The following is a 50633-nucleotide window of genomic DNA, read 5'->3' on the forward strand; positions in this document are numbered from 1 at the left end:
AGCAGAATGGGATGCAAGATATACTTGGTGCAGAATGTAGTGCAAAATGGAATTGGAGCAGAATGGGATGCAAGTAAAGATGGACTTGGAACAGAATGTGATGCAAGTAAAGATTGAATTGGAGCAGAATGTGATGCAAGTAAAGATGGACTTGGAACAGAATGTGATGCAAGTAAAGATGGACTTGGAGCAGAATGGGATGCAAGATATACTTGGTGCAGAATGTAGTGCAAAATGGAATTGGAGCAGAATGGGATGCAAGTAAAGATGGACTTGGAACAGAATGTGATGCAAGTAAAGATTGAATTGGAGCAGAATGTGATGCAAGTAAAGATGGACTTGGAGCAGAATGTGATGCAAGTAAAGATTGAATTGGAGCAGAATATGATGCAAGTAAAGATGGACCTGGAACAGAATGTGATGCAAGTAAAGATGGACTTGGAACAGAATGTGATGCAAGTAAAGATTGAATTGGAGCAGAATTTGATGCTAGTAAAGATGGACCTGGAGCAGAATGTGATGCAAGTAAAGATTGAATTGGAGCAGAATGTGATGCAAGTAAAGATGGACCTGGAACAGAATGTGGTGCAAGTAAAGATGGACTTGGAACAGAATGTGATGCAAGTAAAGATAGACTTGGAACAGAATGTGACGCAAGTAAAGATAGACTTGGAACAGAATGTGACGCAAGTAAAGATGGACTTGGAACAGAATGTGACGCAAGTAAAGATGGACTTGGTGCAGAATGTGGTGCAAGTAAAGATGGACTTGGAACAGAATGTGATGCAAGTAAAGATGGACCTGGAACAGAATGTGGTGCAAGTAAAGATGGACTTGGAACAGAATGTGATGCAAGTAAAGATGGACTTGGAACAGAATGTGACGCAAGTAAAGATGGACTTGGTGCAGAATGTGGTGCAAGTAAAGATGGACTTGAAACAGAATGTGACGCAAGTAAAGATAGACTTGGAACAGAATGTGATGCAAGTAAAGATGGACTTGGAACAGAATGTGATGCAAGTAAAGATGGACTTGGAGCAGAATGAGATGCAAGATATACTTGGTGCAGAATGTAGTGCAAAATAAAATTGGAGCAGAATGTGATGCAAGTAAAGATGGACTTGGAACAGAATGTGATGCAAGTAAAGATGGACCTGGAACAGAATGTGATGCAAGTAAAGATGGACTTGGAACAGAATGTGATGCAAGTAAAGATGGACTTGGAACAGAATGTGATGCAAGTAAAGATAGACTTGGAACAGAATGTGATGCAAGTAAAGATGGACTTGGAACAGAATGTGATGCAAGTAAAGATGGACTTGGAACAGAATGTGATGCAAGTAAAGATGGACTTGGAACAGAATGTGATGCAAGTAAAGATGGACTTGGAACAGAATGTGATGCAAGTAAAGATGGACTTGGAGCAGAATGTGATGCAAGTAAAGATGGACTTGGAACAGAATGTGATGCAAGTAAAGATGGACTTGGAGAGCAGAATGTGATGCAAGTAAAGATGGACTTGGAGAGCAGAATGGGATGCAAGTAAAGATGGACTTAGCAGAATGGGATGCAAGTAAAGATGGACTTGGAGCAGAATGTGATGCATGGAGACCTTTGACCACTGGGGTGGTAATTTTCATATGAGCGAAATGACTCTAGTCTAGGTTTTTTTGGACATTCCGATGGTCTAGAGGTTAAGTTCGCTTAGTGCGTTATTGCTAGGTGGTGGTGCCGTTTTCAGAGTCACTGGTTTGAGCCTCAGTCGGCGCAGTCCCTTATTTTTGTAGCATTTTAATTCACTACTTTCTCTCTTAAAAACTGTGTCCCTGGTGCTGCTATTCATTTATATTTAATATATGTATGTATCACATTTGTTTCAGCATCTAGCTTCAACTTTATGTTTACGTTCACAACAGTTATGTTACCTCCCTTTGCATTGAATCAAATGTTCTTGTCTACTACTTTTGCATTGAAATACTTTGTGAGCGCTCAGTAGAATACCATTATGTTTGTAACTCCTGGGGTACATAGTGCACCTTTACTGTACCATAATGTTTGTATCTCCTGGGGTACATATTGCATCTCTACTGTGCCATTATGTTTGCAACTCCTGGGGTACATATTGCATCTTTACTGTACCATAAGTGACATACATAAATATAAGTGACATACAAATGACTCATTACTTTGATTTAAAATGACTTAATAAATTCAAACTTTTGCACCAACCCATGAGATTGGGTTCTTTGTTCTTTTGACCTGTGATTGACTGCAGTGAACTTTTGTATGAATGTAGTGAAGATATGAAACTCTTACATTACCTTAAACACAGTTATGCCTACCGTTTTGTTTTATTTAACTATATAAAATAAATTCAATTTGTCAGTTTTGTTGTATGCTTCCTTTGATCAACTAAAACTTGTACTTACATCGAGCCAGAGTAAAAGTACAGTCACTTATATAGACCTCAGGTGTGACCTGCATTTGGTCTGTGGTCTGATACATTTTTTTTTTGCTGTCTGCCCAGTTTTTCTATGTCTAATGTTGTTTAGTTTGCTATTCTGTAATATTTTAACATACACAATTGGGTCTTGTAATAATTAGTTTGCATTAATAACAAAGAACCACTTGTATTTCAGTTACACAATACAATGAGCTGTATATTTAAAGCTAAAACAAAAAAACTTAAACATAATCATACATTTGAATGATTTCACCTTCTTTATACTTTAATTCAAATCTCAATCTATATAATTTTTACTATGCCTATAATTGATATACCCTGTTGTACACATGTGGACTGCGCTTCATATTTCTGTGTATATTGTCTTTAGTTTGATAAAATGCAATAGCTAATAGATTTCTAAGACTAATACTAAGACTGTTTTATTGATCCTTATGGAAATTTGTGATTACAAGGACTTTTTTCTCATAAAAGCAACACAACAGAAACATTCACTTAAATAGAACAGACAAAACATTGAGTTCATTGAGTGACTACACTTATGTCATAACCATGCTTTAGAGCTCGCTTTATTGTATCTGTATTATCAATGATCTTTGTTACGAGCAGATGAGACTCTTAAATCCTACGCCAAAACAGACCCATCAATAGTAGATTATGAACACTTTAATATTGGTTCAACAAATAGGTCTATAATCTTGTTTACAAAAGCAAATTTAGTTACATGACTTTTCCAAACTGATACAACTGCACCTTATATAACCTTAGTTTTGTTCTTAAAAAAGTGTTTTGTATTTTGCTTGTTCTCTATTCATGGCTAATCTCCCTTTTTTTTTTTTCCTTGGCTTGTCTTTCCTTTTTTCTCTCCATTGCTAATCTCTCTCTGCATCAACCTTTTGTGAACATATTTCCTTAGTTCCATCCATCCAAATCCAACAACATCCCCTTATCCATCAACACTGCTACTTCAGCCTCGTCCACCACTGTCTATTACCTATAGTATTGTTCCTAGATCTAGACTTTTGTCTAGAATTACTGTTGACTGTTGGAGATCAATTACCAGGGTTTTACTTTTATGTTGAACAACACGTTGCACGCAGATGTGACTATTTTAATTATACACCGAAACATAACAATTAATAGATTATGAGCACTTTTAATGTTCATAATAATCTTGTTTACAATTACTCCATTTTTTTTTCTTACTCTTTCAACATGCGTTTGCATCATGCCACATTCATACTATACTGTGCACATAATTCTTTTTGGATTTAAGCACACAAAATTCACTTAGTAATAATGAGTTTAGAAATGCTAAACTGGACTATATATTTTGCATTTTATTTACTGTTCTACATCATGTGCTTCTTGACCACTGGGGCACATGTAATTACATAAATATTCACTCTGCTGCGCACAAAACTCTTTATGCATTAAAGCACACAACATTCATTTGGTATTTATAAATTTTGAAATGCTAAGCTGGACTATATTTTTGCTTTTTTTTTTTTTCGTTGTTCTTCATGTGCTTTGTTGACCTCTGGGGCATGTGTGATTAAACATTCACAATGATGCGCACATAACTCTCTTTGCATTAAATCACATATTCATTTGGCAATAATGAGTTTTGAAATGCTAAACTGGACTATATTTCATTTACCTTTGTATATCATGTGGTTTGTTGATCACTGGGGCATGTTTCATTAATCATTCACACTGGGCTGTGCAAATAACTCCTTTTACATTAAATCATCCATCATTTATTAAGTAATAATGCGTTTTGAAATGCTTAACTTTACAGTAATGTTTCGCAAATTTTATTTACCGTTGTATATCATGTGCTTTGTTGACTATTGGGTCATGTGTGATTTAATATTTAATCTGTGCTAGGCACATAACTCTTTTTGCATTTAAGCACACAACATTCATGTGGTAATTATGAGTTTTGAAATGCTAAAATGGACTATTTTTGCATTTTCTTGGTGTTGTACTTCATGTGCTTTGTTGACTACTGGGGCATGTGTGATTACATAAATATTCACTCTGCTGCGCACAAAACTCTTTATAGATTAAAGCACACAACATTCATTTGGTATTTATACATTTTGAAATGCTAAGCTGGACTATATTTTTGCTTTTTTTTTTTCGTTGTGCTTCATGTGCTTTGTTGACCTCTGGGGCATGTGTGATTAAACATTCACAATGATGCGCACATAACTCTCTTTGCATTAAATCACATATTCATTTGGCAATAATGAGTTTTAAAATGCTAAACTGGACTATATTTCATTTACCTTTGTATATCATGTGGTTTGTTGATCACTGGGGCATGTGTCATATATCATTCACACTGGGCTGTGCAAATAACTCCATTTGCATTAAATCATCCATAATTTATTAGGTAATAATGCGTTTTGAAATGCTTAACTTTACAGTATTGTTTTGCAATTTTATTTACCGTTGTATATCATGTGCTTTGTTCTGTTGGGGCATGTGTGATTTAATATTTACACTGTGCTAAGCACATACCTCTTTTTGCATTTAAGCACAGAACATTCATGTGGTAATTGAGTTTTGAAATGCTAAAATGGACTATTTTTGCATTTTCTTGGTGTTGTACTTCATGTGCTTTGTTGACTACTGTGGCACGTGTGATTAAACAAACACAATACATTATTGAATTCCATTACATCACTTGGTAATACATACGAAAGACATGCATATATGTAACTCTGCTGGACCAAGTAAAAAAAAGGACGTTTGGGCCACGAGGCCTTCATCAGCTACAAAACAAACAAAAAAATAAAAAACAATTAACACAAAATAGTCTTAAGTTAACTTATCTGTCCGATGTTGTTCTCTATCGAGGCAGAAAAGAAATGAACTATGCTGGTGTAAAAGCGCGGGACATGTAATACATGTTTTAAAATAAATGTTGCGCTACATCAACAAAATGGTTGCATCCAATGAACACCAAAGAAAACATGTTAACTTTGATTTTAAAATGCTAAACTTCTGGACCTCCTCTTGTATGACAATGCTAGTAATTATTTATAACACGATCCAGCATTTGGTCATTTAGTCCTTTTGATCTTACACTAATTTTTTAGTTTTATACAATCCCTTTCCTCTTAATGTACTATCACTTCTAAGTAGTATCTTTACCATCTTTTAGTGTTCCTGTGAGAAAATATTTAGTTTGAGATTTCTGTGTTGTTACATACAAGAGAGAGATGCATTATGATTGTGATATCTTGTTTCTGTGGGTATAAAAATGCAGTTTTATAATAATAATAATCTTTATTATCCGTGAGGAAATTTGTTTTACAATTGTGCATTACATAAAACAGTACATGATTTGAGCAAACAATTGTACAATAGCACCCAAGATATACTTTTATACCCCAGTTTCTCTTTAATATTACATGCGAAATGGACAAAAATAAGTTACGTATTGTTCAATGGTTTAATTGTCAAAGGAACAAGTTTTTTTGTAATTGGTGTCATGTATCTTCTTATATAATTATATCTAATGTTAAACACAAGTCTTATGAGACAATTGGTTATATGTTCATATAATCACTGAAAGGGATCATACATTATACATTTGTTCCTGTTTACCTTTGCATATTTTTTATTACAAATGTAAAAATGTTCTTCCTAAAGGTTAATGAAAAACTTTTTCTCCCTTTAAAACACACAAGCATAAAATGAAAGATACATCTAACTTCTGTACAAGTGTCAACTATTTGATTTATTTCATTTGTTTAGCATAGTTTCACTTCGTTATAGCGTGCGGAACCATGGTCGAGAGGCTAAGTACGCTTGAATTTTGCTCGGCTTTGCTACCTATGAAGGCGGCTCGAGGTTTGACACCCGACTCCTGATTCAAGCAAAATTGTGTTTACTGAGCGTCTAAAAGGCAGCACAGAAAACCTTCTCCCAGATACCCCGCCTCCGCTTTAACTGGTCTACAAATGAGATTGGACCATAGCGCTCTTAGCAGGCTATAAGCATGAAAGTAGCACTATATAAAAGCCATAACTTATTTATTTTTTAAAAATATTTTTTTTTTTTCAGATATAATGGAACTGTCGATTCACATAACTGCAATTATGACAATTCATCTATTTTTCAGCTTTCTAGATATAATATAAAATATTTTTGAATATTATCTTACACCAGATAAAAAAATTTGATTTTCTTTTCAGAATTCTCTGCTAAAAGAAATTATTATTGTGCATGTTGTTTTTTTCGCATGTTTTTAACCTTACTAATTCTGACTGACCACGAGAAATGGTAAATCGATTGTTTAGATTTTGCCTTGTCTGAAAGTCAGAGGTTAGGATTGAATGTTGGGTTATGAGTTTTGGTTTTGGTTGTGAGCTTTGAGTGAAATTAGAATCAAATGTGACTCGCAGAAAGTGATTTCTACCGTATGGGATAAAATGCCGCTGCAAATCGACGCGCGCGGACATGTTTTTACTAACTACTAACCCGGGGTGTAGGTTGAGTGAGAAAGGTGAATGACAGCCATATTCTTTCAACTTAAGAATAGTCATTCACCTACATTTCTCAACTACCTAGCTCATGTATGGCTCATCGAATGCCACACCCTGGGCAACAGTCTTGGCTGACTGGCTAAATACATGAGTAATTTATGAGCTTAATAATATTTACAGGATAGTCCTTGTTTTGCATGAATCAAAACAAGAAATCGGCAGGAAATGACATCATAGGCTGTATGTAACAATCTACATCTAAAAATGTATTTAAACCTTTTGTAGTTGTAGTTAAAAATGTTCAAATTAGTTTCAATTTCTCATTGATTATCTTATTTATGACTAGTAATCTAGAAATTTTTTATTTTTTTTTTACTTTAAATTAATATCGCAAATTTTGTATTGTTCATCTTTAATAATTTTTCTAGGATTTTAATTTTAAGTGTGGAAAGAGAAAGCAAGAGAATCACAGGCAGTGCACCATTCCTTCATGAGGAAAAAAAATGTTTTTCCACATGCATTTAACATTGAACATTTAATAAAATATTTTTTGTTTTGTTTTGTATTATAGGCAAAGCTTGAGTGTTGTGTCAAGCATGGTTATGCAATCTTACATGATACAAACATGTGGCTTTGGGTGCCTTCTACATTGAGACTACATTATGTTTAACAGTACTGAATTAAATTATTTCTCCTTATTCAAATTTGTGCTCTTATTTTTTGTGTGTTCTACTTAGAAGATGGTTATTTCAGTTTGAAACTATAAGTAATTGAAAAACATTTATTCATTTGATTAATCTCAACTTTAACTTAGAAATATTACATGTTGATAGCGTATTAAATTAAATTTTAATCCAAAAAATCTGTACCTAGACCTAGTCTATATCAAATACAAATGCCACATACCCAGATGTAATTAATAAGAATATATTTATTACTTATATAGTAATATATTCTCTCCCCCCCCCCAATTCAAAACTATGCTAGCAATAGTGTATATTCCTAGTTGTTTATTCAATCTAGCTCTCCGTATTTACGGTCGGTATTTTATATAGGTCTGTGAGCTCTACAGCTCTTATTTCTTTTAGTTTCTTTCTTTCTATCCGTGATTAAAGTCGGTATTTAAAAAAAAACAACAACTAGGTTATTCCCCCTTTTGATAATGATTTTGGTATTGATCCTGCGCCTTGACAACGCAGAAAATTGGCCAGGAGTGTAAATACCGACGGTAAATGCGGACATTGCCTCTTTACCAATGACTTGAGCGAAGTGTAATTGTGTTCGTTGGGGATTTTAGAAAGACCTTTTTTAGTGTTTTCACGGTAGCCTAATGGATCTGTATGTTAGGTAATTGGACCGATTTTGTCACCCCTGGCCGTCCGTGATCAAAATACTCTAGTATATATGGGCGTAGCCAGGGGGGGTTCTTGGGGTTCAACCCCCCCCCGGCAGGGGGGAGGGGACCGTAATTTAGTGACTGATTTTTAGCTTTGATTTTGTTTTTCTTAGGTGAGATTTTAATACTAAACCATCACTTGCCCCAGCACAACTAAGGCATACCAGGGGGTTTTGAGTTTAAAACCCTCTACAAAGGGGTTTATACAGTTAAATCACCATCTTCTATAAAACAAACAAAAAATGCAAACGACAATCCCCAAATTCCAAAAGCACAGTTAAGGAAGATTTTGATTTTTAAAACCCCCTCCAAAATTTACAATAAACCCATTCTTCAATATAAAAAAAAAAAAACAAATTACTCACTCAAAATTCTATGATCATAGCCAAAGGGGTTTTGAGTTTACCCCCCCCCCCCCCTTCTTCAGTAGGGTTTGAAGCTAAAAATTTCCCCTTCAATATAAAAAAAAGCAAATTACGCACTCAAAATGTTATGAGCGTAGTCAAAGGGGTTTTAAGTTTAAACTCCCCTCCACTGAAGATTGAAGCTAAAAAATACCTCTTAATTATATAAAAAAATTGATGCTAAAAAAAAGACCTCTTCAATATAAAAAAAGCAAAATTAGTACTAAAATTATTTGAGCGTAGCCAATCCAATTGGGGGTTTTGAGTTTAAACCCCTCTCCTACAGATGGCTTTTTTTTTTAAAGTTTAAAATCCCTCCAGATGGTTCTGAGTTTAAGATCCCCCTACAGAGCATTTTGAGGTGGGAAAACCTCTTATCTTCAATATTATTCTAAAGCAAACTACAGTTACTAAATTCTATTATCGTAGCTAAATGGGGTTTTGAATTAAAAAAAAAAACTCCAGAGATTTTTTACTTTAAAACCCCCAACAGATGATTTTGAAGATAAAAGTTCCCTTTTCGATATAAAATCTAAAGCAAACTACAGTCACTTAATTCCAAGAGCGTATTCAAGAGAGGTTACACATTTCTACAAGTGGCGGGGCTCCATTAATAAAGTGCAGTGAATAGTCATCTGCCGAAATTGAAAAACACTAAATGTGGCTCAACAAAGATGGCTAAGACAGATTTTAGGAGTCAGTTATAGAGATCGGGTCTCAATCAAGGAAATCCTTTGCCGAACTGGGAGTCGACCCCTTAGTAAGATTGTGAAAGAGCGTCGCATGAGGTTTGTGGGACATGTTCTCCGACAAAATGAATTAGGCATAAGTAGAGTTGCGATGACATCCTAGTACAATTTGACGCCACACATTCATGGAGGTCCTCAGAACAGGTGGAAAGAGGTTTCAGACATTACCAGTGAGTCAGTGACAGATTTTTATGGAAACAGCTTGACGGCAAATGCAGCACATTAGGTTTTTGAAATTAAACTTTTTAATAGCAGGAAAATGCACATCAGATACGTCAGAATAAGCATTTTGTTGGCTTTCAATACCAGAAATAGTGCTTGACGGCGGGGCTCCCCCAGACCCCCTTGCTAGTAATGGCGGGGAATCTACACCTATTCCACTAACTCCAGGAAAAACCTATTCTAGGGCACAGTAGGCCTAAACGTCTTCCGAAAGAATGAAGGGTCAGAATGTAATAAAGATTATGTACACACACACATATAAATACATTTTTACAAAATTTTCGCGGGGGGGGGGGGAGACAAAAATCCTGGCTACGCCCATGTATGGCATATAAATTTGATAAGTTTATAATCTAGCAACTGAAACTTTTTTTTTAAAACTCATAAAATACGGAAATATCTCGTGTTTATCGGGAAATTGCATACAGAGTTATGAGCTATTTTTAGACGGCACAGTCATTTCCAGTTAAGAGTTTTTTTTTTCCCAGTCACATGATTTTTGTGTTGATAGTTAAATTTCGTTACGGCGATTGACTGTAATGAAACTGAAACATTCCATGATCTAGACATTCTCGAGTAGAGAGTATACTGGTCTAGATTCTAAACCTGAAAACTGTATTACAATAATAGATAGGTAGATCTAGAATGATCTAGTAGTAATCTATAATAATCTAGATGTATTTATATAGACCATAGCCGCCATTGGACTACTATAATTTACTTATTTATAATAGACTCAAAAAGGTTATACATACTAACATATAGGATTATAGGAATATAATAATGATCTGACTCCAGGTTTGAAACCAAGTGCTTAACTTATTAACCACTCAGCAACTGAATCCCCTTAAATTGTAGTATTAAGACTATAAAAATTAAACGTATTAAAGTGTTTGACTAAAGCCTTCCTTAATACTAATTAGGCCTACTAATAATTAGCTGTTACTGTTAGTATGTCAATAGAGAAACTCTAGGCTTCATAGCCTGCTCTTCCCAAGGCACTGATGCTGACCCATCAGTATACGCAAAAATAGCACTGGGCTGGAAGACAATGATGGTCTCTATATTATAGTGCTATGTGTTGCAGATCAATAGATGAATGCCTTATCTTGGTGACGTTATGGTTCAATAGTTTCAAGCAAATGTCTGGAGCCATGGGGTGGCACCAAGGAAGATGTTGAAAACATTGAATATTAGACATGTTGGCGGAGAGGCTAGTTCTATCAGCATGTGTAGTAGCATGATCATTAAAAGACTGCATGTGAATAAATCTTCTGTTCCTCCAACCTTCACCTTCTTAGTCTGTTGAACTGTTGGGGTACCACACATGATCTGTTTTGACTGATAGAATCTCTTTTAGTGACATATTGTCCATTCTTTAATTTTTTCTTCCCCATTTCTTTCCCTCTGCCTCTTCTTCTCTCCCTGGCACTGTTCCCTTAACCCTTAAAATGCGTGTGGTAGTTTAGTCTCTAAACATCAAAATTGTAATTCTATTTTGTATGTACTCATTGTAAAACAGCTCAGAGCTATAAGGGTTAATGAAGGTCTTTGTGAGCCCTGAAAATCTTGGGATATGGCCATAATGCATACAAGAGATCCAGAGCTACTCAGTCCCTGCAGTAACCAACATCGACAAATATCCTATTCTTCGCTGGAAAGTAGTGTCAGCAGTGAAATCCCTGAAAAAGGAAAAATTAGCCAGAGTTGACAACATTCTATTTGCTGGAGGAAATACCATGATAAATGCACTTTTTAATATTGCATCAAGCTTTGGCAGTCATGAGAAGTGCCTAAGCTTTCGACCCAATCACGCATCATCACCCTGCCAAAGAAAGGCTACTTGCAACTCTGCCAAAATTACCCCACCATTAGCCTCATAAGCTATCCCAGCAAAGTCCTGCTAAAAATGATAGCAAACTTAAGCAGAAAGCTGACATGGCACCCTCGTTAACTGTAGGCTAGAGAAACAGATGACCTTTACATCATCTGTCCTATAGACCACAAGGTCTAAAAGGGAAACTTAACTTTTACTGTTAGGTCATTTATGAGCCCTTGAGTGCATCAGGGTTATTTCCCCTGAGACTTCTATGTACATACTAGTTCTTAGTGTACACTTCTGTAGGAAGTCTCTGATCCAGGTATAGTTGTCTCCCCATATAACGTATCATATCATAGCCTATATAATATGATATGCATATATAGTACTTTAACTACCAGATCTAAGCTCAATACTTAGTTTTGAGCTGTTTAAACTAGATCTAGTAAATTCAAATTATTGTATTATATTATTATTATAGTAAATGCTGCTTACTTGGACTTAAGTCCTCCCGCACCGTTCGGCGCATTGAGCCACAAGCTGTCTCCATAAAGATCTGTCACTGGCAATGTCAGAAGCCTCCTCCCACCTGGTGTCCACTGTTCTGAGGTCCTCCAAGTAATACGAGGATGTCCCTGTTTTCGCTTTCCTCGTTTTGGCTTTCATGTTATCGCAACTCTTGGTGTGCGTAATTCATTTTGACTGCTACTAGATTCTAAAAAACACTAAACAGATCTAGTCTATATCTAATAGTTTAACACTAGAAACTATAATATGCCATGTTACATATTCTAACAATCCTCTTTCTTAAAGTTTTAATTTTATATTTTATTTTATATCAATATAGGTTACTTTGGACATTTGTTTATTCCAATAAAGAGGACTTGTACATTATATATTTTTGACTGATGCGCCTATCCGGATAAACAAGAATTTGATCATATTGATACACCATGGCTATGCCTTTGCCTGGATATGGTTTGATAGGTTCACCTTTTTTTTATACATCATCTCCTCCTCCGTCCCTATTGAATCAACATTTGCTACCAAAGTCTGATGCAAACACAGAATCTGCCATTTTGGTGCAAATTTTAAACAAAAAGGAAAGTGGTGAGATGAGCCTGAAAGAACTGTTCACTCATTTTACTCAAAGTGAAGAAATCAAGCAATTAATCTGGAAATTATTAATTGAAGGAGAGAAAAACTTTCAAATTGACGGCTGTGCCTCACCAGCAAGCTGCCCTCCTTACACTGGGAATGAAACCATAAAAGTATTAACCAAACTTACGTTGTGTGAATACCACTGTAAGCAAGGGAAAAACGGGAGCAACAGAAAGTGTAGTGGGAAATGTGGTGCACTGCATCTTTGCCGCAATTTTCTCCTCAAGTCGAGTAACGAGTGCCGTTTCAGCAAGAAACAAAATTGTATGTTTGGCCATGATTTCCAAGCTCCACACAACAGCATTCTTTTGAGAGAACATAATCTACATAGGCTCAATGAGGTAGAGTTACGACAGCTGTTTCGACGTCCTCTCAGTAGATGCAAGATAACCACACCTCAAGTTTGTTGGTTTTACAATAACGAAAAGAAAAAATGTACTAACAAACGCTGCACATCACTACATATATGTATGCAATACATTCTCGGCGTGAACCATTATAACTGCAACAAGATGCACTCTTTTGGGGATGAAACCATTAGAAAAGTTCTTGATCTTTATGAAATAAATAGTTCTTGGAAAGAAGAGCAAGTTTGCGAACTCTTACGAAACATTCACAGATTAGGTAATTTTTTTTTTGTTGTTTTATTTGTTTCTGTTTCTCTGTTTACATTCTTATAAAAATTTAAGAAATTTTATACCTAAAACATTTTGTGTTTTAAAAAGTATGATAAGCTATTTTTGTTTGCTGACTATAAATAGCGAGCAAGGGACGATTATCTTACATTTACTGAACGCTTAGCAGCAAACATTCTCTATGTGTATTTGCTTACATTTTTACAAAGCCTTTATCAACTCACTCTGAATGTCATTCTGTCTGGTAAAGTTATTTCTCCACACCCTACTTCGGATCAAGAGAAAATTTTGAAAAAGTATCTCTTGTACCCAATAAAACAAGAATCAGTAAAAAAAAAATCAAAAAAAAAAAATATCAATAAGTTAATTAGCTATAGAAAAATAATTATTTTATTTGGCATTAAACAAAGATATTGTACTTGACAGATGTAGTGGTATAACTTGAATTAGTCCCCTTTATACCTTGTGTAAAGAATTAAAAGTTTAAAACTAACATAGCTAAAAAAAAACACCTTATTTTCATAAGCAGTTTGCTGGCACAGTGTTTAGTGCATCAACTTGAGCCCTCGAGTTTGAGACCAAGAGTTTGAGACCAAGTTGTTAACCTTTTTGTTTGAATAAAATGCATTTAAAAAGTGCTTTTGGTAACATTCACCCAGATAGCCCTATTTTCTTCCTACCCCTTTCCCAACTGGTCCAGACAATTGATAGGATTAAAGAGCATTGAAGAAGCTAAAAGCATGAACTTGCGCTAAACAAAAACAGTTGGTAAAAATATTGCTAATCACACAGATTTATTAGTGTTAGTCTAAATCTATAACAAATTAGTTACATGACTGATCCAAACTCATTGTTATGAACTTTGTTGATCCAAACTCATTACTTAATAAACTATTTTTTTTTTAAAGATTTATTTTATTTTTCTTGTTACAGAGCACACTTCTGAGCATCTTGATCCTACCAATGAGAGTAGTGATGATGAAAGCTGCCAGTCTCAAAAGTCAAGTTATAGTATCAACTCTGACATCATTAGTCAACTTAATCTTCATTCAGGTAGTAGTGTAAGATAACATGTTCTTTTGTTTATTTATTTTTTTTTATATTTAATCCCTCCATTTCGATTAATATAATTTGTACCTAATTACATGTTGTGGATGGAGGTGCTGTGGCTGAGTGGTAAAGCACTTGGCTTCCAAACCGGGGGTTCCGAGTTTGAATCCTAGTGAAGACTGGGATTTATTTTGGTATCTTAGGGCGCCTCTGAGTCCACCTAGCTCTAATGGGTACCTGACATTAGTTGGTGAAAAAAAGGTGGTTGGTCATTGTGTTGGCCACATGGCATACTCATTAACCGTGGACCAACGAAACAGATGACCTTCACATCATCAGCCCTATGATCACAAGGTCTGCAAGGGGATCTTTACTTTAATTAATTGACTGATTGGTTCATTTTTTTATATAAGGTGTGTAAAAAAATGTTACCAGACAGACAGACAGACATACAGAGTGAGTTGAGATGAGCTTTGTAAAAAAAGAAAAGCATTTCCAAAATAGTTCTGACTTATAATTAAAAATAATCTTTTGTTATGAATATATTATCTGATATTAGATTATATGAATCTCTTAGCTGTTATAAATTTAGCATTTTATAGACCAGAGAAAGGTTGAAATGTCATTGCATTATTTTCTGACCATACAGCATTCAATTTTATGTTTCAATGTGACAAACATTTAGTTAACATATTTAATAGTAATTAGTGCTAAGATGAGAAGGCTAAGTGGTAAAGTGCTTGGTTTCTGAATTGGAGATTCTGGGATTCAAATCTCTGTGAGGACTGGGATTTTGAATTTACAGATTTTTAGGACATGAGTGCCTGATATTAAAGAAACGTGAAGGTGTTTGGTTGTTATGCTGGCTTTCTAGAAGCGTGTTCGAGAGGCCAAGTGCGCTTGAACTTGGCTTGGCTTGGCTACCTAGAAGGGGAGTCGAGGTTCGACACCTGACTCGAGCAGAGTTGTGTTTACTGAGCGCCTAAAGGCAGCACGGAAAACCAACTCCTAGATACACCCCCCCCCCCACCTCCCACTGGTCCACAAATGAGATTGGACCAAAGCACTCTGAGCATGCTATAAGCATGAAAGTAGCGCTATATAAAAGCTATAATAATAATTTATTATTATGAGAAGAAAAATTCTGAATCCAATCCTCTGCAGTTTTACAGCAATAACCAAAACATTGGAAAGGCTTTAAGAATCAACCCTTTTGGAAAATGAGCTGGTGTAACTTGGGCAGCTTGTAGCACTCATGGCTACATCCTGGCAGAACCTGCAACTCTGCTGATCTAAACTTTATCTGGTATTTGCTGTTCTTTTGGACACATCAGTTGTATGGAAAGGAGGAGGGGCAATAGCTGTATACCAACATTGTTCTAGCCATAGCTGATGCCTAGGATTTCATCTCATTTCTTTTAAGATAAACTAAAATCATTCTTTGGCTGAAGGAAGCCAACCTATTGTTATTATATTATTGTTTCTCTTTATAAACAATATATAAAAGCAGTTGTTAATAAAATATAATTCTTATTTCCTTTCAGGATCTGATTCACAGCAAGCTGGCTGTGGAGAATGTAAAAAATTATCCCAAAGTTTGGACACATTAAAGGTTGAGGTGGCCACGGAAATAAGCTTACTTCATCAAGAAATCAAGGAGCTAAAAACAGAAGTTGAAAGATTAAAAGTAAGTTGCTGTGTATAAGAGTATTTACTTCAATTTAGTACTTTATGTAAGAGTAACAATAAATTAGTACATACTTTAGTGTTACTAATTCTTTCAGTGAGTTGAATAAGTTGAATTGAATAAGTGATTTTCAGGAATCAAAGGAAGAGTTTTGACAAGATGACAAAATATAGTTAGGTGTAGATTAGATTTTCTTTCGTTTTATTTTTCACTGTTCTGTATTTTGTTTTAAGCTCTCTATATTCAGAGTTAGATTGGCATGTACCTCAAGAGAATACAGTTGGCCAGTGCATTAAATAGTCCCTTTAAAGTCCTATTCTGTCAACACAGATTTGACATTTTAATGATACTGAAATATTGCAAAATAATGTATTCCACCGTGAGAAATTGATTTTAAAATAAATTATGTACAAGTGGCAAGAGTATTTTATGTTTCAATTTAAACAAATAATTGTTTTTTTTATATTCATAATCCTTTAATAGGAAAAAAGTTGTATTACAAATTTCATTCCATGCCATGTATAATTGGTTGGATTAATGGTTTCATGTTACTAGTCCTTTCAATAGCATTATAGTATAATTTAAGTATGCATGTACCCTGCCATTATGTTTGATTTAATCTGTCCTTTTCATCAATATTTGTTTTTTTCAAGACATTGATGGAAGCACCTGCAGCCACATCTAGAACAGTCAGGCTATGTCCTATCACAGGCTTACCAGTTACTGAGTGATCATAATTGCCGAGGATTCATAAATCGTCAGTTGATAAGATGATCATCTAGAAAGTAATATTGACATCTTTTGTGTAGATTTTTACAATAGCACTTTATAGTACTTAAAACAAAATGATCACTTTGCACACTTAGGGATTTAGTTGTAATCCAAATAAAGCAGATAAAATGTATGGCCTAATGAGTCTTTTGGTTGTAATTAATACAATAGAACAGCATTTGTGGATGTGGCCAGGGTCTTACCAGTTGGAATACAGAAACTGTGAAACTACTTGATTATGACAAAAACATTTTTAAGAGCTATGCAAGGAAGTGGAAGTTTTTTTTAAATCTCTTTAAAAAAATTGACATCACGTTGATGAAAAGCGATTGAAAACTTCTGCAACATTAAAGTTCTATCCAGTGTATCAGAACAGCTTTGAATGGTACAGATTTGATCCATACAACTCTTAAGATAGGCTGAAAAATCGAAACTTTCCAGGCACTGCTCTAGTTTTCTGATTTTAAATATTAAAAAAAACAAACACCTAAAGTTTTATTCTTTTATGGGTGACTCTTGCCCTCAAAGTCTGCATCATACAGCTAAGAAAACATTCTTCTAAATCTCCATCTTTGCTTGTCTCTTACAAAGCCATGTGATCACTCGTTTTAAAACACTTGTTTTATGCATCAGTATTTATTTTAAAATGTCTATTTTATGTACATAGCAACTGCTATTCTATTCATCTGTAGAAATTGTCAAATGTAAAGTAATTTGTATTGATTTGTATTTCAAACACTTAATCTTTGTTGTAATCACTTCATTTATTAAGGTTTACTTAATTCTTGATTCATATTACATTTACTTTGGAATTTTATGATGACTTTTAATTTGTATTCTATTTTGTAAACCACTTTTTATATGTTTTATTTGCATGAATTAATGAGTTTAATGTTTGACACTTTTTTATGTACTAGTATATTGGCTAGGGTATTTTTTTTTAATAGGATCTTATACTTTATTTATATATACGTTTACTGATTCAGACCACTTATTTATGTTTCATATATTTTAATTTTTATTTTAATAAACACTGATGGGCTTTTCATATGCTTTGTGTTTGACTAAAATGCTTTTTGTTGATCATTATCAAACTCCATTTGAGTGAGGGCTTGATTGGGCTCAAATCCTCTCTAGCAAAAGCCCTGGACAGAAACCCTTCTGTTTTGTGTAGTGCATTTTTTTGTGGATAATATAGTTCTCAATTATTTAGGTAATTTTCTTATACTTTTAATGTTAGAATCTGCAAACATGACACTGACATCTAATCACAGTTATACTAGACACGACATACTAAGCCATTTTAAATAGCCCACTGCATTTTGATTAATAATTTCCTTAAGAATTATCTTGGTTAATGAAAACAAACTTTTGCTTATTTTGATTGTCTTGTTTACTAGTACTAGTAAAAATGTTACAAAAGAATGTGAATGACATCCCAAAGTCAATATTTCAATATAGTCTACAAACAAGAAAAATAATTAACAGTCGTCATGCAATCACTAGATATGAAGTATCTCTATTATATTTCATTAGTAGGCCCCCAATACCACACTTATAAAAGACTTATGTAGTGCAATTTTAAAGATGACATCACTGTTGAAAGGTGATCTCAAACTTCTGTACTATACAATTTTTGAACTATCCATGCGCGAGAACAGCATTGATATACAGATTTAATCCTTATAACTTAAGAAAGGCTGAAAAATAGGAACTTCCCAAGCACTGCTTGTCAGGGTTGTGTTAAAGCCTTAGTTCTTTTGCCCGGGCCCCTGACATTCAACAGGCACCTTGGTGCTCACAATAAATAACTCACTGTTAATAATGTATAATTGTTTAATGATATGAATTCAAGTTATGATGACAAACTGATGGAGTAATGACATTGAATTTGAAACATTCTAATATTGTGGATATATGAATTAAACAATAATTCTACACCTTGCTGTTCCACAACGTACACATCAACGTTCCACAATACAACACACTGCTGACTCTAGTCTCCAGTGTAGACTTCCAATCCCATACTAACTCCCTGTAAAGACAAAAGTACAGACAAACTAAAAAGGTCTAGTATACTATGGCATCGAAAACAACTGCGAAATGCAGTCATGCCTTAGATACTCGCCCTAAACTGGGGAACACAGAAGAATCTCAACAAACGTTACACCAGCATAACAAAACCACTCCATAAACTTACAAGCAAGGCAACAAAGAAAGTGCGTTAAAAAAGTGTGCACTTAATAAACATTGGTGCTATAATACCATAACCTACGCACCGACACTGCTCTAATTTTCTAATTTTAAAAAAGTACCAAGAAAATGTCGTGTCTTATCTTATTTATTACAGACGTTACTTGAAAAAAGAAGATAAAACCTGCGCATTTCATGTGTCAATCTATAGTCATGCATGTTAATCAACGACTTAAGTCTTGGTTTTCCTGGCTGATTTAGGCAACCCATTTTATTTTCTAATGGCATTAAGGAAGAAGGAGCATTTGTAGGAATTTGTTCTAGCGTTTCAGCTTTTGATGCTTTGCATTTTATGTTTGTTTTACAAGTTTCGGAGTAAGTATTAGCTTAAGAAATAAAGATTTTTAGGCCCTATAATATATATAGGCTATTAGCCTAGATTAGCTTAAGAAACAAAAGTTTATTAGGCCCTATAATAGATTAGCTTAAGAATTAAAGATTATTAGGCCCTATAATGATGGCCGTCGAAACTTTCTGCATGACGTAAAAGAGATGATTGTGGTATTTGGGAGAGTTCGAACTGAATAAGACAATCGCTCGATCGATGTCGATATATATATTTAGGGCCTATATATTTATATAGCCTATCTATATAATATATAGGTATATATCTGTCTACAGCTCAACTACTATAGGCTTCAGTGTTATTATTTATTAAAGGCCTTTATTAGGTGGCTTTCCTTTTTAATAATAATAGATTCTACAAAGGACATTAAAACAACAATAACAACAACAACGATATCTATATTTTGATAACCATGTAAACTAAAACAAAAACTGAAAAAGAAAACGGAATTCGGGAATACCCAATGATGATCTGGAACTATAAATAATATAGAGACAGGATTATTCCAATTGGTCTACGACCAGTTCCAATTTTTCCTGGAATAGAAGGATACATTATTCTGAATAAATCTGGTGCTGATAGAAGTTTAGCAATAAAAAAGTCTATCATAGTGTATAGTGTAAGTCTATATATCTAGATCTACTAAGGTAAAGAAAAAGATTTTTAATTAACTCGCTTTCTATAGTTCAATCTTTTTCAATATAGATCTAGATCTCATGTAATCAAACTATATATATAATAAATACATTATACTATTTATAGGCTATAATATAATAAGTAGATTTATATAGTCTATTAAAGTCTATAATATATGATTTATATTGAAATCAAGATCTCATAGATTGAGATCAGTGTTTCTCAAACTTTTACCAGTAGTGAACCTTAGGCTAAATGAGAAAAATATTATCGGTTTTTATCCCCCCCCCCCCACCCTTTTTTTAGCGGCCCCTGAAAGGGGAAAAGACGCTATAATATTAGTTTTGTGTGAAATGACTGTCCGTCCGTCCGGCCCGTTTAGATCGCGTAAACTAGAAAAGATAGTGAAAATCCGACATCATAATATTTTAGTCCATTAAAAGTTCTGATGTAACGGCTACTTTTTTCTTTTCTAAAAGGGAAAAATCTAATTTTTAAAATCACTTATTAAAGCAGTCTTTTTCATAAAAATACACTACTTTTACAACTATTCACTATAAATATAAACAATATATACTAATTATTTGCCATATTTGTAACACATTTATGCAAATGGTTTTAGATTTTTTTTTATTTACATTTTTAATGCTTCGTTATGTAAGTTCTGTCCTACTATAAACTACTATACATCTAGGCTACCTAAATATAAATGTTTACTTTTTTTAAAGAGAAAAAAATCAGTTTAGTATGCATATAAGTTTGATATAATTTAAAACAACAAATAATAAGTAGTTTTTATGATTGCGTGAGCTGCATTGCTTCATAGAGAGCATAGAACACTTAACTAAAGGAATTATTTTTTTTTACGGAAATGGTTTTTTTTTAGGATAGAATAATTACAAAACAATGAGATCAATTAGATATTTATTATAAGACGTCAGTTAGGCCACGTTCACATCTAACTTCACATTCACTTTTACCTATCCTTTGGTTTGTTGGACCGCTGGGGCATCACACAAGATCTGTCAACCTTCTTTCTCCATTCTTCTGTCATTTGTCTTTGATCGAATTTAATTTTGATTTTCTTTCTGAAAATATTGAAACTTGAATTTTTACTTGCCCGGGTGGACCTCTTCGGGGGCGGATTTTGAGTTTGTGTTTCCACACAAACTGTCTTTGTAACCTTGTTTATTCTAAGAAGCTGCAAGGGGGTCAGAAGGAGCGCTTACACTCCCACGGTGTGGGAAGGTTTTAAGAATGTACAGAAAAAAGAAAAGAAACTTAAATTCATATAACATAAATTTCAAATGTAGCCACTTTTTCATACATTATACAGTATATTAACACTAGATCTAGTTTTAGAAGTAATCAAATTTTACTAAATCTTTCCGGTAATATATATTGTGTTTCGTACTCTACATGTTTTTGTAGGCTTATAGGCCTAAGCGGTACTGGACCAGATTGGAGATGCAAGGGGATCTGGGGAGCGGTGTAGGCTTTATCCTGGAGAATATTTTTTTAAATGCGCAAAAACCATTGCGCTATATTTAAAAAAAAAGAAAGTACATAACTTCAAGTTTTTATTTCATGCTTTGCCACCACTACCGGCGGCATAGACAACATCAAGCCGATATGAAAACTAGGCCTACTCACAAATAATTACAATTTTGGCGCATTCTTTTTGGATCACCCATGTTACTGCCAAAACCGAAGTATGAAGGCGTATGGCCAATACCCAATGTACTTGAAATCAGAAGTGTTTGTTCTACTTTGGCCGGCCACTTCGCGAAAGTCTGGGGATTTACATGGCCAATGACCAGTGCTAACGTAAGACTGTCCGTTAAGCGGTGTAGCAGCACATTCTTGTGTAATATCTGTTGGCTTTGCTGTGACGATAATTTTCAGTTTGCTGCTGCTTTTTTTGTTTTTAAAGAGAATGCCCTGCCCCTGCTGTCACCACTGTGACTTCTTTTATTAATTAGACAGCCATTTCTCGGATTTCGCGCAATGGCTGGCTAGATTGCCGATTTCGGGTTTTGGACGTAAAACACACACACACACACAAACATGGGCGCCTGCAGGATTTTTTGCAGGGGGCTGCAAGCTGCCACATATGGCTCAAAGTCGTAGCTTCAACTTTTTTACTACAGAGAATATTAAAGAAAAGAAATGGTGCCCCCCCCCCCATTCCTATGCAATATTAAGTTCATTGTTAATACTTGTTTCAGGAAATAAATTAAAAAAAAACAACAACATGTGATTAAACTATTTACTGTACACTTTGGTAAGTTTATCCGTGCGGCCCGTGCATCCCTAGGGTCGATCAACCAAAAATAAATTTAAAAAAATTAAACACTGCCAAAACTGTCCATAATTGTATACTACTGCATTGCTTCTCATCTCGATGGACAAGCCGGTGATAAACGCTTATCTGGCAGTTGTATTATTCTTCTTTACGTTGCAGCTCTTGCATCGTTTTAGGATGTAAGCTAGACAAAACAAGTTGAACTCAGCATTATTATTGCTTGAAAAGCGAGACGTTAATGAATAAACCAACGAATCAAGATACGGTTCTGTAATAATCCTTAAATCCAAACATGTTGGTTTTTGCTCGGTTTCTGTCGACTGCCAATTCTCGACAGCTGCAACTGAATACCCGGGTACCAAGTGTATCTGCCAGCAGTATCGCTTTCCTCAAGATGCCATCCCTGAAGTGTTCGTTAACAAGGTCAAGTTGGGTTTTTATTATGTCATTAATGTGACTGCTGATGTGATGTTGGGTGGCTACTATGTTACTGTGGACAGACAGTAACATCACGGAAAATAGTTTAAGAACGAATGAACATTTGACGATAATTCAAAGACAAATCAGAAACACTTGAGAGCAGGCACTGATTACACATAGGCCTATGCAGTTTGTCTAGTTTCACTTACTGCCGTTATTCTAAAATACACCAAACAGTCAACGATCATCTTAAAGTTGTGACTTAAAGCGCTAGTGTCTCCCACAAAAGAGGTTAATTTAGTATGAATGCTCTCGCTTGGGACTGTTATGGAAGAAATAGATAATATTCTTGATGATAGCAGTACGTACATCTGAAACGTCATTGGGGTCAATGATAAAAAGTTTAAGTCTGTGGGACGCGCAACCGACAAGGTCTGCTTTTGGATATTTTTCACGAATTCTGGCCAGAACACAGTTCTGAAGGCTAGCCACCTCGGGGCAGCCATCGTAGCCTTGGCTGAGTAAGTTGTCGATGTGAAAAATGTACATAATGTTTTCGCGGACAATGACGTTAGACACAGGCAGTGCGTCTCTCATAACAACAGTGACAAAACCAATGAATCCTTCTCGAGTACAATAGCCACCGACGAATCAAACGCTTAAACTCATCTGTTCTGTGCCTGAGATATCTGCGGTTAATTCATGCTGCTGCTCGTATATTTTGTTTTCTTGCTGCTGCCAGTGGTCCGTCAATACAAATCAACGTTTCGTCTCAGACAATGGCACGTGAAGAACTTTCTAATATCTTTTCTATCGTCAACTGGTGGACGTGCTTAACCTCTTTGGGGTCCCCCTTGCATTTTGACATTCGACATCATGACATGAGATAATGTACTTAATAAATATATAACCCTACATTCAAATCAGTACAGTATATTAAGACTCTTTTAATGAATAATACCGTTGTTTATTGGCGAAATAATTCACAAGTGACAAATCTCAATTCATATTGCTACATGTCGTGATTTCTTTGCAGCAAAAGCATCTATAACATCATCTACAGCGATACTGTCTAGTATTTGTGACTTCACTGACATTAAAGCCATGCTTAGCCTTTCTGCGTCATTGTGCTCCAGAGATAGTTTTTAATTTACTTGAGCTTTGAGAATGATCTTTCATAATGGAAGTGGTCTGAGTTAACAGTATTCCAATGGTTTGATCACACATCATTACCTTATGAAGCCAGCTTCCTCAATATGTCAGCTGGTTATTGTGGTACTGGTTTGTTGATGAAAAGTGCTCATGTATCAATGACATCATTGAACAAGCGATTTGCCTGTATTTCGTCAAACAGGAAAAAGTAACACAGTTTTTCATCAGCGTGTCATCATCCATAGACTGCAAGAGGTGTTTTAGCTCAAGAAGAAACCCAAAGGTGTCCACACTTCAGATGTTTTCTCTGACTTTGGTAAAGGGTATTTCCCTGGAGTTTCTTTAGCACTACTTCTCTCACCAAGAGGCAGTTTCACTTCTTCGACTGCTGTATCTTTGTTTGAATCATCTGAATAGTGAAACTTTTCTTCGGCACGTTCATGGTCTCCTTTGTTGTCAGTGCTCTTATCGGGTTTCTTCTTATATGATAGAGATGATGAAATAAACTACCCTATATACCAAGTTACTTCCTAAGAGTAACACGGCACTAGTCAGCGCTATGGAAGTTACTCCTTGAAATTGAGAGTAACCCCGCACGGAAAGTGTTAATAATCTGTGTGGAATACATACAACAGGGTCACAAACTTATATAACAACCGTGAAAAGCAAGATTATTGTGCAGTGATGTAATATTTAATTTATTTAAAAACAATCTTCAAATTCTCCCCCTCCTCCCCCACCCTAGCTATGCCACTGTTTATATAGATAGATACGGTGCTTTTTTTGGTGACGATATGCACCGGTACGGCGTACCGGTCCCTTTTTCAATGTGGGGACAATATTAGCCTAATTTTCTTGCATTTTATCGTTTAATATTAGTTTAATAGTTGTTAAAAGTTAGGCGATCTATCCCTGAGTACGGGCACCTATTTTGTTAAAAAAAAAAGCACTGGAAAGATAGATAGATAGATAGGCCTAGATAGATAAACAAAGAGAGAGAGAAATCAAGCGACCAGAGAGTGTGAGAGAGAGAGAGAGAGAGAGATTGGGGAGGGGACAAAAAGAAATAAAGTTCAAGAAATCTCAAGTGATTATTAAAGAGCTAATCTAAAAAATTTTCTTTCAGAATTTGGTTGCAAAGACTTCATTGGTTGATAAAAACAACAGACTTAAAATATTTTTTAAAAAACTATTTCTGATTCATCATGGCTTACAGAGGGCCTAGCGAGCATTTTCGTCCGGGATCACATTTTCTAGATGATTTTAATTCAGAAAGAAATAACCACGCCCATTTGCCAACTACTATTGCATCTAAATTAGTAAAGATTATAAATTCATATGAACACGGAGAGGTTGTTTTTAGTCAATTATTTAGTAAGCATTTTAGACGAAATCAACAGGATGATATTTGGAGGGTGTTAAACGATGAGGATAGCAACTTTACAATTGAAAACAGATCAAGCCCCTACGGTTTCCTTGGTAACGAGGTAATACGTGTACATACAAAGCTAGCTCTTTGTGCTTTTCATTGTAGACAAGGAAGAGATGGACGAAATAAAAAATGTGATGGTCAGTGCGGTGCATTACACCTTTGTCGCACTTTTCTTCTGAAGTCAAACGAGGCATGTCATTTTGGTCGAAAAGGAAAATGCATGTTTGGCCATGATTTCTTTTCCCAACACAATTTACATCTTCTAAGGGAAAACAACCTTGATGGATTAAATGAGCGTGAATTGCGGGCCCTGTTTCAACTACCTCTGAGCCGCTGCAAAACCACTACTCCTCAAGTGTGCAAATATTATAATAATGACAGACAGAAGTGTACTAATAGACATTGCACATCTCTACACATATGCTCACAATTCATTCTTCAAGAACAACATAAAAACTGCAAGAAGAACCACTCGTTTCAGGATGATCAAGTCAGAAAAACTCTGGATCTTTTTGAGATTGGTGGTAAAGATTGGAGAAAAAATGAAGTTTTTGAGATTATCAGCCGCTTTAATGGCCTAGGTAGGTGATCATTTTTTCATAGAATTTTTTTTCTTCCGAAATGGAAAAGGGTGGGAGGGGATAATGGTATAGAGTAAAGAAAGTTCTGTTTCTTAAAATCCAACATTTGCTTAATATTACGAGCGAAATAATCCCTCTATAAACTTTGTAAAGGAGGAATTGACTTTTTTAAAAAGTAGTTTTTATATTTTTCTTGTTTTTAAGTGATACTGTATTATTACTATCAAAAATCAAAATCCTAAGTTTAATTTTACAGAACAATCAGCTGATGGCAACCAAGAAATGTATAGCGACTATAGTGATAATGAGAGCAACTATTCCGAAAGGTCAAGCTTCAGCAACTACTCAGGATCACGACAAATTATTCGTCACTTAGGTAATGTACTTTACTTACTTACTTAGACTTAGACCCTCCCATCCGATTAGGCGCATTGGGCGGCAAGCTGTCTCTCACAAAGATCTAGCTGTTACTGGCATAAAGTCTAAAGCCTCTTCCTACCTGGTGTCTACTGCACTAAAAGTCCACCATGATAATGTGGCGCCAACTTATGTTAAACGAGGACGTCCTTGTCTGCGCTTTCCTTGTATTGGCTTCCTTGTCATCCCAATCTTGGTATGCGTAATATTGTCATTTAATTCTGTTGCAGATTCTTCAATGGGACTAAGAGTAATAATAGTTTTAGGAATACTAATTTAAAAAAAATCACATTTTCAGTCCCAGTATTCTAGACAGTTTAGGGTGTACAAGACTCTTTAACTATTACTATCCTCATTCCTCAAACTACTATTTTAGTATATTTAAGTACCCTTGTCTGACCTTGCCATCTATAGGGAATAGGGAAGATGATGTAAAGGTCATCTGTTGCTTTTCTTTTTCGCCGTTAGTTAACTAGGGTGTCATGTGGCCAGCACAAAGACTAACCAACAACTATCCCAAAATAATGGCAGTCAACCAGAAGAGTTGGATGGACTCAGCATCTTAAAAATCATGAAATTTAAAAACTTCATCAAGATTCAAACAAGTACTATGCATTCAGAAGCCAAACATTTTACTACTCAGCCACCATGCCCTGCCCCTTACTACTATTTTATGTATGGACTATTTAATGTATGGACTATTTTATTTCTTAGACATAAAAAGAAATGAATATACATGTATAAAATCACTAAAACACATTCCTTGAATTTAAACTTTAATTATTATGCACATGACAAAATTGGATTCATAAGAGTTAACTTTTAATTTTTCTTTTCAATGAGATGAATATCTAATTCGGAAATACATGGCTGGCTTTTAATGTACTTTTACTTATGTGTCTTTACTTTAGATCATGAAAGATCACAGTCTACTTGTGATGGATGCAAATCATTAAAGCAAGAGATGCATGCCCTGAAGCTAGAAATGACCCAGAAAGTAATGTCTTTAGAACGAGACTTTTCCCTACTGAAATCAGAAGTTCAGAGTGTAAAAGTAAGTTTCTTAAATACATTATTTGCCTAGTATTTATGTAATTCTGTTTCTTTTTACAAAGCTAACATCAACTCTTTTCTGTCTGTCTGTCTGGTACAAAGCTTGTACACATTATTTGTCCCACACCAAATCTCAGATCAAGCTGAAATTTTGCACAATTTTTTCTTTTACTTGACAACACAAGAAAATAAAAAAATAAAAATTAGTTAATTAACTATTGGTAATTAATTATTTTTTTGGTATTTCAAACAAGGGAAAAAATTTGTACTTTACTGAAGTGATGGTATAAGCTGATTAAGTCCCCTTTATAGGTCGTCATCTAAGTCTTAGTGAACACAACATTAAAAATAGGACGAGACTATAGAAACAATACCTAACTATACAATCTTCCATGTTTGTAGGCTCTCCACTAGCAGAGTGGTTACCGTGTTGGCTTGAAAAGCCTCAGAAGGCTTAAGCCATGAGTTCAAATTCAGGACATTCCCCCTTTTTAAAAACAAATTTGTATATGTTTTTTTTTATTGTTAGTCTAGATGTATTACAAATTTAATTACATGACTGATCCAAACTAATTGATACAAGTACACTTAATATAAGATTTGTTTTTTAAAAAAGTGTTTTTTTTTATATTTTCTTGTTTTTAATTGCTAAAGTGTAGGGACATCTTTCAGTTCACTCTGACCCAATCTCTTTTTGCCACTCTGACCCAATCTCTTTTTGCTACTCTGACCCAATCTCTTTTTGTCACTCTGACCCAATCTCTTTTTGCTACTCTGACCCAATCTCTTTTTGTCACTCTGACCCAATCTCTTTTTGTCACTCTGACCCAATCTCTTTTTGTCACTCTGACCCAATCTCTTTTTGTAAGTGAGAGGAGGTAAGGAGAATATTTCTGTGTAGTGGCTGGGGGCCCAGTGAACAACCCAGCTAGAGCTGTATCCCAGTAAAAAAAAATCCTGGTCTGGTCTACATCAGGATTGGAGCTTGAGCTCCTTGTTAGGCAGCAGGCCACTTACCCACAGCTCCTTGGTTTCCCATCTCCCTTGCTAGGGTAAACTCCTATTCGGCTCTTTGGATTGTATGCGGGAATGCCATACAACTGATGAGGTTAACTAACGGAATTTCTAATAATGAAGAATGAATATTTCAATGATATTAAGTACATACATAAGTGCCAGGCATGTAATACTAAACCAAAACAACTTCACACACTTATCTTCTTATCTTATATAATACAGACGTTACTTCAAAAAAGAAGATGATTACGTCCTACGCGTCATGCATTTAGTCATGCATATTAACCAATGACTTAAATTCTGCCAAGTCACTGGTTTTCCTGGCTAGCTCAGGCAACCCATTCCATGCTCTAATAGCACTAGGGAAAAAGGAGCATTTGTAAAAATTTGTCCTAGCATATGGGACGAGGAATGTGCCTTTATCGTTGTGTCTTTCAGAGTATTTTATTAAATTTTGTTTTTGTATTTGAAGATTATGGTTCAGTATAATAATAATAATAATATAATAATAGAATATCCAGTCCATAAAGAGTAATATAGTGCATAGTACCTATAAAAGTATTTAAATAATATTATAGTTATAACATACAACTTATTACACTGGTTGTTACAATTTATATGAAAACTATTTTTATTTTTTGAGTTTCTCCAACATACAATAAACTGTTAATAGATCAAGATCTAAGATCTCTAAGTGTTATCAAGATCTAAGATCTCTAAGTGTTATCAAGATCTAAGATCTCTAAGTGTTATTCAACCATTCACATGTCACTCCAACAAATAAATAAATAACTTTAATTTATGCTGCACATTATAATTTTTTGAATAAAATAATACTTCTTGTTCAATAAGATGGACTTAACTATTAATACAAGAAATATCAATATCACTTTCTAAAAATGTTATAAAATTTAGAATTTTAAAATTTTTTTATTATTATAGCTTTTATATAGCGCTACTTTCATGCTTATAGCATGCTCAGAGCGCTTTTGGTCCAATCTCATTTGTGGACCGGTGGGGGGGAGGGGGTATCTAGGAGTTGGTTTTCTGTGCTGCCTTTAGGCGCTCAGTAAACACAACTCTGCCCGAGTCGGGTGTCGAACCTCGAGCCCCCTTCTAGGTAGCCAAGCCAAGCCAAGTTCAAGCGCACTTAGCCTATCGACCACGCTTCCCACTTTTCAACTACAATGAACCAAAACATGACCTCTTTCTCTCTCTCTCTCTTTCTAGCATACGACTGCCTATCTTTTGCTTCATAACACTCTTGATCCAATAAAAGTAACTCGTACATACTCGCTTCTTGATAACAATAATTGGGTTATTTCCCATTGATCAATCTCAAAATATTACAATGTTACAATAGTAATAGCTAAACTAGGTGACCTACACCTGTCAAACATGGAGCCTCACTCTAACATGACACATAACCATCAAAAGCCAACACCAAGCTAACAATGTGTCAACAGCTACTCTGACTTGAGAAAACAACAACGCACTCATACTAGCAATATACAGGCTCTATAAAAGATAACTGAAGAACAATCGCCAGTGTAATTACTAATATTTGAAAATCATAGCAAAAAGCAATAATTAATGTCATCAAACAATGCTTGATATAATGTGACATAGCAGACTCAATGCCAACCCCCCCCCCCCCCCAAAAAAAAAAAAAAAAAAGAATCAATATATAAAAACTGAGTACTTCCTTGGACAAGAATCAATTGACATATACACATCTCCATCATCAAAAACACAGAAAATGGTTGTGAAGAATTGTTCCCAGAAAAATAACACTTTTGATTGTTGAAAAATAAGTTGCTAAAAATGATAGTGTTCTTAAGCAACTTGCAACATTTACTTTTTTTTTCTTCTCCTACAGGCTTACTTATAATACAATCCTAAACCAAATAACAAATGATATATCAGCATTTAATAACATTTTCTTTTTGTTGTAATCTATTGACTTGTATTAAAAAAAATAATTAGAAAGTTAAAACTACAGTTTCAATGCTTACAAATCAACATTAACACATACAATGTTCTACCTCGAAAATCGGTTAAAAGCAAACTTATTGTTTGACTTAAAAACAATTATATTTCAACGGGTCATGAGGAATGCACTATGGACTGTACTTGTAATAGTCCCAACCTCAAAACCTACCTGAATTACACATTGTGAAAGAAACTCCTGAAACAAGTCAAGGAAATAAACACAATTCATTAATGTTACTTTGTTCTTACGGTACTTATGTAAGGTCTGTTATAACTTTTTAAAAAATTGTTTATCTTAACTTTAGGTAAACAAGAGTGCTCAAGAAACGTCTGCCAAGAAATGTCCAATATCAGGTATAACTTTTAACTAATTATTTTTACAAACATTTTGTGTAACTGACAAAGAGATTATTACATTTACTTTATTGAGAAATTTATTTTAGTGGGCTGTGATCTTCAATGTGTAGCTAGCACAAATAAAATTTTTAGAAATTTCACTTTCTTTTTATATGGTGTGCATGTTATTAAATGAACATCTCTTACTGAGAGCATTGGGACAATAAAAAAATGAACATTGAATGAAGAAAGAGAACAAAATAAGACTAACTAGAAAGTAAGGTATTTCATATAACATCTGTGAATTTTTTTTTTAAAGAACTTTACCATGATTATTGTATATAGGCCTATTATTACAATATTAGATATACTTTTTAGTTAGTGATAAATAAATCCTATCTTCTGCTAAACAAAAATATTGCTCATATAACAATGTTTATTGTAGTTTTCATATTGATTTATTATACTTGTTTAAAGTTAACTATTCCTGTTATTAACATGGGGATAAGGGAAGTCCTAAAAGGGAATTCAGGAATACTTTGTCCCATTTTGGATACTGCAACCTTCAACATTTAAACTCTATTGTTTAGATTAAAAACAACATTTAAAAGATTTCTGTTGCTGTTGTTTTTTTTGTTTTTTTTCATTTTTAATTGGCAGCTATTGTATATTTTACTCAATGTATTTTGCAGCAAGGGAAACAACTGAAACAATAGATTATTTTCAAAAAAACTTTTTGAATAGTGAAGTAGGTGATTGAGTAGTCTAAAAAATGAAAACAAAAGTCATTTAACAATTATTGTTGAGTCTATTTAGAAAAAACTTTTTTGATTAAAACATACAAACATTGCTAGTATGAAATAAAGAAGTAAAAATAAAACAACAACTAAAACACTCAATATTTTTAGTTGATTTTCAATTACTTTTCAGTCCTAATTATTCAAAAAATAATTTTGAAGTTCTTACCATTTATAGCTTGATGTAGTCTGTTTTTCTTCAGACAATATGAGTACCCCTTTCAGTTCTTGTGACCTGCAGGGGCAGATAATGTAAAGTTTGTCTGTTTCTATGTCCAACGGTTGTGAGGGTGTCATGTGACCAGCACTACAACGAATCACCTTTATTTTCTCTACTGAGACCAGGTATCCATTAGGGTTGGGTGGATTCAGGGGCACCCTAAAATTCTGAAACTCAAAATCCCAGTCTTCACCAAGATTCAAACTCGAGACCCCCATTAAGGAAGCTAAGCATCTTATCACACTGCCACCTCAGTACTTGTGTTAAAATTCTAGATCATGTTAATTTTTTTAAGACTAATTTAATGTATATTTTCTATTATGTTATCAAGTACAGCTTACTTTACAATATACCTCCTTTTATATTATGTGTTTGTTTTGAGAAAGAAAGAGATCTCAATCATTTATAATTTTAAGCAGTTGTTACACTTGATTTGAAGTTTTTGTAAATGTTAATCTAAACACTGTATTTAATCTAAGGAAGTGAAATACAAAATTTTTTTTACATATTTTTTTTTCTGATTCATTTTTGTCTCATATCAAAATTGTGTAACTACATTTTTTTAAAAATGTTGTGAACATCATCATCATCATCCATTTGAGTGAGGGCTCATCCTCTCTTGCAAAAGCCCTGGACAGAAACCCCGCTGTCCTGCATAGTGCATACATGTCACCATACAGGTCGACAACTTTGGTTTCCCAGATAAAGATCAGCAAGTCTGGGGCAGTCGAAAAGAATATGAGACACGGTTTCCTCTTCTTCCCCTCAGCGGGGGCACTGTGAATCAAAATTTGGCCATAGCCGTGAGAAAATGTTGTGATAAAGTAGTAGTAAATGTTATAGTAATTACCTCCACTTTTTTATACATTTATATATGTAATAAAGATTTAAAGATATAAGAAGATATCGTTTTTATTTTTATGTATGTGTCAGTGTTAAAAATAGTAGTATTAGCAATAGATTCAATGCTTGATAGGATAGGAGGAACATTGTCAATTTTTGTGTAGCTTCAGTCTCTCTGCACATGAAGATCATATGATCTCAGTCTCTGTGCACCATAAAGATCACCCATTCTCAATGTCTCATTGTAACATCAAGATTACACCATCTTAGTCATTCTATACACAAAGATCACCCCATCTCAATCTCTTTGCACATGAAGATCACACCATTTTAATCTCTTAATGAACCATGATGATCACACATTGTAAGTCTTTCTACAATAAAGATCACACCATTTTAATATATGTGCTCATAAAGATCACACCATTTCAATCACTGTGCACTTGATCACACCATCTCAATCACTGTGCACAAGAAAACCACATTATTTCAATCTCTGTGCACCATCAATATTGCCTCATCTCAATCTCTGTGCACATGAAGATCACACCATCTCAATACCTGTGTACATGTAGATCAACCATCTTAAATATCTGTGCACCATTAACATTGCCCTTTCTCAATCTCTTTGCACATGAAGATCACACCATTTTAATCTCTCAATGAACTATGATGATCACACATTGTAAGTCTTTCTACAAAAAGATCAGACCATCTCAATCTCTGTGCACATGAGGACCACACCATCTCAATCTCTGCACCACCAATATGGCCCCTTCTCAATCTCTGTGCACATGAAGATCACACCATCTAAGTTTCTCTGTCCGTTCATCTAAAGGCAGCAAAGGGACAGACACAACTTTCAATTCTGGCATTACTGTCTACTATAAATAAAATCATAAAGATATTGACTTAGGGTGCAGTTATTGACAAGTTTTAAATCCAGAAAAGGAAACTTGTAATTTGGTATGAAGCTTAGTTATTTCTTGTACGCTTTTGAATATTAAGATTATTAACACATTTTAAAAAGGGTTTGTACCCTTAAATATTTGTTACAAAAGGTTGCATTTTTTCATTCATCATTGCAAATCGAAATAGGATAATGAAAAGGCATATCAGTATGAGCTATTTAAGGTCTAATAAAGAAAACATGTTCAGTCAGTGCTTTTATTTAAATTATCTCCATAATTGGTAAAATATCATAAAAATGTATTTTTATAGTAGAATCGCCTCTCATTTTACAGTTATCTAACAGTCAAGAAATGTGAGTGATTAGCTAACTGTTTAATGAAAAGAACAAACCAACGATATTTTTTAACTGGAATTTGTTAATAGGAAAGTTGATTGGAAGGAGGGGGGAGGGGTTGACATGCTTAGCTAACCTCACCGGATGACACCAGTCCTAGTGACGCCAGCCAGCTGGTTCACATTTGCAGAATACGTAGTAGTTACCCTGACGTGGTCACTTGTCAAACGAAACTTCCAATTGAATGAACCAATAAAAATTATTTCATGATTTCCATTCTCAACACAATTTCCATCTCTTGAAGAAAAACAATCTTGATAGCCATGAATGAGCATGAATTGAGGACCTTATTTTGACTACCTTTGAGTCGCTGTAAAATGACTACTCCCCAGATATGTAAGTATTACAACAATGATAGGCAGAAGTGTACTAAAAAGACACTGTACCTCCTTACACATATGCTCACAATTCATTCTTCAAGAACAATATCAAAACTGCAAGAAGTACCACTCTTTTCAGGATGATCAAGTCAGAAAAACTCTGGATCTTTTTGACATTGGTGGTAGTGAATGAAAAAAATATATGGTTTTTGAGGAGTGAATGAAAAAAATATATGGTTTTTGAGGTTATCAGCAAATTTCATAATCAGGTAGGTGTTCATTTAGTTCGCAGTCACATAGAAATTAATTTTTCTAATGTTAATGCCAAATTAGTTCATCTGATTGTTTTGTTCAGAATTTTAACTTTTAACAAAATTAGTAATAATAATAATCGTTATTATCCTTGAGGAAATTTGTTTTAAAATTGTGCAGTACAAATAACAATACAGTATAAAAGCAAACATTTTATACGATAGCACACAAAATATGCTTTCATACCCCAGTTCCCCTGTAACATTATATGTGGAATTCACATCAGCAAATAACAAATTGTTTAATGATTTGATTGCCAAAGGAACAAAAGAGTTTTTGTATCTATTTGTTTTTGTAATTGGTGTCTTATTTCTTCTTTGTGATGGTAGCATATAGAAATCCTGAACAAGCAGAAAAAAAAGTAAAGTTTCCCCTTTCAGACCTTGCAATCTATTGGGTAGATGGTCATCTGTTTCTATGGCCAATCTATTTTGAGCATGACACAGATAATTGTGAAATCAGTAGCTCTTTTAGTTTAATACATCTAGATCTAAGCCAGGCAGATGGATATTAAATCTCTAGCACAAAACACAGTGTGTAATAAGCCTATAATTATATTTTCATAATTTTAATTTAATTTAAAAAGTGTAATCCAAAGTTAATTTCACAGAACAAACAACTGATGACAACCAAGAGATGTACAGTGACTTTAGTGATATTGAAAGCAACTACACTATCTCATTGCAAGTCAATGATACCTTAGGTAAAATACATTAATGGTTATCTTTGAATCATTAAACAGGCAGTACATGAGATTTTCATACCTGAGAGAAAACCTATAAATAGCAAGCTTTTTGGTGAATCTGGTGTACAAAATAAAGGAAGTGTTGATAAACTAGGTGTTTTAAAAACTACCTGAATGATTGTGTGCACGTTTGAGCAGTGCAGGATCAAAGCTTTTTAAGCTCCTCTGTTTGTAACTTCCATTTAGTTGGCAGTTTTGAAGTTCAATTTAGTGTCTTTGACATTGTTTAGTTTATCGTGAAAGTCTCCAATAGATATGACTATTTTTAAGAATTTTCAAATTTTTTATGTGCTCAATTGTTTTGTTTTTGAAGCTCCTCCACGAATGAAGATTATTACGTCCTAGCCCAAATCTCCTGCAAGGCAGCAGGGAATGCCAGGGGGGTAGGGTTTGAATGCAGAACCATTGTGATGGCTGTCTAGAGCTCATGTCACATAATCAGGCATTATGGAATATTTAGAATATTATAGAAACATCTGATTTCTATGACAGATAAATCTCTGTAAAAGACTTGCTTCAAATTCTTTTTAAAAAATTGACTTGGCCAATATTTTCACACTTTGGCTCTAAGAGGCACTTTTTCTCATCCCATTTGCTATTTATTTTGTTTGAAACTATAATTTAGAAAACTTTTTCTAGCTAATTCAGTCTAATAAATGACTGTGATATTTCCCTTTTACCTGTTTGGCTACTGGGTGGCTAGTCATAATCTTTTTTGTTCCAGTGATGATTATACTAAATGCTAACCATGGTCTATCCGTGCACAAGATATTTTAGTTCATTCTAATGTCTTGATAGGTCATCATAGTCATAGATAAAACCAAGGTTTGTAATTGTTTTTCTCCTGATAACAATCCAACATCAGCCATGATACATTTTACTGTTGAAAGGATGGGAGAGATGTTGAAAGTTTGATAAATGGATTTTTGGTACAATTCAGGCCATGTTATGCTATTGATGTTGAAAGGGAGAGAACAAGTAACCTCATCACAGTTTTGTGTTTCTGTAGCTAAGATGGTGTTTGTTTCTATGACTAATGGTTTATTAAGGTGTTGCCAGTACACATTAGAGTTGTGCAAGCTCAATGAGGTCCTATAAATATTGAAGTTCAAGAAACTCTGTTAATTGGGATTCAAACTTGAGACATTCCTTTTCAGGTTCAGAAAGTGCTTTACCAAACTCAGCCACCACACTCAATTGCAATTTATAGTACTTACAGATACATTTTTTTTCCCAATTCCATACAGTGATAATTTTATTTTGAGATGAAAGTTAACATTATATATTATTTGTAAATATTATGTGTTCAAATTGGCTTTAACATGCTATTGTAGCACTATTTACTGTTGCTTAATTTGGTACAGATACAATTTTATTCCTATCATTATTATTTACAAATCAATTATTTTGTTGCTTTAAATAAAAATTTGATTATTGTGTGTTTTTTTTTTTAAATCATGAAGAATATACAGCATTTTTTTTTAACATAGTGATATGGTATTATTATATATATATTTTTTTTTTAATTTAATGATTTTTTATATGTCAAAGTAGGAGTAGATATGGCTATAAATAATTGACACTGTAATGGCTTTTATAGGAGTATCAGTTAAACAAAACTTAATTTAAATTGTATTGTTTTTATTTTTACCTCACAGGAAAGAAATATTTAAAAAACAGAGCTGGTACTTAATATTATTTTCTATTCATAATTAATAACATTATAATTTGGATCTACCCTATTTTATTACATTATATGTATGGGTCCTTCTTTCTTGAGACAATGGGGGCACCCATAGGATTGGCAGATGTTTAGAGTTAGGACAGAATGCTTTAGAACTAAACAAGTCAATTATGAAATGAGAGAATGTAGGCTTGGACATTTCAAACACATGCCTGACGGAAGAATACAGAGAAATAATCTAAGGGATCCAGACTCAATGCTAAAATACAATAATGTTTTCAAACTGGTCACAAGGTTTATAGCTAGCTATCCATGAAAAAGGCTGTGACCAAGATCAGATGGCATGTAGCCTGTACTAGACAGCTCAAAGGCTGAGGAGACATAATAGGATAAATAAAGCTACCAACTCAGCCATAAGATTGAAACGCTTATTTTATATAACTGCTTTACAAAATAGTGACGTTCTTAATTTAAAAAAAAAAAGGGGAGTTTGTTTTGAGAATGAAATTTTCATTCTATTAATATTAAAGCATTTGTTGCCATTCACTTGTATTGGTCCAGTTTAAAAAAAATAATTAAACAAACTTTAAATTATTAGCATTTATTGTTAATCAAAAATCCTCTGGAACAATATTATTTGATAGATAATGATGATGTTCATTTTGTTAAAAATCATTATGTTCTTCTTCATGTCTATTTAAACAACTTAAGTTGTTTTACTGTTACAAATAATTTTTTTTTTAAAGTGATAATCTAAAATAAGCATGAATATTAAAAGTATGTGTTTTAAATGTCTTTTTTAAAAATTCTATACTTCATACTTAGACGTCATCACTGCGATAGCCAAGAAATACTTAATAGTTGTCGTATCACTAGAGATTAGTTCCATGCTTAGATTAGAAGTGCCAACTTGTGGATTAGACAAAATTTTTCACAAACCCATTTTTTAATGCATTATAATTTGGTTCTTGTTATTTACATAGTATTATTGTCATTCAAATAAGGCCTTCTTAAATGTGTCTTTTATGCTTATTTTCAAAAAAGAAGATGATTACGTCCTACATCCTTAATGCATAAGTTTTATGTTTCAAATTTATCTTAAATTATTCTACAAAATAGCATTGGTTGAGTGCTGGTGTAATAAATGTAGTGGTATTTATAACAAATAAGTAAAACAGACTTTGTTTTAATCTTAAATTTATTTATTACAATAAATAGAAAATATGCCAGTTGATTAAAAAATAAAATATTCTGCTTTGATACACAGTATATACAATCTGCTGCTCAGTATCCTTTTCTGAAACAAAGTATTCCTATGATAGAAATGATCTCCATACATGCAGGGAATGCTGAACAGAAACCAAAAATGTACCAGTACCAATGACAGGGCCACTGGTCAAACAAAAAATAGGCTAATGCTATGGCCGCTCCACTGTGAGCTGCTGTTGCTGTAGTCAGTCAAGGAAAATTCACAAATATAGTAAATGACTTTTCTAGTTAGTCTAAAAAGGTTTTTGCAAAATAATAACACTATCAAAGAATCAGATAATCAATACTAATGTATATATAATATATAGGTGTATACTCGTATGTCAGTAGTAATAATAACACAAGCAATGATATTGTTGACACAGCAAATCGGATTAAATCTAGCTTTTCTTTCTGAAAGGGCGATGCCCAAGTGGTAAAATGCTTGGCTTCCGAACCTCTGTGAAGACTTGGATTTTAAATTTCGGGATATTTGGGGCCCTTCTGTTGTTCACCCAGCTCTAGTGGGTACATGACATTAGCTGGGGAAAAGTAAAGGCAGTTGCTTATTGTGCTGGTCACATGACACCCTCGTTAACTATGGGCCACAGAAACAGATGACCTTTACATCATCTGCCCTATAGATCACAAGGTCTGAAAGGGAAATTTCTTTCTTAAAGAATTACATGATGAAAAGTTGTGAAAAACACATTTACAATGTCATTCATTCATTGGGTGCTAAATTAAGAAAAACTGAGAAATTAGTAGTGAATGGGCATCTTTCTGATCTGAAATTAAAAGTTGAAATTTGTCCAATCAGGATTCTGTGAATCTTAGAAAGGCAGTTTTTGATAGATTAAAAGAGACAAGGCATTTCTTGTCCTTTATTTCATCTTAAGATATAACAATCATTCTAAGGCAGGGGTTCTCAACCTGTGGGTCATGACCACCAGAATGACCATTTGTCAGGGGTCGCCTAAGACCAGGGGAAAATTATGTTGTTGTTTTTTTTTGAAAATTTTTTTTGTTTCAAATGTGTTGCAACAAGCATAGTTGGACATTACTCAAATTGCATTATTACCAAACAAATTTTTAAACAATCGTCACGCTTCAATGGAAAAAAAAAAAGTGGAGGTGACAAATATAAACAAGGACATACTGCCAGAGGATACAGAGGGCAATTTTAGTCAATGGAAATAAATTCATTATGGAACAACTCATGAACACGGACTTCGAACAAAAGAAAGTTAATAAAAGAAAAGAGAATGATGATATTTTTTTTGCGGTATAGTAACTTATTGTAATTTGGAAAAGGTTTAATGGCGACATATCTGTGATGGTGGATAGAATAAAATTTAGCTTGTAAATATTAATATTGTTCTAGGTTTGTGGTTTTGAATACTTCTGACTAGTTCTAAACTAAGTGACATACAGAAATAGGCTTAGAGAATGGATCTGTAAACTTAAATGTTTTTTTTTACTAATGGGAGTGATCATCTCTAAGTCCAAAAATGTTGCATCAAGAGACATGGCTTCTATACTATCCAATAGTCAAGCTACAAGAACTATGTACAATGTGTACGCTACTAATCACTAGGTCATACTGACCTTTTATGCTTCCTACCCTGTGCTTCATTATTCTGTGTGACACATCACGGTCAATAGGTTCTTGTACCCATATCTATATTTAGAATACAAGTTGCTTATTTCCTAGATTGTAACAATACAGACATATCATCCTGTAGCAAAGGATACATAAGAGAGCTTGAAATGGCATGAACATAGTGACTCCACCCATGAAACCAATGAACTCAACAGCAAATAGTCCAAGAGTTATTGACAAGGCAACAATCATCCTGGAATAAAAACAATGAAAACCTCAATTATCATTTGCTAATACATATCATTATATAAATACACTTAAGAAACAGAAAAAAAATACTTGAGTAATTTCAAGAAAAGTACAGATTATCTATGTAGTTGTGTAATGGCTAATTAATTCACTATCTTATGGAAATAAAGGCTTTAAAAAAGCTTTGTGGCTGCTTAATTATTTGAAGAGATCCAATTTTGTTAGCACATATTGAGTTAATAGCAACTAATCTGCTAAATTATTAGCTTTCTTATGCCAAATAACCTGTGAACTTTCTTAACTCTTTCTCTCCTAATCGACGATACCATCATTGATTTTGACCTCATTAATTAAATTAATGTTTAAACTTTACTTTGAACTATATAAAAAGAGCATGCATTTCCCTTTAATTCTTTACCAAATACAACATTTTCTGATAACAAACAACAAAGCTATTGAAGCTTAATCATAACAGGGTATTGAAATAGTAATGAGCAAAATGAAGAATTCCTTCCAAAATGTGGAAAAATAATTACGGAGAGAAAGAGTTAAGGTATCTGTGCCTTTCATATATACAACTAAAAAGCCAACAGGCTGGTGACCCAAATGAAGACCACAAATAAGATGGATTGATGCTGACAGATCAACAACTTAAAGTTCAGGCACAGAGATGAAAAGCTCAAGAGAGATCTCAATGGAAGGATGTGCTGAAGCCAGGCCAGAGTCTTTTACGGGCTGTGGCGCACTTAGATAGATGGATGGATCTTTCTGAGAAATGTTCATTCTTGCTGTTAGTAAATTGTGAGGTTGCTTAGTAACAGTGGAGGCATGGTGGCTGAGTGGTAAAGCACTTGACTTTCAAATTGTGGGATCCTGGCTTTGAATCCTGGTGAAGACTAGGATTTTTTTTTGGGTGGGGGATCTTTAGGTTGTCAATGAGTCCACCCAGTTCTAATGGGTACCTGACATTAGTTGGAGAAAAATAAAGGCAGTTTGTTGTGCTGGTATCATACATTTACATATATGATTAATGGAAGCCTTCAACCCAAATAATTATCTTATCTTATCTTATATAATACAGACGTTACTTCAAAAAAGAAGATGATTACGTTCTACGCGTCATGCATTTAGTCATGCATATTAACCAATGACTTAAATTCTGCCAAGTCACTGGTTTTCCTGGCTAGCTCAGGCAACCCATTCCATGCTCTAATAGCACTAGGGAAGAAGGAGTATTTGTACAAATTTGTCCTAGCATATGGGACGAGGAATGTGCCTTTATCTTTGTGTCTTTCAGAGTATTTTATTAAATTTTGTTTTTGTATTTGAAGATTATGGTTCAGTGTTTTATGTATGATTGCTACTTTACTTTTGAGCCTTCTGTCCTGAAGGCTTTCTAAATTTAGTGATTTTACTAAACGTGTTACTCTAGTCAAATGTGAATATTCGTTTGTTATGAATCGCACTGCTCTATTTTGTTTCTGTTCTAGTTTCTTAATGTTTTCTTGAGTTGAGGGGTCCCAAACGGAGGATGCATATTCTATTATTGGCCTAACCAAGGTTAAATAACATTTTAGTTTTATGTTCTTATTTGATTTATAAAAATTTCTTTTAATAACTCCTAATGCTTTGTTTGATTTTTTTGTAGTTTCATCAATATGTGGATTCCATGACAGTTTTTCATTTATTATAACACCTAGGTATTTTGCGTTTTTAGTCTGTGTTACTGGTTTGCCATGAATAAGATAAGTGGCATTAATTTGTTTTAGTTTTTTTGTTACTCTTAACAACTGACATTTTTCTGGGTGGAAAGACATGCTCCAATTTGATTCCCATTTCTGTAATTCATCTAATTCTCTTTGCAAAATATCTGTGTCTTGTGTTGTTTTTATTGTTCTATATATTATGCAATCGTCTGCAAATAATCTGACTTTTGTTCCTGAAGTAATGCAATTTGGTAAATCATTTATGTAAATTAAAAATAGTAGTGGACCCAAGACTGTTCCTTGAGGTACACCTGAGTTTACTTTTATCGGTGTTGATTTAGAGCCATTTATTATTACAGTTTGTTCTCTCCCTATCAGAAAATCTTTAATCCACTGATGCAGTGGACCATTAATGCCAAAATATTTTAATTTTTTAAGCACACTATGGTGGTGAACTTTGTCAAAAGCCTTAGAAAAATCTAGTAAGATAGCATCTATTTGTTCACTATTATCTAAACCTTTTGAAAAATCATCAATTAGTCCTATTAGTTGTGTTTCACATGATCTATATTTCCTAAAGCCATGTTGGTATGGTGTGAGGACATTATGTTTGTCTAAGTGGTTTATGATGTTGCTACATATTATGTGTTCTAGGATTTTACATGTGATGCTGGTAAGTGATACTGGTCTGTAGTTTCCTGGTTCAGATTTTTCTCCTTTTTTAAATAGGGGGGTGACATTAGCTTCTTTCCAGTCCTTTGGTACTCTGCCCTGGTTAAGTGAAGCCTGAAAGAGTATTTTGAACACTGGGGCTAGGATGTCTTGTGTAGTGAAACTCATTTAGAATATGAAACTAAGTAAGATAAGATACCTAGTTACAATGCAAGCAGTATTATGCAGAAGTAATAGAGAGAAATGGGTAAAACTTCCCATCGAGGCCCCTTTTGAAGAATGTTAGGTAAGTGGCAGCGCAGCGCTGTCTATCGCTAAGGTCATCTGGTCACAAGGTTACTACCGGCATGGCGGTGTTGGTAGTATCATGTAATAGATCTAGATGGGACGTTTTACCAAAAATGTAGCTATGGCCTTTTCAATCTCACTTGGAAGGTTGAAGTCATGCAAGCAGTTACTTTTTAGACATAAAAACATAATAGAGGATTAAGATATAGCTTAAATATTTATTTTGCACTGACCAAATGTTGACTGTAATAATCAGATTTTAGACATGCAGATTAAACAAATTTAAGCTTGTGCATAAAAATGCCTAAAATCAAACTATGAGAGATGTGAGGACAGAGAAAAATAGAGGTGCATATCTTAGAAAGAAAGTGAAATGTACTGGTCACACCCTAAGAAAAGAGCCAACAACACAACAGACAAGCCTTCGATTGGAACCTCCAGGGCACAATACATAGAGAAAGTAAAAAAAAGAAAAATCGTGACACAGTGTTAATAGATGAAGTTGAGAGGTGATGATAGAGCTGGGTAGCAATAAAAGAGATAGCAAGAGATTGTAAAGAGAAGCAAGTTTCTGCCGAGACCCAATGTTCCATGTTGAACACAAAGACAGATGATTATTATGATTAAAAAATGCCTTAAAATAGAAAAAGAAGATATCACATTTTTCAGCTTGACTGATGAGTTACATCATCATGTAGTATTTATTGGTACTCAGAAATTCCAAATGTTTAAAAAAAAAAAAGAGCATAATATTAAAAATTCAGACATTTTTTTTTTGTTCATTCAAATATAAAGTTATATAGTAAGATAATAAAGAAAACAACAACTTACTCAATGTCTTTGTCATTGAAATCACTTGAAGTGTAATCTTCAGGCAGACACATTTTGACATTCTCATCCTTATAATAGAAATGGAAGAAAAATTATTATATTTTTCTGTAATGATTTCTTTCAAAAAAAGCAGAAAAAAAAAAAAAAAGTAAAACAAGTAAAATAATACTTTTTTTAAAAGCTCACTTATTTTGGCACCAATTATTACGAGTTAATTATATTTCTATACTACACTTTTTAACAGCAATTTTTTAAAAATATAACTCGAGCCCCTAATAATAAAAGGCCAATGTGTTTTGCCACTGAACTATTCTATATAATATATATAATAAAAATGTAAGGTTTTATTAGTCCATTATTAGAATAACATTTTTATTGAACCACCCAATTCTCTACATTAGTCTATTGTTTAATAATTTAGTACGTTTTCCATATAAAATAAAAATTAACTAATTATCAGTAAATGATAAAGTTGTTGGTAAAGAGGCACCCTAAAGATTCTGAAATAAAAAATCTTAGTCTTCACCAGGATTCAAACCCGGGACTTCTCAAATTAGATGTCAAGCGTAAACATAGATTACCATAAATTATCATAGTGTATTTCTCATTGAGCTTTGTAAGTCATTCATCCTAAGAACTGCTGAACATTAATAGAGCCTCCAGAAGTACAGAAACATTACTGAAAGCTTAAAATACAAAACAATAAAATTTAATGCCACAACAAATGGCATTTGTACTATTTCTACCATAATGGTGAACTATCAACTTACTCGTGTCCAAAAGACAACAATCACAAGCACCAAATGTGCAATCAATGTGAGAAACCGAGCTGGGACCAATCCAGTGCCTTGCATTTTATTCTGTTTCTTCAACTTTGCACCTATAAATCTAGATCTAGCTAGATCACTTTTAATGTGCCATTTTTTGTTTCTGATTTTTCTAAGTAGTCAGTCATTAAAAATCCATGTTATTGCTTTACAGTCATTATTTAAACTGTATTATCTGTGGAGTGAACAAATAGTGTCAGAATAAATGGTTAACAACAATTACAGAAATTTATAAATACAATTAAGATTTAAACTAATAAAAATTTTTAAACTATCTTAACTCAGAAATCCTAACTCAAAATCACTGTTTAACTGCTATATCTAGATATTTTTAAAGGAACCATTTAGTTTCTAGTCATCGATGGCTTCCCAATTGTGTGGTATGCCCTTTGGACTGTCGTCACAAACAATAGTCCTGAGTTTGTACCTTGCCTGCTTCCATCCCCTACCAAACTAAGGTATTTTTGAAATCACATGCAATAACCTCAATTAATGAAAAAATATATCCAAAACTTACTAAAACAAAAAAAACCTATATAGCTATACTAACAATGAGTTGTAATAGATATTTTGTTTTGAGCCACATATATACTTGTTCAGTTCAGACATGTGAAAAGAGAATCTAAATTAATCCCGGTGGACAATGGTTATGTCTGCACTGGATGTGGCAAACTATGTAGATCTTAGCTGGGGTTGTATAGCACTCCTCATTAATCTTCGGGCTGGAAGACAAGCCAGTCTTATATATTAAATATCATATATATGTTCATAAATAATTTTGTTTTTACTGGTTTTGGATTTATATCAACACATTCATACAGCAAAGAATGACATTTTGATCTGTTATATTGTTTGTTCGTTTTACTATACATCTTTTGGCTGATCTTTCAGAAATGAAGATAATTAAATCCTGCCCAAACCTCCCATGACACAGTGGGTTATAGTGGTGGGCAGGTTTTGAACCCAAGACCATCAGGATGGCAGTTCAGAGCACATACCACATGACCAGGTAGCCTAATCTTTGGACTGTTTCATAATTACTGGGCTAGTATGACCTGTAGATCTATGTGCATGAGTGCCATGATATCCCAATTATAATAATTATAGCTTTAATGTAGCGCTACTTTCATGCTTATAGCATGCTCAGAGCGCTATGGTCCAATCTTATTTGAGAACCATTCGGGGGGGGGGGGGGGGGGTATCTGGGAGAAGGTTTACGGTAAAAACAACTCTGCTCATTCGGGTGTAGAATGAGTCCCCTTCATAGGTAGCCAATGCAAGCCAAGCCAAGTTTAAGAATGCTTAGCCTTTTGACCACGCTTCCCACCATTATCAGTAGATAAGAATAGTATCAGAAAAAAAGTCAAGTCCAAGATGTAAAGATCTTCAAGATTATAAGTTGATTTATAAGTGCATTTAATCATAGTGCTCATTTATCTTCTTATAAATTACAGACATTACTTCAAAAGAGAAAATAATTATATATGTCCTACGTCAATCAAGTCATGCATGTTAATCAGCGAGTTAAGCTTTTCAGGCAACCCATTCCATTCTCTAATGGCACTAGGGAAGGAAGGGCACTTGTATGAATTAATCCTAGCATAACTGGCATAAGAAATGTGCCTCCAGAGTTCTAGATTTTTGTTTCTTTCTGAGTATTTTATTACACTATTAGGTTTTGTATTGATTAATTTGCATGACTAGATTCAAGACTGACACTTGAAATGTGTAGGACATAGATCTAGATCTATACAATTCAATTATCTTCTCTCTTGAAGTCTATACTCAACTATACTGTCTAGTAAGTCACTATAGACTTAGACTGAATATAGATTCTGAGACTACTGAGAGTGAGACATTGAAGTGTAAGAGTCCTGATCTAAGGCAGTGTATAGATCCAGTCTAATATTTTTAATGTAATAATAATTAAATGTAATTATAATATTGAATAATAATTTTATAATGAATGATAATGAATACAGATAGAATATCGATCTACGCATCTAGCTTTTCATTTTCTAATTTCTAGGCGTCCATAACAACAGAATAGAGAAAAGTCGGTATTTTTAGGTTGGAGCCGTGTCGTTTGACACTGGCCATAAAAACTACATATAAAACCTCATTCGAAATAAAAAAGAAAATAAGAATCTATAAATTAAAAATATTCCATTGAAACAGCACTATTAAAATTGAACGTTCCGAAACATTCTTGTGAATAGGAATAGATCTATTTTTTTTTTACCATTATTTCACATCGTACCTAATGGAATAATATGTCGCGACTTGTTTTTGACTGCTTTGATTTGTTAAAACATGTATCGGAAAATTTAACAAATGAATTTTAATTATAATGCTGTTAATTTATCCATCTAGTAATAGAACTTAGAGAGAAACCATTTCATACATCTTATCTTATCTTATATGATACAGACGTTACTTCTACATTGCCATCTATAATACTAGTTTAAAAAAAAAAGATTAGTAAAAATAGCCTAAATAAATATTGATTCTACATTTATCTTATCTTATAAATTAGAGATGTTACTTCAAAGGAGAATTACAGTAACAATAATTCACATTTCTTATTCCATATATGCTAGAACAAATTCTTTTTCTTCCCTATAGCCATTAGAGCATGGAATGGGTTGTCTGAATCAGCCAGGAAAACCAATGACTTAGCAAAGTTTAAGTCACATGAAATGCTTAGGAAGTATAAAATTTTCATTTTTTTTTTTTTAAGTTACGTAGGCTACGATTGTAATTTATACGATAACAAAATAATTACGTCATAAGCGTATCAATTAGTTAATCTTGTCTTGACTTAAAATCTGCCAAATCATATTGATATGATTCAGGCAATCCATTCCATGCTCTAATATTTATAGCAATAGAGCACTTGCACACATTTTGTTAATCTCGATTAAGATATAGGCCCTATTATCTTTAAGATTACAGACGTTATCTAGTCTAGATGCTAATATATAATTATTTCTACCCTGCTTGTTATTTTTGAACGACTATATATATATACATACATAGGCCTATATATCATGGGCGTAGCAGGGGGTGTGGGGTGTCGGAATTTAGTGACTGAATTTTTTCTTTGATTTTGCTTATTTTAGCTGAGATTTTAATACTAAACCATCACTTGCCCCAGCACAGCCAAGGGGATTTGAGTTTAAAACCCCATACCAGGGGGTTTTGCAGTTAAATCTCCCTCTTCTATAAAACAAAACAAAAAAATACATACGACAATCCCCAAATTCCAAGAACACATCTAAGGAAGATTTTGATTAAAAAACCCCCTCCAAAATTTTCGTTAACCCCTTCTTCAATATAAAAAAGCAAATACAAACTCAAAATTTTATGAGCGTAGCCAAAGGGGTTTTGAGTTTAAGCCCCCCTTCAGCGGGGTTTGAAGCTAAAAAATACCTCTTCAATATAAAAAAAAGCAAATTACGCACTCAAAATGCTATGAGCATAGCAAAATGGGTTTTGAGTTTAAATTGTTATATGATATTTCGTAGAACGAAGATCTGCTCTGCACATGATCTGCCCCTTCGAAAGCCTGCTTGTTCTTATCTGAGCCTCTCATCTACAGACTGTTGAGGCCGTCTCAACAAAATAATGCTGAAAACTTTGCTAGGGACAGAGAGGAGAGTAATGCCCCTCCAGTTGTTGCAGTCTGCCTAGTTGCCCTTTTTTGGAGTTTTATAATCACTCCTTGACTCTTGAAGTTCGCCAACAGAGAGTTAAGAGATCATTCATTCTGTTTTAGCATTTCTGCTGACCTCATGTCTAGCCCTGGTGCTCTGTTGTTCTTTAGCACTGCAATGACCATGGTAACCTAGTCCTCTGCAGTTATTGGGTCTGTCTTGACCTTGAGATCATTGTCCGGAGAGGGGTCCTTGAATGTGTAAGTCAGTAGTGGCGACCGTAGGTTAAGGGTTTCTTTAAGGTGCTCTGCCCATCTTGCATCCTGTTCTTCTTTCGTTAGCAAAGTTTTGCCTTCTTTTATATAGTCACACACACACACACACACACACACACACACATATATATATATATATATGATAAGATAATTTTTATTGCTCCAATCAAATGGAAATTCAGTTTGACAACAATTGACAACCTCAGCGTAACTACTGTAACAATAACATTATAGATGCAAATACGAACAACATTCACACACGAAACACATATCCACTCACAACCAACGCTTTATAAATTAGACTTCTATGAACTTCTCGATGATGACAGATGATCTTGTAACACACAGACCGACATATATATATATATATATATATATATATATATATATATATATATATATATATATATATATATATATATATATATATATATATATAATATTAAATGTCACCCTCATGATATTTGTGTATATGTGTGTGTGTGTTTGACATTTTTACATCTTAAGGGACGATCTTTTCCCTTATAGCCACTTCTTATGTGACCAATTCTTGATACACACTCACGGTCACATGTATATACTATAGGCTACAGCGTTTTCAACCTTTTCTCTACTTAAGATCTGTTCACCATCTGCGATCCAGGGCCATCTTTTATATGGCTAAATCCTCCATGTGTGCATATCCTGTGCGTCTTGTTTTCTTCTAACTTCTAATATCGACGCTGAAGTTAGTGAAGCATTGTTATTTTGTTGTTGTTTTTTTAAAAATGTTTTATATATTTCGGATGTTCCTTCGAATTCTGAAGAAAGTTACATCATAGCCCAAACCTCCCTCCTACTGAACGACTGTCCAGAGAGCTCATATCTCACGATGAGGCAGTGACCCGTCGGCAGTTTTTACTACCTAGATCTGAATCTAGTAATTCTACTGTCTGTAAATGAGTGTCTCGATATATCAGGTCTGGATAGGAAGGAGCCAAAAAAAAAAAAAAAGAAGCAAAATATTTTTTAAAATACTTTTTTAAAAAATGCTTATCTAAAGGGAAAGAACTCCGTCCTTAAAACTATATCTACCAAATAATGTAAAAGTGATTTCCCTTTATTCGATATCAAACAAAATAAGTAATTACCAATATTTAATTGACTAATTGAGATTTTTTGGTATATTTGTTCATGTTTTTTTGGTATAATAAATGATTGTTTAAAGTATCAACTTGATCAAAGAATACGTGAGGGAGAAATAGCGTTAACATTAATTTAAGGGGACTAAACCCAACATTTTTTCCCATTTCTGTGAATACTAAAGTTTTAGTTTTCATTGTTGCTATTAAGCAAAATAATGAATTACCTGTGGGCTAATAAATTGCCTACTTACTAGATAGTAAAATCAAATTCTAATGGTTGCTCAACTAACTTTTTCTTTTTACTACTACTAAAGTATAGAAATGGTTAGATTGAAAGATTTTAGAACTAGACTCAGCGGCTACCTACGCTTGCTAGACATGGCATTAAACTATAAAGGTTGAGATGAGACTAAACGTGACTAAGCGATGGCTGAGAAGGATCCAAGGAACAGCATACCGAAATCATCTCACCAATAGAGAAGTCATTTCCCCTGATTGATATGGTGACCGAACCTCGTATGAGATGCGCGAAAAAAAATATCCATAGACAAACCTAAGTTTACCAAAGCAGCCATAGCGTGGAGAGCCGACAAGAGAAGCGAAAACAAGGCCGTCAACGAATAACATGGAGTCACATCAGATGGGAAGAAACTGTGAAAGTCGCTTATGACCGATCTCTATGTAAAGAGCTTGCAGCCCTATGCTCTGCACGGTGAGGGAGGACCTAAGTCTAAGTCTAAAGTCAGAAATCAAATGTAATCCAAAGTAATACTATTGTTGATGCCGTTGATGCTCCGCACGGTGAAGGATGACCTAAGTCTTAAGTCAGATATCAAATGTAATCCAAAGTAATACTATTGTTGATGCTCCGAACGGGTAGGGATGACCTAAGTCTAAGTATTAAGTCAGAAATCGAATGTAATCCAAAGTAATTCTATTCTTGATGCCGTTGATGCTCCACACGGTGAGGGATTCCCTAAGTCTCAAGTCAGAAATCGAATGTAATCCAAAGTAATACTATTGTTGTCGACGAATGCGGCTTCTGGGTCCAAACGAAAGACAAAATAGATTTGATACAGTTTGGAATCAGCAGCATCGCAGGTTCTGACAGAATTGCAATATTTTGA

The 50633-nt window shown here is 34.0% G+C and overlaps 3 protein-coding genes across 11 annotated transcripts; 2 read left to right on the top strand and 1 right to left on the bottom strand.

Annotated features, from left to right (window-relative positions):
• Positions 1–8290: 8290 nt before the first annotated feature.
• LOC129922464 (uncharacterized) lies at positions 8291–17910 on the top strand. 5 transcript variants are annotated; one of them, XM_056008669.1, is made up of 5 exons: positions 8291–8313; positions 12404–13341; positions 14286–14405; positions 15947–16089; positions 16743–17910. In XM_056008669.1, exons 2-5 carry the CDS (start codon positions 12510–12512, stop codon positions 16818–16820), a joined length of 1173 nt encoding a protein of 390 aa, XP_055864644.1. In that variant the 5' UTR covers positions 8291–8313; positions 12404–12509; the 3' UTR covers positions 16821–17910. The 5 variants fall into 5 exon arrangements, with proteins under 5 accessions (XP_055864644.1, XP_055864641.1, XP_055864645.1 ...); XM_056008666.1 differs by lacking the exon at positions 8291–8313 and adding an exon at positions 10214–10371; XM_056008670.1 differs by lacking the exon at positions 8291–8313 and adding an exon at positions 10214–10371 and having other exon boundaries at positions 14286–14363.
• A 2061-nt stretch (positions 17911–19971) lies between these two features.
• LOC106053541 (uncharacterized) lies at positions 19972–32719 on the top strand. 3 transcript variants are annotated; one of them, XR_008774434.1, is made up of 6 exons: positions 19972–20078; positions 25099–25985; positions 26242–26361; positions 27314–27456; positions 30770–31954; positions 32040–32719. XR_008774434.1 is itself a non-coding variant. In XM_013209107.2 (5 exons), the coding sequence occupies exons 2-5, from the start codon at positions 25178–25180 to the stop codon at positions 30833–30835; spliced, it is 1137 nt and encodes a 378-aa protein (XP_013064561.2). In that variant the 5' UTR covers positions 19980–20106; positions 25099–25177; the 3' UTR covers positions 30836–32719. The 3 variants fall into 3 exon arrangements, 1 of the variants encoding a protein (XP_013064561.2); XR_008774433.1 differs by having other exon boundaries at positions 19980–20106; XM_013209107.2 differs by having other exon boundaries at positions 19980–20106; positions 30770–32719.
• Positions 32720–38207: 5488 nt separating this feature from the next.
• LOC106053542 (transmembrane protein 107-like) lies at positions 38208–46763 on the bottom strand. Of its 3 annotated transcripts, none has more exons than XM_013209112.2 (5): positions 46694–46763; positions 44395–44626; positions 43625–43692; positions 40031–40131; positions 38208–38475 (listed from the first exon to the last, which is right to left on the bottom strand). In XM_013209112.2, the coding sequence occupies exons 2-5, from the start codon at positions 44476–44478 to the stop codon at positions 38312–38314; spliced, it is 417 nt and encodes a 138-aa protein (XP_013064566.2). In that variant the 5' UTR covers positions 44479–44626; positions 46694–46763; the 3' UTR covers positions 38208–38311. The 3 variants fall into 3 exon arrangements, with proteins under 3 accessions (XP_013064566.2, XP_013064568.2, XP_055865036.1); XM_013209114.2 differs by having other exon boundaries at positions 46712–46761; XM_056009061.1 differs by lacking the exon at positions 46694–46763 and adding an exon at positions 46633–46665.
• Between the last annotated feature and the right edge of the window lie 3870 nt (positions 46764–50633).

The sequence above is a fragment of the Biomphalaria glabrata genome, chromosome 13 (genome assembly GCF_947242115.1).
Source record: "Biomphalaria glabrata chromosome 13, xgBioGlab47.1, whole genome shotgun sequence".
NCBI classification, from domain to species: domain Eukaryota; kingdom Metazoa; phylum Mollusca; class Gastropoda; family Planorbidae; genus Biomphalaria; species Biomphalaria glabrata.

Bases quoted from the DNA above. Each gene is read 5' to 3' on its own strand.
- LOC129922464 (XM_056008669.1), top strand. From the start codon at position 12,510: ATGGCTATGCCTTTGCCTGGATATGGTTTGATAGGTTCACCTTTTTTT. The intron at 13,342-14,285 runs GTAATTTTTTTT...TTCTTGTTACAG, and splicing joins ACGAAACATTCACAGATTAG to AGCACACTTCTGAGCATCTT. The intron at 14,406-15,946 runs GTAGTAGTGTAA...ATTTCCTTTCAG, and splicing joins TCAACTTAATCTTCATTCAG to GATCTGATTCACAGCAAGCT.
- LOC106053541 (XM_013209107.2), top strand. From the start codon at position 25,178: ATGGCTTACAGAGGGCCTAGCGAGCATTTTCGTCCGGGATCACATTTT. The intron at 25,986-26,241 runs GTAGGTGATCAT...TTAATTTTACAG, and splicing joins CAGCCGCTTTAATGGCCTAG to AACAATCAGCTGATGGCAAC. The intron at 26,362-27,313 runs GTAATGTACTTT...TCTTTACTTTAG, and splicing joins ACAAATTATTCGTCACTTAG to ATCATGAAAGATCACAGTCT.
- LOC106053542 (XM_013209112.2), bottom strand. From the start codon at position 44,478: ATGCAAGGCACTGGATTGGTCCCAGCTCGGTTTCTCACATTGATTGCA. The intron at 40,132-43,624 runs GTAAGTTGTTGT...TTTTTATTCCAG, and splicing joins TTCAATGACAAAGACATTGA to GATGATTGTTGCCTTGTCAA. The intron at 38,476-40,030 runs GTATCCTTTGCT...GACTGACTACAG, and splicing joins GCCATTTCAAGCTCTCTTAT to CAACAGCAGCTCACAGTGGA.